Source organism: Arachis ipaensis, chromosome B7 (assembly GCF_059453495.1).
Source record: "Arachis ipaensis isolate K30076 ecotype BB chromosome B7, ASM5945349v1, whole genome shotgun sequence".
Lineage (NCBI taxonomy): Eukaryota > Viridiplantae > Streptophyta > Magnoliopsida > Fabales > Fabaceae > Arachis > Arachis ipaensis.
Window position 1 is genome coordinate 82,124,608 of NC_142442.1, and position 56,269 is coordinate 82,180,876.

General features: G+C 37.4%; 3 non-coding genes across 3 annotated transcripts; 2 read left to right on the forward strand and 1 right to left on the reverse strand.

Moving 5' to 3' along the window:
- The first annotated feature begins 5,100 nt into the window (after positions 1-5,100).
- On the forward strand, positions 5,101-5,207 carry LOC148553162 (small nucleolar RNA R71). Its single transcript, XR_015893939.1, has one exon. It is a non-coding gene; the product is annotated as a small nucleolar RNA R71 (small nucleolar RNA).
- Positions 5,208-21,831: 16,624 nt separating this feature from the next.
- Positions 21,832-21,935, forward strand: LOC148553163 (small nucleolar RNA R71). The gene has a single exon (XR_015893891.1). It is a non-coding gene; the product is annotated as a small nucleolar RNA R71 (small nucleolar RNA).
- Positions 21,936-53,518: 31,583 nt separating this feature from the next.
- On the reverse strand, positions 53,519-53,626 carry LOC148553164 (small nucleolar RNA R71). Its single transcript, XR_015892922.1, has one exon. It is a non-coding gene; the product is annotated as a small nucleolar RNA R71 (small nucleolar RNA).
- Between the last annotated feature and the right edge of the window lie 2,643 nt (positions 53,627-56,269).

Genomic DNA, 56,269 nt, shown 5'->3' on the forward strand with positions numbered 1-56,269 from the left:
TTATCATTGACTACTCTATATAATTATTTTTATATTATTCAAATTTAAAATTTTAAAAATCATTAAAATAATCAACTTTAAATCCAATAAAAAAAAGCAGCTAAATAGGCATGACAATGCCTGTTAAGCCGCTAGTAACATATAATAGCAAAACATGGATTTTGGTGTTCAATTTTATTTTTTAATATTGTTCCTTAATAAAAAGTGGTTATTATTATCATTTTAAAATACTTGCATTTCTCTCCTTCCATCAACTTTCTACAGTTACTTCAAATTAAAAGAAAAAATTCACCTATTTTACAATCAATTTATTATAAAAACAATTTATCTTCTCCTACCTCATTTTTGTTTATACATTTCTTATTTCAAATTGAAAAAACTTTCACGCACCAATTTTCCTTTTTTTTTTTCTCAATACATAACATAAAAACTCACTACCCTTTCTCTATCTTTCTTTCACTTAATCCTTTAGTCTCACGTTAAAAAAATAGTTTTCATAACCTCCTGTAACTAACACTTAATTTTTCATTATGTCAACATATATATTACTTTTTTTCTGTCTTCTGCTACCACTTAGATCATATAAGTTTTAATTTTTTTTTCTGTCATATATTTTATGTTTTTTCTAACTATTAATATTTTTTTATAGAGTTTTTTTTATTTATTTTATTTTATTTTATTTATTTATTTATTTTGAAGTGTTGGATATGAATAAGACTAGATACAAAATCTTCTCAATATTAAAATAATACTAATTTGAAGAGAAAGAAAAACTCCATGTCTCATATTCAAGGTTGTCGATTACAAAGGTAACATTTTGGAATATATTTAGTTTCATATGATCAACAAGTGATTTGAGAAAATAGGTTTGAATTTGAATAATTAACCTTAATGAAGAATGTTGAGTAAGTCATTTATTGAATTTTTTTCTTTTAAAGAAAAAGGTAAAATTTCATAATATATTTAGTTTCATTTGATCAACAAGTGATTTGAGAAAATAGATTTGAATTTGGATAATTAACCTTAATAAAGAGTTCTGCGTAAATCATTTATTGTTTTTTTTTTTTTTAAAGAAAAACATGTATATTTATGTGTTATATTTTATTTTTGTAGTGGACAGGACTTACATCAGAATATTACAGTTTATTTTTTATATATATTAATTTATCTAAGTTCATTCATGAAGTACTTTACAAAATTATATTTAAATAATCTTTTTATCTTATAACTATTTTATATTTTGGAATTCAAAATTTTGTACTTTTATTTTTATTCAAGGTTTATTTTAACATTTTATTTGGTTTTATTAATAAAAAAGTACTAATATTTTTTTTTTAATTTTTAACTTTTAGGATAAATAAAAAAATGACCATTTTAAAAATTAGATGATTCAAAAACTAATTATTACAGAAAAAGTTAAGTTTACTTCTTGACTATAGAAATACATATGATTCACTCTTGAATGTAACCAAAATAAATATGAATTTATTCTATTTTTTAAAATTTATATTAATTATTAAAATTATGCTCCCTCTTATAAAAAATAAAAAATATTCGATAATTATTTTTTATTTTTGTCTAAAAAAATATGACTCAATATTTATAAAGTCTAATTTAAACAACCATGAATAAGTAAAATAAGTAATAAAAGAAGGCATAAAATTTAAGGTTTTTGGAGTACCTTAAAAAATTATATTTAAATATTTTTTTTATCTTATAACTATTTTATATTTTGGGATTCAAAATTGTGCATTTTTATTTTTTTTATCAAGGTTTATTTTTATATTTGATTTTGTTAATAAAAAATTACTAATATTAATTTTAATTTTTAACTTTTAGGATAAATAAAAAGATGTGACCTTTTTATAAATTAGATTATTCAAAAACTAATCTATAATAATATATAATGGCAAAACATTGGTTTTGGTGTCTGTTTCGAGGGTTTCTTGAAACTGTGGTTTGGACCTGAACGTGAGATCCAAGCTCCTTTCAAAGTTGTGTCAGGTGTTCGTTGGTGCTGAGGTGCCGCCGTCCAACATCTTCGTGAAGGTGGGGGTGGTACCTGCAAGGGACTCTGATGCTTAACTTAGCAAGGGTTACTACAAGAAAAATGATGAATAGCATCGGATTTAGCGTCGGACGTTAGCGGCGGGTTTACCGGTGAATTTTCCGGTGGATATGGCAATAAATTCATCGGGTAAAAATGCTATTGTTGGATTAGAATTTTTTAGAGTAAATCCGCCAGAAATATTTGGAGAAAAAAAAAAGAAAAATTGGTGCAAGCATTACCATCGGAATTACCGGCAGATAAACCTTATTTAAATTCAAAATGCGCGGCCCTTTCCCCTCACTCTCGAGAACACCCTTCTCTCTTCCACATTCTCCTTTCTCTCCTCTCTCCCCTGCAACTACCTTCAACCACCCTCTGCAGTGCTGCCCACCCCTATTCTCTTCCAACGTCTGCTCAAGTTGCCTGTATCGTGTTTCATTGTCTCAAACGAAGTTGCTTTATCTGTCTCTGCTATCGTTGGAAGAGATGCCACTACCACTCCCTCTATCACCGGAGTTGTGTCTCTCCTCTATCCTCTAGGTAGGTTGTCCTTATCTCTCTCCCTATTCCATCCTATTTCCTTTTTTAAAATAAAAAACCCTAATCACTTTTTTCCTTAACCCCTTTTTGAACGACCATTTAGGTTCACCTCTGCCTCTGATTCCTCTGCTTGTGGCTGCTTCAATTGCCACCTGCATCCCCTTCTATTTCTGCCGCTTCTGGTTGTCCCGCTTGACTTCTCTGCCCGTGCTTCTGCCAAGGACAAGCACCTCAAGGTGAAGGGACTCGTGAGGATGCCCACTAAGGTTCTTCACATCACTACCAAAAAATCTCCTTGTGGTGAAGGTAAATTATTCACTCCTCCTTCCACAATTTTTATCATCCTTCGACTGTTTTGTAATTTGTGTCTTTTTTTAAATTGAATCTGTCTCTCATATTTGAATATTATTTATTATAGAATGTTAAAGGATTTTGGATTGGAAAGGTTATCTATTTTAGTGTTTGGATATTTAGATAATAATTATTCTGAAATTTATACAAATGATAATACTATTACTGTTGCTTGAGTATTTGATGCAAGTTATTTGTTAGAATTTTGGGTTTCAATGGCCTTAATGTTAGTTTTATGTTGTGGTTAGTTCATACTATACTTATGGTTTGCTGTGTTATTTCTTTGGCTTGTCCATAGAACATATTTCAGTATTGCAATTAATCTGGGATGCATTGTAGATTATATTTGTATATGGCATATCTTTTTTAGTCTAAACTAGTGAAATAAGGTTACCGTCGATTTAGAATTTTTACACAAAAATTAACTCATCAAAGTATAGATCTAAACCATGGTCCTATATTATTTTGGTTGCTTGAGGACAAGCAACAATTTAAGTTTGGTGTTGTGATGTGTGAGTATCTTATACCCTTTTTCTTAGCATTTTTTAGTTGGTTTTAGTTAGATTTTATTTAGTTTCACTTGATTTTAGTGTAAAAATTCCTTTTGGATGCTACTTTGAGTTGGTTTAGTATTTTTATGATTTCAGGTAAAATTCGGAACAATTTGGCAGAGTTTGGAGCAAAAAGGAAGAAAGCTATCAACACCATACCCTCCCTGGGCGCTAAACGCTCAACTGGCATTTAGCGCCAGCAAGGGACCTCATCTTGCACAAGTTGTACTCCCCTTGGGGCGTTTAACATCCAATCTAGCGTTAAACACCAGCAGCTATTTGAATTCACACTCATGTGGGCCTCTCAAGTGGATTTAGCACCTATTAGTTATATTTTATTTTTTTTTTGTAATTTTTAGTTACAAACAATATCTTTTAGGTTTAGAATTTATTATTCTATTTTATTTCCATTTCAAATTAGGTTAGTATTTAAAGGAAAAGATCACTTAGGTCTAGGATCTTCTTCCTTCCGCACTTTTCAGAACTCTAGTTTTTCTGTAACTCATAAGCAACTAAACTTTGTGGTTAAGGTTAGGAGCTCTGTTTATTTCTATGGATTAGAATTATTATTATTCTATTTTAATTTATGTTTGATTCAATTCTAAGGATTGTTTTCGTTCTTAATCTTATAAACTGGGTAGAAAGATAGTATGACCCTTTTCTACATGAGTTCTTATGATTTTCGAGAGAGCTATTCTCGTTTGAACTACAGATTGAAAAAAAATTCCCTTTAAATTGATAATTGCATGAACTAATTTGGATACGTGACATATAATCCTGTTAGTCTTGGGTAATTAGGGTTTTCGTGGTGCTAAACTAGTTTTCCGAACTTAACACTCTAATCGGAATTAAGTGACCACGAGAGTGGCGGTTAATGAAGGTTAGAGGAGGCTAAATCACTAAGAGATTAAAGTTTAGACACTTATGGTTTTCCATAGAATGAATTATTCATTGTTAAAATAGTTGGTAAGACATTTTAATCCAGAAAGATAAACACCTCCCAAACTTTAACTGTTTTCTTATATTGTTTTCACACCAGACTTTTAATTACTTTTCTTACTTTCTTGTTTATTACTTTACGTGAATTTCTATTCACCAAACCCCTTTTTGATTTGCATGACTAAGTGATGTCTCTGATCTTGGTTTTGATCTTGTTGATTTCCCCACCCAAAGTTTGGGTGATTCCTCCATCCAGGGTTGTAGGTTTTGGAGTACGGATCATGGGTTTGCCTGGGTGAGTTTCCAATGTAGTTGGCTTGTTCTTGCTCCTCCTCTGCCTCAGCATTCACTCCCTCTTGGGTTGCTGATGAGGTGGTGATTACTGCCACTTGGTTCCTCTCCATCTTCTTGGTGAGGTCAGCCAGCTGCTTGGTAATAAACTTATTTTTGGCCAACAGTGCATCCACATTGTTCAGCTCTATCACTCCTCTAGTGTTGCCTCTTTCAGAAGCATAGAAGTAGTCATTCTCAGCTACAGTTTCAATGACATCTATGGCTTCTTCAATGGTCTTCTTCTTGTTCAGAGATCCCCCGGATGAATGGTCTACTGCCTTCTTTGATTCATAAGAAAAGCCTTCATAGAAAATATGTAGATGCACCCATTCATTGAACATATCTGGTGGACACCTTCTTGTCAGGTCCTTAAACCTCTCCCATGCTTCATATAGAATCTCACCATCCTGCTGCCTGAATGTTTGCACCTCAGCTCTCAGCCTGTTAATCCGTTGAGGAGGATAGAATCTTGCCAAGAATTTGTTTACCACATCTTCCCAGGTTGCTAAACTCTCCTTTGGGAAGGATTCCAACCATTTAGATGCCTTGTCCTTGAGTGAGAAAGGGAACAGAAGTAGTCTATAGGTGTCAGGATGAACACCATTAGACTTCACAGTATCACATATCCTCAGGAAGGTGGTTAGATGTTGATTGGGGTCTTCTTGGATACTCCCTCCGAATGAACAGTTGTTCTGAACAAGGGTGATGAGCTGTGGCTTTAGTTCAAAGTTGTTGGCATGTATGGTTGGCCTTTGGATGCTACTCCCACAGTTTCCTGGGTTTGGGTTGATGTAAGAACCCAGAACTCTTCTCTCTTGCCCAGCATGATTTGCTAGACCCTCTCTGCCATGGTTGTGAGCCTCGTCTTCATGATGGTTCTCCATGTTTTCATCCATGTCTGTTTCAGAGTACTCTTCCTCTTCTTCAGCACCAACTACTCTCTTTCCTCTTGCTTCCCTCCTTAATCTAAGGAAGGTCCTCTCAAGTTCAGAATCAAATGAAGTTGAATCCCTGCTTCTTCTCCCTGTCATACAACCAACAAGGCACAAGCAAGGAACTAGAGGCAGAGACTATTCTTGTTAGAAATGCTGTTAGTGTGAGTGATGCAATATATCAAACAGTTAGTGGGTTAGTGGACTGAATCGTAAACAACTAAGAAAATAGGTAGTGGGAAGGGAAGAAAATAACTGAACAGAAAGTAAATTACTCAAATGAACTTAAATCAAACAAAAGAAAAAAAAATGCTCAATCTAGTTATCCTCCAATTTAATCATTGTTGATACAAAATCAATCCCCGGTAACGGCGCCATAAACTTGATGCACACGGAAACTTGTCTCTCAAGAAATCTCCCTCGGCAAGTGTACCGAATTGTCGTCAAGTAAAAACTCACAATAGAGTGAGGTCGAATCCCACAGGGATTGATTGGTCAAGCAACTTTAATTAGAGGAATGTTCTAGATGAGCGTAGCAGAATTTGCTTTGAGTGTTGCAGGAAATTAAATGGCGGGAAAGTAAATAGTAGAAAATGTAAATGCAGAAAGTAAAGAGCTCAAAGTAAATGACGGAAAGTAAATTGCAGAATTGTAAATGGGAATGGGGAAGATGCTCATAAAAGTAAATTGCAGAATTTAAAGAGAATGGGTAAGATCAGAGATGGGGATTCATTGGGCTTAGAAGATGTTGCATTCTCTGGATCAAGTTCATTTTCATCTCTTCCTCAATCAATGCATTCATTGATCTCCTTGGCAATCTTAAGTGATCGAATTCCAATTCCTTGGCAATTCAATTTCTCAAATCTTGATCAATAGCCAATTCCTTGGTCAATTGCTCATGAGAATAGATGAAGTATGGTCACTGCTTATACCACATGCATTTCCAAATCAAGTGTTAGTAGGATTATAGTCACCATATCCAACCAAACCCAATTTGGTCCAACATGAGAAAGCATTTCTAGCATGATCTCTTCATTCCTCTTCTAGAAGAGATCCAAGTATGAATAGCTTCTTTTCCAAGATAACTACCCAATTGGATGAAGATTGAAAGCTTTCTAGTAAAATAAAGAGAAAAGATAAAAGAAGAGTAATGAAAACTAGTATTGATCCATCAAATTACAACAGAGCTCCCTAACCCAATGAAAGGGGTTTAGTTGTTCATAGCTCTGGAAATAGAAAATAAAGATGGAGAATACATCATGAAAAATTAGAACTAGAAGTGCAGAGAAAGTAAATTATACAGAGAGTAGTTCCCAATTTCCAATCCCCCAAAAAGCTCCTTCTCTAATTCAAAACTACCCCTATATATACTACTCTTCTGATCTTCTAGTTGATTCTTCAAGTCTTGGATATGGGCCTTTGGATCTTGAGTTTGAAGCAGTTATCTTCTGCAGTGGGCTTAGCTTTACTTGCAGAGAGAAAGTGTGAAGTAGGCAGGGTGTTTAGCTCAGGACGTTAGTGGCGTTAACGTTAAGTGAGAGTGTGGGTTCGAGAACGTTAGTGACAATCACCTTTTTCACTAACGTTCCTCACCCAGGGATGGTCCACATCAACTTCAACGTTGGTGGCACTAACGTGACCACTAACGTTGCCTCTTGGTCCTTCGCACACGTTATTGGGACTCACCTTTCCCAATAACGTTGAGAGTCTTCCCTTCCCCCTACGTTAGAGTCCACGTTAACTAGGTTAACGTGGCTCTTAACGTAAGCTTGCCAATCCTTCGAGAACGTTAGTGACACTTACCTTTGTCACTAACGTTCCAATGTGCCCCTACTTCCCACGTTAGAGTCCACGTTAACTAGGTTAACGTGGCTTCTAACGTAGCAATGATAGCCATTTCCAACGTTAGTAACAAAGGTGAGTGTCACTAACGTTGGCTCATTATTCCCTTATCCATGTTAGCTTCCACGTTAACTAAGTCAACGTGGGAGTTAACGTTGCTCACATTGGCTCATTCCAACGTTAGTGACAAAGGTGAGTGTCACTAACGTTGGCGATTCTTGCTCCCTCCACGTTAGCTTCCACGTTAACTAAGTTAACGTGGGAGTTAACGTGGCTCATTGTGGCTTAGCTCAACGTTAGTGACAAAGGTAAGTGTCACTAACGTTGGCTTCTCTTTTGCTTCTCAACGTTAGAGTCCACGTTAACTAAGTTAACGTGGCTCTTAACGTGGCCAATTGTGAGCTTGGTCCAACGTTAGTGACAAAGGTAAGTGTCACTAACGTTGACTTCATTTCTTTCTTCCACGTTAGAGTTCACGTTAACTTAGTTAACGTGACTCTTAACGTGGGCTATTATGGCTTCGAGGGCGTTATTGGCGATTACTTTTCTCATTAACTTTGCAAGTTAGCTCCCATTCCACGTTAGAGGTCACGTTAGTTAGACTAACGTGGATACTAATGTGGTTCTTCCTTGCTTCCTTTGTCCTGAAATCAAGTAATAAAGTGCATCAAAGCTCTAGTCCAAGTCATGGGAAATGCATCATCCAATTTGTCATACAATTCATGTAAAATCCTCATGAAATCATGTAAAGTGCACAATGTATGCTTGAATCAAGATGTAAGTGAAATTCTACCCAAAACTTGCTTATTCCCTAAGAAAATGCATGAAACTACCCTAAAAACAATAAAGAAAAGGTCAGTGAAACTGGCCAAAATGCCCTGGAATCACTAAGTCTAACTTGACAACCATTGCTTGCTCAGTCCGACAATCCTCGTGGGATCAACCCTCACTCACCTGAGGTATTACTTGGATGACCCGGTGCAGTTGCCGGTTAAGCTGTGGGAAATTCGAATTGGTTCACCACTAATCTGCTGGGGTAGGATCTTGTTTTGAGCCAAAATGGTGTCCAATGTGTCCACCTCCAAGACTCCTTTCTTCTGAGTAGTCCCGGTGTTCACAGGTTTTCTCTCAGAAGTGTATAGATATTAGTTATTAGCAACCATCTCTATAAGCTCATTAGCCTCTTCAGGCGTTGTCTTCATATGTAAGGAACCACCAGCAGAGTTGTCCAGTGACATCTTGTTTCAATCATGAAACTGTGAGTGGTCTTGGTTAGATCAGAGACTATTGTTGCTAAGTCAGAGAGGCTCTGCTTAGAATTCTCTGTCTGTTGCTCAGCAGATGATGGAAAAGGCTTGCTATTGCCAAACCTATTTCATCCACCATTATTATTATTGAAGCCTTGTTGAGGCTTCTGTTGATCCTTCCATGAGAAATTTGGATGATTTCTCCATGAAGGATTATAGGTGTTTCCATAGGATTCTCCCATGTAATTCACCTCTTCCATTCCAGGATTCTCAGGGTCATAAGCTCCTCCTTCAGAGGAAGCTTCTTTAGTACTGCTGGATGCAGCTTGCATTCTAGTTAGACTCTGAGAAATCATGTTGACTTGCTGAATCAATATTTTATTCTGAGCCAATATAGCATTCAGAGTATCAATCTCAAGAACTCCTTTCTTCTGAGTCATCCCATTATTCACAGGATTTCTTTCAGAAGTGTACATAAACTGGTTATTTGCAACCATTTCAATGAGTTCCTGGGCTTCTGCAGGCGTCTTCTTCAGATGAAGAGATCCACCAGCAGAGTGGTCTAATGACATCTTGGACAATTCAGACAGACCATCATAGAATATACATAGGATGCTCCATTTTGAAAGCATTTCAGAAGGACACCTTCTGATCAATTGCTTGTATCTTTCCCAAGCTTCATAGAGGGATTCACTTTCCTTCTGTCTGAAGGTTTGGACTTCCACTCTAAGCTTGCTCAACTTTTGAGGTGGAAAGAATTTGGCCAAGAAAGCATTGACCAACTTTTCCCAAGAGTTCAGGCTTTCTTTAGGTTGTGAGTCCAACCATGTCCTAGCTCTGTCTCTTACAGCAAAGGAGAAAAGCATAAGTCTGTAAACCTCAGGATTAACCCCATTGGTCTTAACATTGTCACAGATTTGCAAGAATTCAGCTAAGAACTGATGAGGATCTTCCAATGGAAGTCCATGAAACTTGCAATTCTGCTGCATTAGAGAAACTAATTGAGGCTTAAGCTTAAAGTTGTTTGCTCCAATTGCAGGAATTGAGATGCTTCTTCTATAGAAGTCAGAAGTTGGTGCAGTAAAGTCACCAAGCACCTTCCTTGCATCTCCACCATTGTTGTTATTTTCGGGTGCCATAACTTCTTCTTTTTTGAAAATTTCTGTTAGGTCCTCTCCAGAGTGTTGTGCTTTAGCTTCTCTTAGCTTCCTCTTTAGAGTCCTTTCAGGTTCAGGATCAGCTTCAACAAGAATGTTCTTATCCTTGTTCCTGCTCATATGAAAAAGAAGAGAATAGAGAAGAAGAGGAATCCTCTATGTCACAGTATAGAGATTCCTTTATGTGAGTAGAAGAATAGAAGAATGAGGTAGAGATAGAATGAGAAGAATTCGAACACAGAGAGAGGGAGATGGTTCGAATTATAAGAAGAAGAGAAGTGTTAGTAAATAAATAAAATAAATAGAGAGATGAGAGAGAAGAATTTCGAATTTTAAAAAGAGGGAGAAGAAAAATATTTTTATTTTTCTTTAATTAATTAAGTTAGAATTCGAAAATTAAGAAAAGAAAAAAAAGTAACATGAAAACTAAATAAATTAATTAATTAAAGAGATTTTTGAAAAAGTTGTTAGTTAGTTTTCGAAATTAATGAGAGAGAAAAGTAGTTAGGTGGTTTTGAAAAAGATAAGAAATAGTAAACTTTTAAAATCAAACAAAAAGTCAAGTAGTTAATTAAAAAATATTTGAAAATCAATTTTTGAAAGGATAAGAGGTTAGAGAAAGATTTTGAAATTGAAATTTTAAAAAGATATGATTTGAAATTTATTTTGAAAAAGATTGAAAAGGAAATTAAAAAGATTTGGTTTTTGAAATTAAAGTTGATGACTTGACTAACAAGAAACTAAAAGATATGATTCTAGAAGTTAAAGATTGAACCTTTCTTAATAGGCAAGTAACAACTTGAAATTTTTGACTCAAAACATTAATTGTTAGCAATAATTTTGAAAATATGAAATAAAAATAAGAAAAAAATTTTGAAAATCAATTTTAAATTTTTTCAAAATATTAAGAAGGAAAATGAAAAAGATTTTATTTTTGAAAAAGATTTTATTTTTGAAAAAGATTTGAAAAGATAGAATTTTTAAATTGAAATTTTGACTTGACTAACAAGAAACAACTAAATTTTAAAACTTTTTTTTGACTAAATCAACCCAAAATTCGAATTTTATGAGTGAAATAAGGGAAAGATATTATTTTTTATTTTTGAATTTTTAATGAGGAGAGATAAAAAAACAAAATGACACAAAACATAAGAATTTAAGATCAAAACAAAAAATGCATGCAAGAACACTTTGAATGTCAAGATGAACACCAAGAACACTTTGAAGATCATGATGAACATCAAGAACATGTTTTTGAAAATTTTTAAGAAAAGAAAGACATGCAAGACACCAAACTCATAAATTTTTAATGTTTAGACACTATGAATTTGAAAATGCATATGAAAAACAAGAAAAGACACAAACAAGAAAAATTAAAGATCAAACAAAGAAAATCATTAAGAACAACTTGAAGATCAAGAAAGAACACAATGCATATATTTTCGAAAATTTTAAGAAAAGTTAAAACATGCAATTGACACCAAACTTAAAATTTGACACTAGATTCAAACAAGAAACACAAAATTTTTGGTTTTTATGGTTTTATTAAATTTTTTTGTATTTTTCGAAATTATTTTGGAAAAAGAAAATAAAGAAATACAAAATTTTTAATAAGAATTCCAGGAATCATGCAATGTTAGTCTAAAGCTTCGGTCCAAAAGAATTAGACATGGCCAAATGGCCAGCCAAGCTTTAGCAGAGCATTACATACAACAGCCAAATTGATGGAACCAAAAGGCTCCTGCAAAGATAAGTGAAAACCTCAGTCCAAAAGATTAGACATGGCTTAACAGCCAGCCAGGCTTCAACATATCTCATGAAACTCTAGAATTCATTCTTAAAAATTCTGAAGAACAAACCCCTTTTTTTTTGTTTTGAATTTTTTCAAAAATAAAATTACAAGGCTTAAACATAAAATAAAATTACCTAATCTAAGCAACAAGATGAACCGTCAGTTGTCCAAACTCGAACAATCCCCGACAACGGCGCCAAAAACTTGGTGGACGAAATTGTGATTCACACTTTTCACAACTCCGCACAACTAACCAGCAAGTGCACTGGGTCGTCCAAGTAATACCTTACGTGAGTAAGGGTCGATCCCACGGAGACTGTCGGCTTGAAGCAAGCTATGGTCATCTTGTAAATCTCAGTCAGGCGGATTCAAATGGTTATGAGGTTTTGATAATTAAAAGATAAATAAAACAGAAAATAAGATAAAGGTACTTATGTAATTCATTGATGAGAATTTCAGATAAGCGTTTGGAGATGCTTTGTTGCTTCTGAACCTCTGCTTTCCTAGTATCTTCTTCCAACCATGCGTGCTCCCTTCCATGGCAAGCTGTATGATCCTCTTGGATGAAAAATACCAGGTACGATCTCTGCACGGCTAATCAACTATCGGATTTCTCGTCTCGGATGAAAAATACCAGGTACAGATACCGCACGGCTAATCATCTGTCGGTTCCTGCTAGCGTCGGAATAGGACCCTTGTCCTTTTGCACACTGTCACTGCGCCCAACATTCGCAGGTTTGAAGCTCTTCACAGTCATCCCTTCCCAGATCCTACTTGGAATACCACAGACAAGGTTTAGACTTTCCAGATCTCAGGAATGCTGCCAATGGTTCTAGCCTATACTATGAAGATACTAATCTCACGGACTCGGTCCGTGTATTAGATATCCAAGAGAATATACTCCGGCTGTCGTCCAATGACTACGTTGAACATCATGTAGACCGCTTGTGGTTGTCAGGCACGCGGATCTTGGCTAAGCGAGTAACGAAGATAGTGGGTGATTGTCACAGGTCACCCCTTCATTCTGACTTAACTGAATTAAGTACAAGAGTATATCTTGGAGAAGAAGTAGGCGTGAATTGAAAGAAAAACAATAGTACTTCCATTAATTTTTGAAGAACAGCAGAGCTCCTCACCTTAATCTATGAGGTATAGAAACTCTACCGTAGAAAATACATAAGTGAAAAAGGTTTAGGCATGGCCGTGAGGCCAGCCTCCAATGGAGGTTCCAAAGTGTCAAAGTTACATAAGATGATCAAAGATCAAAAGTGATCCAAAGATATAAAATAAATATCTAAAAGTTGTTTTTATACTAGACTAGTAACATAGGTTTACAGAAAATGAGTAACTAAGTGCAGATAGTGCAGAAATCCACTTTCGGGGCCCACTTGGTGTGTGCTTGGGCTGAGCATTGAAGCTTTCACGTGCATAGGCTGTTCTTGGAGTGAAACGCCATCTTGGGTGCCAGTTTGGGCGTTTAACTCCAGTTTTGGTGCCAATTCTGGCGTTTTACGCCAGAAAGTTTTAGGCTGGCTTTGAACACCAGTTTGGGCCATCAAATCTCGAGTAAAGTATGGACTATTATATACTTCTTGAAAGCCCAAGATATCTACTTTCCAACACAAGTAAGAGCGCGTCAATTGGGCTTCTGTAGCTCCTGAAAATCCACTTCGAGTGCAGGAGGGTTAGAATCCAACAGCATCTGCAGTCCTTTTTCAGCCTCTGAATCAGATTTTTGCTCAGGTCCCTCAATTTCAGGTAGAAAATACCTGAAATCATAGAAAAACACACAAACTCATAGTAAAGTCCAAAAATGTGGTTTTTGAATAAAAACTAATAAAAATATAATAAAAAGTAACTAAAACATACTAAAAACTATGTAAAAATAATGCCAAAAAGGGTATAAATTATCCGCTCATCACAACACCAAACTTAAATTGTTGCTTGTCCCCAAGCAACTAAAAACAAAATAGGATAAAAAGAAGAGAAAATACAATAAATTCCAAATATCAATGAAGCTCAGTTCCAATTAGATGAGCGGGGCTAGTGGCTTTTTTGTTTCTGAATAGTTTTGGCATCTCACTTTATCTTTTGAAGTTCAGAATGATTAGCATCTATAGGAACTCAGAATTCAGATAGGGTTATTGATTCTCCTAGTTTAGTATGTTGATTCTTGAACACAGCTACTTTATGAGTCTTGGCCATGACCCTAAGCATTTTATTTTCCAGTATTACCACCGGATACATAAATGCCACAAACACATAACTGGGTGAACCTTTTCAGATTGTGACTCAGCTTTGTTAAAGTCCCCAGTTAGAGGTGCCCAGAGCTCTTAAGCACACTCTTTTTGCTTTGGACCATGACTTTAACCACTCAGTTTCAAGCTTTTCATTTGACACCTTCACGCCACAAGCACATGGTTAGGGATAGCTTGGTTTAGCCGCTTAGGCCAGGATTTTATTCCTTTGGGCCCTCCTATCCACTAATGCTCAAAGCCTTGGATCCTTTTTACCCTTGCCTTTTGGTTTAAAGGGCTATTGGCTTTTTCTGCTTGCTTTTTTCTTTCTTTCTTTTTTCTCTTTTTTTTTCGCCATTTTTTTTCGCATGCTTCGTTTTTCACTACTTTTTCTTGCTTCAAGAATCAATTTTTATGATTTTTTAGATTATCAACAACATTTCTCCTTTTTCATTATTCTTTCAAGAGCCAACAAATTTAACATTCATAAACAACAATATCAAAAATATGCACTGTTCAAGCATTCATTCAGAAAACAAAAAGTATTACCACCACATCAAAATAATTAGATTATTTTCAAGATAAAATTCGAAATTCATGTACTTCTTTTTCTTTTTCAGAAAACATTTTTCATTTAAGAAAGGTGAAGGATTCAAAGGACATTCATAGCTTTAAGACATAGACATTAGACACTAATGATCATGTAATAAAGACACAAACATAGATAAAACATAAAGCATAGAAATCGAAAAATAGGAAAATAAGAACAAGGAAATTAAAGAACGGGTCCACCTTAGTGATGGTGGCTAGTTCTTCCTCTTGAAGATCCTATGGAGTGCTTGAGCTCCCCTATGTCTCTTCCTTGCCTTTGTTGCTCCTTGGTGCATGAAATTGTGATCATCAACAATGGTGCCAAAGACTTGGTGCTCTCAAACGTGAATCACACTTTGTCACAATTTTGCACAACTAACCAGCAAGTGCACTGGGTCGTCCAAGTAATAAACTTTACGCGAGTAAGGGTCGATCCTACGGAGATTGTCGGCTTGAAGCAAGCTATGGTCATCTTGTAAATCTCATTCAGGCGGATTCAAATGGTTATGGAGAATTGATAATTAAAAGATAAATAAAATATATAATAAAGATAGAGATACTTATGTAATTCATTGGTGAGAATTTCAGATAAGCGTATGAAGATGCTTTGTTCCTCCTGAACCTCTGCTTTCCCATTGCCTTCTTCCAATCATTCATACTCCCTTCCATGGCAAGCTTTATGTTGGGCATCACCGTTGTCAATGGCTACTTCCCGTCCTCTCAGTGAAAATGTTCTACGCACGCTGTCACCGCACGGCTAATCATCTGTCGGTTCTCGATCATGTTGGAATAGGATCCATTGATCCTTTTGCGTCTGTCACACGCCCAACACTCGCGAGTTTGAAGCTCGTCACAGTCATCCCTTCCCAGATCCTACTCAGAATACCACAGACAAGGTTTAGACATTCCGGATCTCAGGAAATGGCCACCAATAATTCTAGCCTATACCACGAAGGTTTTAATCTTAGATTAGAAACCCAAGAGATACACATTCAAGCTTGTTTGCATGTAGAACGGAAGTGGTTGTCAGGCACGCGTTCATAGGTGAGAATGGTGATGAGTGTCACATAATCATCACATTCATCATGTTCTTGTGTGCGAATGAATATCTTAGAGAAGAAGTAGGTGTGAATTGAATAGAAAAACAGTAGTACTTTGCATTAATTCATGAAGAACAGCAGAGCTCCACACCTTAATCTATGGTGTGTAGAAACTCTACCGTTGAAAATACATAAGAACAAGGTCTAGGCATGGCCGTGAGGCCAGCCCCCAAACGTGAAAAGGTCTATCAAAGTATGAAAATACAATAGCAAAAGGTTCTATTTATAATACTAGTAGCCTAGGGTTTACAGAAGTAAGTAATTAATGCAGAAATCTTTTTCCGGGCCCACTTGGTGTGTGCTTGGGCTGAGCATTGAAGCTTTCACGTGTAGAGGCTTTTCTTGGAGTTAGACGCCAGCCTTTGTGCCAGTTTGGGCGTTTAACTCCAGCTTTTGTGCCAATTCTGGCGTTTTGACGCCAGAATTCTTAAGCTGAATTGGAACGCCAGTTTGGGCCATCAAATCTTGGGCAAAATATGGACTATTATATATTGCTGAAAAGCCCAGGATGTCTACTTTCCAACGCAATTAAGATCGCGCCAATTGGGCTTCTGTAGCTCCAGAAAGTCCACTTCGAGTGCAGGGAGGTCAGAATCCAACAGCATCGGCAGTCCTTTTTCAGCCTCTGAATCAGATTTTTGCTCAGGTCCCTCAATTTCAGCCAGAAAATACCTGAAATCACAGAAAAACACACAAACTCATAGTAAAGTGCAGAAATGTGATTTTTAAATAAAAATAATAAAAACATAATAAAAACTAACTAAAACATACTAAAAACATACTAAAAATAATGCCAAAAAGCGTATAAATTATCCGCTCATCACTCCTCTCTCATGGCCTTTTGGTCCTCTCTGATTTCATGGAGGATGATGGAGTGCTCTTGGTGTTCCATTCTTAATTGCTCCATGTTGGAACTCAAATCTCCTAAAGAGGTGTTGAGTTGCTCCCAATATTTGTATGGTGGGAAATGCATCCCCTGAGGTATCTCAGAAATTTCTTGATGAGGAATTTCCTCATGCTCTTGTTGAGGTCCATGAGTGGGCTCTCTTGTTTGCTCCATCCTCTTCTTAGTGATGGGTTTGTCCTCTTCAATGAGAATGTCTTCCTCTATGACAATTCCAGCTGAATTGCATAGGTGACAGATGAGATGAGGGAAGGCTAACCTTGCCAAAGTGGAGGGCTTGTCAGCCTCCTTGTATAGTTCTAGAGATATGATCTCATGAACTTCTACTTCCTCTCCAATCATGATACTATGGATCATGATAGCCCAGTCAACAGTAACTTCAGACCGGTTGCTAGTAGGAATGATAGAGCGTTGGATAAACTCCAACCATCCCCTAGCCACGGATTTGAGGTCAGGCCTTCTCAATTGAACTGGCTTGCCTCTTGAGTCTCTCTTCCATTGAGCTCTTTCCACACAGATGTCTATGAGGACTTGGTCCAACCTTTGATCAAAGTTGACTCTTCTAGTGAAAGGATGAGGGTCTCCTCTCATTATTGGCAAGTTGAATGCCAACCTTACAGTTTCCGGACTGAAATCCAAGTATTTCCCCCGAACCATTGTGAGCCAATTCTTTGGGTTCGGGTTCACACCTTGGTCATGGTTCCTAGTGATCCATGAGTTAGTGATAAACCATTATTTTATGATTTATATTGTGTTTAATTGTGTGGTTTTATCAAATCTTTACCCACTTATTCATATGATAAGCATGTATTTACAATTCCTTCCCAAAAATTACTCCATGGTTGAAAACTTGCTTTCTAGAGACTTTTAATTATGTATTTTAATTCTCCTTTATCCCATTCGATGTCGTGATTTGTGTGTTAAGTGTTTCAGGCTTCATAGGGCATGAATGGCTTGGAAATTGGAGAAGAGGCTTGCAAAGATGGAAGGAACACAAGAAACTAAGGAGATGACCAGCGAGCAATGACGCGAGCGCATGGCCCACGCGAATGCGCAAAGTGAAGAATTTGCAGTGACGTGGATGTGTGCCTGACGCAAACGCCTGGATTGGAGTCTACACGAGTGACGCGAACATGTGAACCACGCGAATGCATGACAAGGAAAATCACTGACTGACGTGAACGCGTGGACGACGCATACGCGTGATCTGCGCGATCTGCAAAAATAACAGAATACGCTGCGGACGATTTCGGGCCGCTTTTTGACCCAGTTTTCGGCCCAGAAACACAGACTAAACCTAGGAACATGTAGAAACTCAGGAGGCATCCAGACACATTCAGATTCATCACATTAGGATTACACTTAGTTTTTAGAGTTGCATTACATTGATAGTTTATGCTTTTGCTTAGATTTTTGGATGCTGAAAGTGATTACCTCCGTTGAAGACATTACTTTAGTTTGTTTCCTTATTCCTTTATTTTTAATTAGTTACTCATTGACTCTATTCAATTAAGTATGTTACATTTTGAATTTATTAATATATGAAGTTATTTTTATTTTAATTAATTTTAATTCTCTATTTTATTTTAATTAATTATGTCTTCTCATATTTTTATGATTATTAATTTCATGTCAATGGAGTAGAACTTCTACTTGACATGGGGGTTGATTAAGAGGTGATACTTGAGTTGGAATGCTCAAGTGCTTGGTTAAACTGGACATTGTTGGCTAATTCCATACCTACTAACACTAGACCTCCCCAAGGGAGAGGGCTAGGATCTGAGGGTAAGAGTTAGTTCAATCACCATACCTTTCCTTATTTAGTAAGGGAAAATCGAGTGAGAACAACAACCTTTTTACACCACACTTGAGAAGATCCCAACAAGGATAGAAGTTCCACTTAATTATTCCCCCCAGTCAAGGCCTTTTATTTAGAAAATCAATAATTATTCTTAGTTTATTTTTATTGCTTTAATGCACAATTATTTTAATTACTCATTATCAAAACTCAATTTTTCTGAAAACTCCTGGTTAATAAAATAGCACTCTTGCCTGCAATTCGTTGGGAAACGATCTGGGACTCATACTCCCAGTATTTTATTTCTAAAATTTTGTGACAACCCTTTTTAAATTGGTGAGACAGATCTTAGCCGGTTAAGAGCTATACGTGCAACGCTGTTCTCTTAATTAAAAATCTCTTAATTGGTTAACTTCTGCCACGCACCAATTTTTGGCACCATTGCCGGGGAGTTGCAATAGTGTGCTAAATTATTAATTAGTGTATATATTTTATTTTTATTTGCATATTTTATTTTTATTTCTGTTACCATGAGTTACATGTCTTTCTCATTGAATGACGCATTCATTGCCTGATCCGAGTTTAGTCCCATTTGATCTTGAAATTGAAAGAACTCTTTCACATATTAGACGAACTCGACGTCGGTTAGCCTCCGAGGGTGGTGAAGTGGTTATTATCAATTCACCAGTCTCATCTGAGGGCGAATCCGAACCGCCTTCTGAGAGAAAGACAAGCTCATTTACTACTGATCCAGTTGATTTGTGTGCAGGAAACGTGGTAGCACCTAGGAGGATTACTCTCCAGGAGGCAGGAGCCCCAGATTTTACACTTCAGCCATATCAAGTGCATCACCTAACTACAGCTGTAGATTTTGAACTAAAAACCGCACTGATCAACTTGATGCCCAAGTTTCATGGCCTACCTGCTCAAGAGCCTATCAAGCACTTTAGGGATTTCCAAACAGCCTGTTCTACTGTTAGGCGTCATGGTGCAGATGAAACTTCTATTCTGTTAACCACTTTCCCATTTTCTCTTGAGGGAAAGGTGAGGGAGTGGTACTATTCTCAACCTGAAGCAACTGTTACCAACTGGGATACACTTAGAAGAGAATTTTTGGAAAAATACTTCCCAGCTGAAGTCACAGATAGACTGAGAAAAGAAATCTCCTACATTGTTCAAGGTGAATCAGAGACTCTCTTTGAATATTGGGAGCGCTTCAACAATCTCCTGGACGATGTCCCCATCACATGATTGGTAAACTAGTATTGATCAGCTACTTCACCCAAGGCATGAATCCCTAGGATAAGACTACACTAGAAGGTGCCAGTAATGGTTCTCTGAAAAAGTACAAAACCGCAGATGAAGCATGGCAACTGATCAGTGACTTAACACCAACTCTGTGTGCCGATTTTGGCGTTTAACACCAACTCTGCTACCTTTTCTGGCGTTTAACGCCAGCCAGACACCCTTCTCTAGCGTTAAACGCCAGTCTGTCTGCCAATTCTGGCGTTTAATGCCAGCCAAATGCCAGACACCCTTTTCTGGCGTTAAACGCCCAGAATGATGCCCATTCTAGCGTTTAACACCCAGAATGCTACCAGACTGAGCGTTAAACGCCCAGTAAGCCTGTCCTCCAGGGTGTGCTATTTTTGATGCTGTTTTTTATTCCATTTTAATTCTTTAATTGTTTTTATGACTTCACATGATCATCAACCTAAAGAAAACATAAAATGACAATGGAAAACAAATAAATATAATTAAATAAAATTGGGTTGCCTCCCAATAAGTGCTTCTTTAATGTCAATAGCTTGACAGTGAGCTCTTAGAGAGCTTCACAGAGATTCAGAGCTTAATGGTGGCCTCCCAACACCAAACTTAAAAGTTGAGTATGGGGGCTCTGTTTGACTCTGTATTGAGAGAAGCTTTTCATGCTTCCTTTCCATGGTTACAGAAGGAGATCATTGAGCCTCAAACACAAGGTAGTCCTCATTCAATTGAAGGACTAACTCTCCTTTGTCTACATCAATCACAGCTCTTGTTGTGGCTAGGAAGGGTCTTCCAAGGATAATGGATTCATCCTCATCCTTTCCAGTGTCTAGGATTATGAAATCAGTAGGGATGTACAGGCCTTCAACCTTCACTAAGACATCCTCTACAAGTCTATAAGCCTGTTTTCTTGATTTGTCTGCCAGTTATAGTGAGAATTTAGCAGCTTGTACCTCAAAGATCCCTAGTTTCTCTATTACAGAGAGTGGCATGAGGTTCATTTCTGACCCCAGGTCACACAAAGCCTTCTCAAAGGTCATGGTGCCTATGGTACAAGGTATTAAGAATTTTTCGGGATCTGGTTTCTTCTGAAGTAATTTCAGTTGAACTAAAGCATTCAGTTCATTGATGAGCAATAGAGGTTCATCCTCCCAAGTCTCATTACCAAATAACTTGGCATTCAGCTTCATGATTGCTCCTAGATACTGAGCAACTTGCTCTTCAACAATATCTTCATCCTCTTCAGAGTTAGAATACTCATCAGAGCTCATGAATGGCAATAGTAAGTTCAGTGGAATCTCTATGGTCTCTGTATGAGCCTCAGATTCCTTTGGTTCCTCATTAGGGAACTCCTTAGTGGTCAGTAGATGTCCATTAAGGTCTTCCTCACTAGAATTCATTGCCTTTCCCTCCTCTACAGGTTTGGCCATTTTGGATATATTGATGGCCTTGCACTCTCTCTTTGGATTCTCTTCTGTATTGCTTGGGAGAGTACTAGGAGGAATTTCAGTAACTCTTTCACTTAGCTGACCCACTTGTGCCTCCAAATTTCTGATGGATGACCTTGTTTCAGTCATGAAACTGAAAGTAGTCTTGGTTAGATCAGAGACTATGGTTGCTAAGTCAGAGAGGTTCTACTTAGAATTCTCTGTCTGTTGCTCAGCAGATGATAGAAAAGGCTTGCTATTGCTAAACCTATTTCTTCCACCATTATTATTATTGAAGCCTTGTTGAGGCTTCTGTTGATCCTTCCATGAGAAATTTGGACTTTCTCCATGAAGGATTATAGGTGTTTCCATAGGATTCTCCCATGTAATTCACCTCTTCCATTCCAGGATTCTCAAGGTCATAAGCTCCTCCTTCAGAGGAAGCTTCTTTAGTACTGCCGGATGCAGCTTGCAATCCAGTCAGACTCTTGAGAAATCATATTGACTTACTGAGTCAATATTTTATTCTGAGCCAATATAGCATTCAGAGTATCAATCTCAAGAACTCCTTTCTTCTCAGTCATCCCATTATTCACAGGATTTCTTTCAGAAGTGTACATGAACTGGTTATTTGCAACCATTTCAATGAGTTCCTGGGTTTCTGCAGGCGTCTTCTTCAGATAAAGAGATCCACCAGCAGAGTGGTCCAATGACATCTTGGATAATTCAGACAGACCATCATAGAATATACATAGGATGCTCCATTCTAAAAGTATGTCAGAAGGACACCTTCTGATCAATTTCTTGAATCTTTTCCAAGCTTCATAGAGGGATTTACCTTCCTTCTGTCTGAAGGTTTGGACTTCCACTCTAAGCTTGCTCAACTTTTGAGGTGGAAAGAATTTGGCCAAGAAAGCATTGACCAACTTTTCCCAAGAGTTCAAGCTTTCTTTAGGTTGTGAGTCCAACCATGTCCTAGCTCTGTCTCTTACAGAAAAGGAGAAAAGTATAAGTCTATAGACCTCAGGATTAACCCCATTGGTCTTAACAGTGTCACAGATTTGCAAGAATTCAGCTAAGAACTGATGAGGATCTTCCAATGGAAGTCCATGAAACTTGTAATTCTGCTGCATTAGAGAAACTAATTGAGGCTTAAGCTCAAAGTTGTTTGCTCCAATTGCAAGAATTGAGATGCTTCTTCCATAGAAGTGAGAAGTTGGTGCAGTAAAGTCACCAAGCACCTTCCTTGCATCTGCACCATTATTGTTATTTTCGGCTGCCATAACTTCTTCTTTTTCAAAAATTTCCGTTAGGTCCACTCTAGAGTGTTGTGCTTTAACTTCTCTTAGCTTCCTCTTTAGAGTCCTTTCAGGTTCAAGATCAGCTTCAACAAGAATGTTCTTATCCTTGTTCCTGCTCATATGAAAAAGAAGAGAACAGAGAAGACGAGGAATCCTCTATGTCACAGTATAGAGATTCCTTTATGTGAGTAGAAGAATAGAAGAATGAGGTAGAGATAGAATGAGAAGAATTCGAACACAGAGAGAGGGAGAGGGTTCGAATTATAAGAAGAAGAGAAGTGTTAGTAAATAAATAAAATAAATAGAGAGAGATGAGAGAGAGAAGAATTTCGAATTTTAAAAAGAGGGAGAAGAAAAATATTTTTATTTTTATTTAATTAATTAAGTTATAATTCGAAAATTAAGAAAAGAAATAAAAGTAATATGAAAACTAAATAAATTAATTAATTAAAGAGATTTTTGAAAAAGTTGTTAGTTAGTTTTCGAAATTAATGAGAGAAAAGTAGTTAGGTGGTTTTGAAAAAGATAAGAAATAGTAAACTTTTAAAAAATCAAACAAAAAGTCAAGTAGTTAATTGAAAAAAATTTGAAAATCAATTTTTGAAAGGATAAGAGGTTAGAAAAAGATTTTGAAATTGAAATTTTAAAAAGATATGATTTGAAATTTATTTTGAAAAAGATTGAAAAGGAAATTAAAAAGATTTGGTTTTTGAAATTAAAGTTGATGACTTGACTAACAAGAAACTAAAAGATATGATTCTAGAAGTTAAAGATTGAACCTTTCTTAATAGGCTAGTAACAACTTGAAATTTTTGACTCAAAACATTAATTGTTAGCAATAATTTCGAAAATAAGAAATAAAAATAAGAAAAATATTTTGAAAATCAATTTTAAAATTTTTGAAAATATTAAGAAGAAAAATGAAAAAGATTTTATTTTTGAAAAATATTTGAAAAGATAGAATTTTTAAATTGAAATTGTGACTTGACTAACAAGAAACAACTAAATTTTAAAACTTTTTTTGACTAGATCAACCCAAAATTCAAATTTTATGAGTGAAATAAGGGAAAGATGTTATTTTTTATTTTTGAATTTTTAATGAGGAGAGATAAAAACAACAAAATGACATAAGACATAAGAATTTAAGATCAAAACAAAAAATGCATGCAAGAACACTTTGAATGTCAAGATGAACACCAAGAACACTTTGAAGATCATGATGAACATCAAGAATATATTTTTGAAAATTTTTAAGAAAAGAAAGACATGCAAGACACCAAACTCAGAAATTTTTAATGTTTAGACACTATGAATTTGAAAATGCATATGAAAAACAAGAAAAGAAACAAATAAGAAAAATTAAAGATCAAACAAAGAAAATCATTAAGAACAACTTGACGATCAAGAAAGAACACAATGCATATATTTTCGAAAATTTTAAGAAAAGTTAAAATATGCAATTGACACCAAACTTAAAATTTGACATTAGACTCAAACAAGAAACACAAAATTTTTGGTTTTTAAGGTTTTATTAAATTTTTTGTATTTTTTGAAATTATTTTGGAAAAAAAAAATAAAGAGATACAAAATTTTTAATAAGAATTCCAGGAATCATGCAATGTTAGTCTAAAGCTTTGGTCCAAAAGAATTAGACATGACCAAATGGCCAGCCAAGCTTTAGCAGAGCATTACATACAACAACCAAATTGATGGGAACCAAAAGGCTCCTGCAAAGATAAGTGGAAACCTCAATCCAAAAGATTAGACATGGCTTAACAGCCAGCCAGGCTTCAACATATCTCATGAAACTCTAGAATTCATTCTTAAAAATTTTGAAGAACAAACCCCTTTTTTTGAATTTTTTCGAAAATAAAATTAAAAGGCTTAAACATAAAATAAAAATACCTAATCTAAGCAGCAAGATGAACCGTCAGTTGTCCAAACTCGAACAATCCCCGGCAATGGCGCCAAAAACGTGGTGGACGAAATTGTGATTCACACTTTTCACAACTCTGCACAACTAACCAGCAAGTGCACTGGGTCATCCAAGTAATACCTTACATGAGTAAGGGTCGATCCCACGGAGACTGTCGACTTGAAGCAAGCTATGGTCATCTTGTAAATCTCAGTCAGGAAAATTCAAATGGTTATGAGGTTTTGATAATTAAAAGATAAATAAAACAGAAAATAAGATAAAGGTACTTATGTAATTCATTGGTGAGAATTTCAGATAAGCGTTTGGAGATGCTTTGTTGCTTCTGAACCTCTGCTTTCCTACTGTCTTCTTCCAACCATTCATGCTCCCTTCCATGACAAGCTGTATGATCCTCTCGGATGAAAAATACCAGGTACGATCTCTGCACGGCTAATCAACTGTCGGATTTCTCGTCTCGGATGAAAAATACCAGGTACAGATACCGCACGGCTAATCATCTGTCGGTTCCCGCTAGCATCAGAGTAAGACCATTGTCCTTTTGCACACTGTCACCGCGCCCAACATTCGCAGGTTTGAAGCTCTTCACAGTCATCCCTTCCCAGATCCTACTCGGAATACCACAGACAAGGTTTAGACTTTCCAGATCTCAGGAATGCAGCCAATGGTTCTAGCCTATACCACGAAGATACTAATCTCACGGACTCGGTCCGTGTATTAGATATCCAAGAGAATATACTTCGGCTGTCATCCAATGACTACGTTGAACATCATGTAGACCGCTTGTGGTTGTCAGGCACGCGGATCTTGGCTAAGCGAGTAACGAAGATAGTGGGTGATTGTCACAGGTCACCCCTTCATTCTGACTTAACTGAATTAAGTACAAAAGTATATCTTGGAGAAGAAGTAGGCGTGAATTGAAAGAAAACAATAGTACTTCCATTAATTCTTGAAGAATAGCAGAGCTCCTCACCTTAATCTATGAGGTGTAGAAACTTCATCGTAGAAAATACATAAGTGAAAAAGGTTTAGGCATGGCCGTGAGGCCAGCCTCCAATGGAGGTTCCAAAGTGTCAAAGTTACATAAGATGATCAAAGATCAAAAGTGATCCAAAGATATAAAATAAATCTCTAAAAGTAGTTTTTATACTAGACTAGTAACATAGGTTTACAGAAAATGAGTAACTAAATGTAGATACTATAGAAATCCTCTTTCGGGGCCCACTTGGTGTGTGTTGGGCTGAGCATTGAAGCTTTCACGTGCATAGGCTATTCTTGGAGTGAAACACCAACTTGGGTGCCAGTTTTGGCGTTTAACTCCAGTTTGGTGCCAGTTTTGGCGTTTTTCGCCAGAAAGTTTTAGGCTGGCTTTGAACGCCAGTTTGGGCCATCAAATCTCGGACAAAGTATGGACTATTATATATTGCTGGAAAGCCCAAGATGTTTACTTTCTAACATTGAGAGCACGCCAATTGGGCTTCTGTAGCTCCATAAAATCCACTTCGAGTGCAGGAGGGTCAGAATCCAACAGCATCTGCAGTCCTTTTTCAACCTCTGAATTAGATTTTTGCTCAGGTCCCTCAATTTCAGCTAGAAAATACCTGAAATAACAGAAAAACACACAAACTCATAGTAAAGTCCAGAAATGTGATTTTTGAATAAAAACAAATAAAAATATAATAAAAAGTAACTAAAACATACTAAAAACTATGTAAAAACAATGCCTAAAAGGGTATACATTATCTGCTCATCAATATCCTATGTAAAAAGAAATAAAATAAAATAATGTAAACAATTAACCTAAAAAAATTCGAAAATAAAGATGAACAAATAACCTAAAAATTTTCGAAAATAAAACAAAAAAAAGGAGAAAAATGCAAAAATTTTTGAAAATAAGAAGAGAAACACTAAAGGGATACCAAACTTAAAATCAGAAACTAAAAGAAAATAAATAGGGCAAAATTTGAAAATAAAGAAAAATAAATAAAATAAGAAATCGAAAGTAAAAAAGAAAAAGTAAATAAACAAAAACTAAAAAAAATACCTAATCTAAGCAACAAGACAACTGGTATTTGTCAATCACAAACAATCCCCGGCAACGATGCCAAAAACTTGATGCAGGATTTTTGAATTCCCACAGCTTAACCGGCAAGTGCATCGAGCCATCCAAGTAATACCTTAGATGAGTGAGGGTCGATCCCACGAGGATTGTCAGACTGAGCAAACAATGGTTGTTTAGTTGGACTCAGTCAGGCGAATCAGAAAAGGGGTTTGTTGGTTGAAACGCATAAAGCAGTAAATAAGCATGTAAAGAAAAGCAAACAAAAGTCTGGTGTGACAACAATATGAGAAAACAGTTAAGGCTTCGGATATGTTTATCTTTCCGGGTTAAAGTTTCTTACCAACTATTTTAACAATGCATGATTCATTCTATGGCAAACTGTAAATGTTTAAACTCTAATCTCTTAGTGATTTATCCTCCTCTAACCTTCATTAACCGCCATTCTCGTGGTCACTTGATTCCGATCAGAGGGTTAAGTTCAGAAAACTAGTTTAATCCCAAAAAAACCCTAATTACCCAAAGCTAACAGGATTATATGTCATGTATCTCAATTAGTTTGTGTAATTAGTAATTTAGGAAGAATTTGTTTTCAAGCTATAGTTCAAGCGAGATAACTCTCTCGAGAATCACAAGAATTCAAGTAGAAAAGGGTTATACTCTCGTTCTACCCAATTCATAAGATTAAGAACGAAAACAATCCTTAGAATTGAATCAATATATTAATTAAAATAGAAGAATAATAATTCTAATCCATAAAAATAAACAAAGCTCCTAACCTTAACCAGGAGGTTTAGTTGCTCATAACCTACAGAGAAACTAGGGTTCTAAAAATATGCGGAAGGAAGAAGATCCAGAACATAAGTGATCTTTTCCCTTATATACTAACCTAATAATAAATTCTAGACCTAAAAGATATTGTGTGTAAATAAAAATTACAAAAATAAAATAAAATAAAACTAATAATTGCTAAATTCACTTGGAAGCCAAAAGAGAGGGTGGCTTCGGCTTGCTGCTAGCGTTTAACGCCAGATATGGATGTTAAACGACCTAGGGGAAGTTGCACGTTTCTGGCCTGAGTCCCCTGCTAGCGTTAAATGCCAGTTGGGCATTTAACGCTCAGGGAGGGTGCTGCATGTTGATGAGCGGATATTTTATATGCTTTTTGGGGTCAATTTCATATAGTTTTTAGTGTGTTTTAGTTAGTTTTTAGTTTATTTTCAGTAGTTTCTAGGCAAAATTCATATTTCTGGACTTTACTATGGGTTTGTGTATTTTTCTGTGATTTCAGGTATTTTTTGGCTGAAATTGAGGGAGCTGAGCAAAAATCTGATTCATGCTGAAAAAGGACTGCTGATGTTGTTGGATTCTGACCTCCCTGCACTCAAAGTAGATTTTCTGGAGCTACAGAACCTCAAATGGCGCGCTTCCAATTGCGTTGGAAAGTAGACATCCAGGGCTTTCCACAAATATATAATAGTCCATACTTCACTCAAGGATAAACGACGTAAACTGGCGTTCAACGCCAGTTCCATGTTGCTGTCTGGCGTCCAGCGCTAGAAACAAGTTACAAGTTGGAGTTCAACGCCAGAAAAGGATCCAAAGCTGGCGTTGAACGCCCAAAACAGCCCTATGCACGTGATTAGCTTAAGTCTCATCTCCAACACACACCAAGTGGGCCCCAGAAGTGGATTTCTGCACCATCTATCATAGTTTACTCATTTTCTGTAAACCTAGGTTACTAGTTGAGTATTTAAACAACTTTTAGAGATTTATTTCGGATCTCATGACATTTTAGATCTGAACTTTGTACCTTTTGATGGCACGAGTCTCTAAACTCCATTGTTGGAGGTGAGGAGCTCTGCTGTGCCTCGATGAATTAATGCCAGTATTTCTGTTTTCTATTCAATCACGCTTGTTCCTATCTAAGATGTTCATCTGCGCCTCATTATGATGAATGTGATGATCCGTGACACTCATCACCATTCTCAACCTATGAAAATGTGCCTGACAACCACCTCCGTTCTACATTAGATCGAATGAGTATCTCTTAGATTCCTTAATCAGAATCTCCGTGGTATAAGCTAGAATCCATTGGCAGCATCCTTGAGAATCTGGAAAGTCTAAACCTTGTCTGTGGTATTACTAGTAGGATTTTGGGATTGGATGACTGTGACGAGCTTCAAACTCGCGAGTGCTGGGCGTAGTGACAGACGCAAAAAGATAGTGAATCCTATTCCGGTATGATCGAGAACCTACAGATGATTAGCCGTGCGGTGACAGCACACCTGGACCATTTTCACTGAAAGGAAGGATGGTAGCCATTGACAACGGTGATCCTCCAACACACAGCTTGCCATAGGAGGGATGTGCGTGCGTGAAGAAGAAGATAGGGAGAAAGCAGAGATTCAAAAGGCAAAGCATCTCCAAAACTCCAACATATTCTCATTTACTACATAACAAGTAACCCTTAATTCATGCTCTCTTGTTCATTTGCAGGTCAATTGATAACCACTAATTAATATCCTGACTAAGAGTTGCAAGATAACCATAGTTTGCTTCAAGCCAACAATCTCCGTGGGATCGACCCTTACTCACGTAAGGTATTACTTGGACGACCCAGTGCACTTGCTGGTTAGTGGTACGAGTTGTAAAAAGTGTAATTTACAATTCATGCACCAAGTTTTTGGCGCCGTTGCCGGAGATTGTTTGAGTTTGAAAAACTGACGGTGAATCTTGTTGCTTAGATTAGGAAATTTTTGTCTTTTGGGTCAAAGTCTTTTATTTTCTTTTCAAAAATTTTTCTAAAAAAAAAAATAAATAATTTTTCTATTAAATCTCGTGCCAAACTTTAAGTTTGGTATTTTCTTGTTGATTTTCCTTTGTTTTTCGAAAATTTTATTTTGGTTTTCTAAAAATTTTAAGTTTGGTGTTCTTTCTTCATGTTCTTGTGTTCTTGTGAGTCTTCAAAGTGTTCTTGAGTTTTCCTTGTGTCTTGATCTTAAAATTTTTAAGTTTGGTGTTCTTTGGTATTTTTCCTCCAAAATTTTCGAAAACAAGGAGCATTAGATCTAAAAATTTTAAATCTTGTGCTATCTTATTGTTTCTCTCTTTCCTCTTTATATTCAAAAATATCTTTTCTCTCTATTTTTTAAAACAAATTTTCAAAATTTATTTTTAAAATTCAGATTTTTTTTCAAAAATTTAAAATCTTTTTCAAATCATATCTTTTTCAAAACTTCCTAACCACTTTCTCTCTCCTCATTTTTTTTCGAAAATCTTCACCTATTTTTATTTATTTTATTTTAATTTACTCTATTTTCGAAATAATTAAATAAATAAATAAAAATAAATTTTTCATTTTACATTATCTCCCTTTCTCCATCATGGATCTAAGTGGAAATGAACAGTCCAGGAGGACTCTGGGGTCATATGCTAACCCCTCTACTGCTTCATATGGGAGTAGTATCTGCATACCCTCCATTGGAGTCAGTAGCTTTGATTTGACTCCTCAGCTCATTATCATGGTGCAGCAAAGTTGCTAGTATTCCGGTCTTCCACAGGAAGAACCTACAGAATTTCTGGCACAATTTTTACAGATTGCTGACACAGTACATGATAAGTAAGTAGATCAGGATGTCTACAGATTATTACTGTTTCCATTTGCTGTAAAAGACCAAGCTAAAAGGTGGTTAAACAACCAACCTAAGGCTAGCATAAGGACATGGAAACAGCTGACAGAAAAATTCCCGAATCAATACTTTCCTCCAAAACAAATGACACAGCTAAGGCTGGACATCCAAAGCTTTAAACAAGGAGATAATGAATCTCTTTATGATGCCTGGGAGAGATACAGAGAGATGCTACGAAAATGCCTCTCTGAAATGTTTTCAGAGTGGGTTCAGTTAGACATCTTCTATTATGGGCTTACAGAAAGAGCTCAGATCTCTCTAGATTGCTCAGCTGGTGGATCTATCCACATGAGAAAGACAATTGAAGAAGCTCAAGAGCTCATTGATACAGTTGCTAGAAATCAGCATCTGTACCTAAGCAGTGACTCTTCCATGAAAGAAGAGGCTAAAACAGTAACTGCTGAACTCAGTCCTGCAGAGCAAGCTGCTGAATTCAATCAGCAATTGGATCTTCTAACAAAATAGTTAGCTGAATTCAAGGATAAACTACAAGAGACAAGGATGGCTAATATAAACATGGAAGTACAATTAAAGCAAACAAAGCAGCAGCTGTCAAAACAAATAACAGAAGAATGCCAAGCAGTTCAGTTAAGAAGTGGGAAAGCACTAAATACCCCACTTCAAGGCAGCAGGAAACCAAGAAATGAGCAAACCACCCAAAATCCATCTGAGGACAGTAAGAGCCCTGGGAAAAATAATTCTGGCACTAAAACGCCAGAAGTTGGGTGGAAGGCTGGCGCTGAACGCCCAGACCATGCTCAGGACTGGCGTTCAACGCCAGAAACAAGCAAGGATCTGGCATTGAACGCCCAAAAGAAGCTCAGTTCTGGCGTTCAAACACCAGGAATAGATGAGGAGCTGGCATCTAACGTCACTCCAGCTTCTAACTCTGGCACTCAATTGCCAGTGAGGGATCAGACACACACAAGTGCTGATAACAACCCATCTAAAAAGGCTTCTTCAACCACTTCTATAGGAAATAAACTTACAGCAACTAAGGTTGAGGAGTATAAAGCCAAGATACCTTATCCTCAAAAACTCCGCCAAGAGGAGCAGGATAAGCAATTTGCTCACTTTGCAGATTATCTCAGGACTCTTGAAATAAAGATTCCATTTGTAGAGGCACTTGAGCAAATACCTTCTTATGCCAAGTTCATGAAAGAGATCTTGAGCCATAAGAAGGATTGGAGAGAAACTGAAAGAGTTCTCCTCACTGAAGAATACAGTGCAGTCATTCTGAAAAGCTTTCCTAAAAAGCTTAAAAACCCTGGGAGTTTTCTGATACCATGCACATTAGACGGTAATTACACCAAGACAGCTTTATGTGATCTTGGGGCAAGCATCAACCTAATACCTGCATCCACTATCAGAAAGCCTGGTTTAACTGAAGAAGTTAAACCAACCCGGATATGTCTCCAACTTGCTGATGGCTCCATTAAATACCCATCAGGCGTGATTGAAGACATGATTGTCAGAGTTGGGCCATTCGCCTTTTCCACTGACTTTGTAGTGCTGGAAATGGAGGAGCACAAGAGTGCCACTCTCATTTTAGGAAGACCCTTCCTAGCAACTGGACGAACTCTCATTGATGTCCAACAAGGGGAAATAACCCTAAGAGTCAATGATGATGAGTTTAAGTTGAATGCTGTCAAAGCCATGCAGCATCTAGACACATCAAAAGACTGCATGAAAGTTGATCTTATTGACTCTTTGGTAGAGGAGATCAACATGGCTGTGAGTCTCGAATCAGAGTTGGAAGACATCTTCAAAGATGTTCAGCCTGATTTGGAGGATTCAGAGGAAATGAAAGAGCCTCTGAAATTTCCTCTGGAAGAGGAAAAACCTCCTAAATCTGAGCTCAAACCATTACCACCATCCCTGAAATATGCATTTCTGGGAGAAGGTGACACTTTTCCAGTGATCATAAGCTCTGTTTAATCCACAGGAAGAGGAAGCACTTATTCAAGTGCTAAGGACACACAAGACAGCTCTTGGGTGGTCCATAGGTGACCTTAAGGGCATAAGCCCAGCTAGATGCATGCACAAAATCTTATTGGAGGATAATGCTAAACCAGTGGTTCAACCACAGAGGCGGCTAAATCCAGCCATGAAGGAAGTGGTGCAGAAAGAGGTCACCAAATTACTGGAGGCTGGGATTATTTATCCTATTTCTGACAGCCCCTGGGTGAGCCCTGTCCAAGTTGTCCCCAAAAAGGGAGGCATGACAGTGGTTCATAATGAAAAGAATGAACTGGTTCCTACAAGAACAGTTACAGGGTGGCACATGTGTATTGACTACAGAAGGCTCAATACAGCGACCAGAAAGGATCATTTTCCTTTACCATTCATAGACCAGATGCTAGAAAGATTGGCTGGTCATGATTATTACTGCTTTTTGGATGGCTACTCAGGCTATAACCAGATTGCAGTAGATTCCCAGGATCAGGAGAAAATAGCATTCACATGTCCATCTGGAGTGTTTGCTTATAGAAGGATGCCATTTGGTCTGTGTAATGCGCCTACAACCTTCCAGAGATGCATGCTCTCTATTTTCTCTGATATGGTGGAAAAATTTCTGGAAGTCTTCATGGATGACTTCTCAGTATATGGAGACTCATTCAGCTCCTGTCTTGATCACCTGAAACTAGTTCTGAAAAGATGCCAAGAGACCAACCTGGTTTTAAACTGGGAAAAATGTCACTTTATGGTGACTGAAGGGATTGTCCTTGGGCATAAAATTTCAAACAAGGGAATAGAGGTGGATCAAGCAAAAATAGAGGTAATTGAAAAATTACCACCACCTGCCAATGTTAAGGCAATCAGAAGCTTTCTGGGGCATGCAGGATTCTATAGGAGGTTTATAAAGGATTTTTCAAAAATTGCAAAACCTCTTAGCAATCTGCTAGCTGCTGACATGCCATTTGTGTTTGACACAGAGTGTCTGCAGGCGTTTGAAATGCTGAAAGCCAAGCTGGTCACAGCACCAGTTATTTCTGCACCAGACTGGACATTACCATTTGAGCTAATGTGTGATGCCAGTGATCACGCCATTGGTGCAGTACTGGGGCAGAGGCATGACAAGCTTCTGCATGTCATCTATTATGCTAGCCGTGTTTTGAATGATGCCCAGAAAAATTACACAACCACAGAAAAAGAATTGCTTGCAGTGGTTTATGCCATTGACAAGTTTAGATCATACTTAGTAGGATCAAAAGTGATTGTGTACACAGATCATGCTGCTCTTAAATATCTACTCACAAAGCAGGATTCAAAACCCAGACTCATAAGATGGGTGTTGCTTCTGCAAGAGTTTGATATAGAAATAAGAGACAGAAAAGGGACAGAGAACCAAGTGGCTGATCATCTGTCCCAGATAGAGCCAATAGAAGGGACGTCATTCCCCTCTCTTGAAATCTCTGAGACCTTTCCGGATGAGCATTTGTTTGCCATTCAGGAAACACCATGGTTTGCAGACATTGCAAACTACAAAGCTGCAAGGTTCATTCCCAAGGAGTACAGCAGGCAACAAAAGAAAAAATTAATTACTGATGCAAAGTACTACTTGTGGGATGAACCCTATCTCTTTAAGAGATGTGCAGATGGCATAATCCGTAGGTGTGTGCCTAAAGAAGAAGCACAAAGGATCTTATGGCATTGCCACGGGTCACAATATGGAGGTCATTTCGGAGGTGAGCGAACAGCCACCAAGGTCCTCCAATGTGGCTTCTACTGGCCTACACTCTACAGAGATTCTCGAGAGTTTGTACGTAACTGTGACAGTTGCCAGAGAGCTGGTAATTTGCCTCACAGTTACGCCATGCCTCAACAAGGAATCTTGGAGATTGAGTTGTTTGATGTATGGGGTATTGATTTCATGGGGCCTTTCCCTCCATCATACTCCAACACTTATATTCTGGTGGCAGTTGACTATGTATCAAAATGGGTTGAGGCCATTGCCACACCCACCAATGATACTAAAACAGTGCTGAAATTCCTCCAGAAACATATATTCAGCAGGTTTGGTGTCCCCAGGGTACTGATCAGTGATGGGGGCACTCACTTCTGTAACAAACAGCTTTACTCTGCCATGGTCCGGTATGGGATTCGCCACAAGGTGGCGACTTCATATCATCCACAAACAAATGGGCAAGCTGAAGTCTCTAACAGAGAACTAAAAAGAATCCTTGAATGGACTGTAAGTACCCGTAGAAAGGATTGGGCACGAAGCTTGGATGATGCTCTGTGGGCTTACAGAACAGCATTCAAGACTCCTATAGGGACCTCTCCATACCAACTTGTGTATGGTAAGGCATGCCACCTGCTCGTGGAACTGGAACATAAAGCCTACTGGGCAACCAGATTCCTAAACTTTGATGCCAAATTAGCTGGAGAAAAAAGATTGCTCCAGCTAAATGAGCTAGAGGAATTTAGAATCACTGCTTTCGAAAATGCCAAGCTTTACAAAGAAAAATAAAAAAAGTGGCATGACAGAAAGCTGTCATCTAGAATCTTTGAACCAGGACAAAAGGTTCTGTTGTTTAACTCTAGGCTCAGGCTATTCCCCGGGAAACTGAAGTCCCGGTGGAGGGGACCATATGTGATTACAAGTGTATCACCATATGGTTATGTGGAGCTTCAAGATAGTGATTCTGATAAGAAGTTCATTGTTAATGGACAGAGAATCAAGCACTATCTTGAAGGCAATGTTGAGCAAGAGTGCTCAAGGCTGAAGCTAGATTAAAAGCTCAGCAAGGTCCAGCTAAAGACAATAAAGAAGTGCTTGCTGGGAGGCAACTCAGCCATGGGGCATCACTTCCTCTAAGCATTTTGCCCTATTCTTGATTTTATTTGTTTATATAAAGTTCACTGATACTAAGGTAAAGAGTCAATTGTATAAGTTCACAGGGTTACAGAAGGATTCTGCACACAAAACAGAGAAAAAAAGGCTCACTGGCAAGAAAACGCCAGTAAGAGTCTGTTTTGGGCGTTCAATGCCCAAAAGAAGCATCCACTGGGCGTTGAATGCCAGTAAGGATAGCCATCTAGGCGTTAAACGCCAGAAAGAAGCATCTTCTGGGCGTTGAACGCCAGAAATAAGCTCCTTCTGGGCATTTAATGCCAGATTTACAGCGTCCTGGGCGTTCAGAAAAACGCCCAGTGACAAAGGAGTTCCTGGCGTTCAACGCCAGAAATAAGCAGCAGCTGGGCGTTGAACGCCCAGGAGAGGCAGCATTTGGGCGTTGAACACCCAAAACATGCAGTGTTTGGGTGTTCAAACGCCAGGATGGTGGGGAGGAGGTGATTTCATTTTTTACTTCACATTTTTCATTCTAAATTTGATTTTCATGTTTCAATTCATGATTTCTTGCATAAACATGTTAAGAACCCTGATTTCTAAAATCCCTAATTTCTAAAAACCCTATTTTAAAAATATCAAATGTATCTTAATCCATAAGCACAAATCTTTTTTCAATCCAATTCAACACTTTTTCAAAATTTTCAAAACAAATCTATCTCTTTTCATTTAAAAATCTTTTCAACTAATCAATATCTTTTTCAAAAATCCAATTTTATCTTTTTCAAAAATCTCTCATATCTTTTCAATTTTAAATTATATCTTTTCTTATCATACTTAAATTTTTCTTAAAAGTCATATCTTCTATCTTATCTTCCTCCCTATTTTCAAAAACCCACCCCCTCTCCCTTTAAAAATGGGTTCGGCCTCCCTCCCCTCCCATCCACCATTGCACCTAGCTCTCCTTCTCTCCCTCTCCTTTCTTTTCTTTTTGCTTGAGGACAAGCAAACTTCTAAGTTTGGTGTGCTTATCTGCGATCACTAAGATCATGGCTCCTAAAGAAAAACAACCCACTCCAAGAGGCAAGAAAGAAAGCGTTCCAAAACCACTTTAGAATCAAGGGAAGTTCTTAACTAAAGAACATTCAGACCATTATTACAAAATAATGGGTCTAAGATCAGTGATCCCGGGAGTTAGATTCAATCTGAAAGAAGACGAATATCCGGAGATCCAGGAGCAAATTCGAATCAGGAACTGGGAGATCCTAGCTAATCCTGAAACGAAAGTGGGAAGGAATATGGTCCAGGAGTTCTATGCTAATATGTGGCATACAGACAGGCAAAGACTGTCTGGATCTGCTATCTATGACTATCGGACCTTGGTCAGAGGAAAGATTGTTCATACCCACCCTGACAAGATCAGGGAGATCTTAAAACTACCTCAGCTGAAAGATGATCTAGACTCCTTCAATAGGAGAATGATGAGAACAGACAAGGGCCTGGATAAGATTCTAGCGGATATATGCATCCCTAGAGCCAGGTGGACCACCAGCACGAAGGGTGTCCCAAATCAACTCAAAAGAGAAGATCTCAAACCAGTCGCCAGAGGATGGCTGGATTTCATTGGGCATTCTCTGCTGCCCACTAGCAACCGTTCGGAAGTCACTATTAGAAGAGCAGTGATGATCCATTGCATCATGATGGGAAAAGAAGTGGAAGTTCATCAACTGATTTCAATTGAATTCTACAAAATTGCAAACAAAAATTCCAAAGATGCCAGGTTGGCTTATCCAAGCTTGATTTCTATGCTCTGCAAGGACGCTGGAGTAAGGATGGGAATAACTGAGTATATCTCAGTTGAGAGGCCAATCACCAAAGCAACAATGGAAAAACAACAAGCACAGGATGACCCCATCAAGAAGAGAACACAGGAAATTCTCCCAGAAATCCCTCAATCTGAATACTGGGAGTATCTTGAAACATCTATCACCAAGATGCAAGAAGCTATGAAACAAATACAGAAAGAACAGAAGGAACAAAGTAGCATTCTTTGCTATTTGCTTAAAGAACAGGAGGAGCAAGGGCGTGAGGGAATTGAAGCGCCAGAAATTATCTCTTCAAGGACCAAGCACCCCGCAGATTAGAGGAACATCCACTTCCCAGAACAAAAGTTGTTAAATTCCAATCTTAGCCTTAACTCTGTGATAACTGTTTTTATTTTAGTTTTACCTTAGGAGTCATATAGTAGTAATTAGTATCTATATTTTTTATTTTATCCCCAATTGAGCTATAATTTAATTTTATCATCATCATTAAACATGAATAAAATAGAAGGATTTCTTTAGAATAAGAGGCAATATTTTTTTGAGTTTTTAATAAGATAAATTCTAATTATTTATATGTGGTGGCAATGCTCTCAGTCTTCTGAATGAATGCTTGAACAGTGCATATGTCTTTTGAATTTGATGTTTAAGACTGTTAAATATGTTGACTCTTGAAAGAATGATGAACATGAGACATGTTATTGATAATCTGAAAAAATCATAAAAATGATTCTTGAAGCAAGAAAAAGCAGTGAATACAAAAGCTTGCAGAAAAAAAATATATATAGAGAAAGAAAAAAAATAATTAATAAAAAAAATTAATAATTAAAAAATAATAAAAAAAAAAAATAAATTAAATAATAAAAATTTAGAATAAATATAAATAATAAAAAAATAAAATATAAAAAAATAATAAAAAATAAAATAAATAAATTAATAAAAAAAATAAATAAAGAAAATATAAAAAATTATATAAAATTAATAAATAAAAATAAAAATATAGTAAAAATTAAAAAATATATTTTTTATTTTATCCCCAATTGAGCTATAATTTAATTTTATCATCATCATTAAACATGAATAAAATAGAAGGATTTCTTTAGAATAAGAGGCAATATTTTTTTGAGTTTTTAATAAGATAAATTCTAATTATTTATATGTGGTGGCAATGCTCTCAGTCTTCTGAATGAATGCTTGAACAGTGCATATGTCTTTTGAATTTGATGTTTAAGACTGTTAAATATGTTGACTCTTGAAAGAATGATGAACATGAGACATGTTATTGATAATCTGAAAAAATCATAAAAATGATTCTTGAAGCAAGAAAAAGCAGTGAATACAAAAGCTTGCAGAAAAAAAATATATATAGAGAAAGAAAAAGAAAAAGCAAGCAGAAAAAGCCAAAAGGCAAGGGTAATAAAAAGGCAAGAGCAAAAAGCCAATAGCCCTTAAAACCAAAAGGCAAGGGTAATAAAAAGGACCCCAAGGCTTTGAGCATCAGTGGATAGGAGGGCCTAAAGGAATAAAATCCCGGCCTAAGCGGCTAAACCAAGCTATCCCTAACCATGTGCTTGTGGCGTGAAGGTGTCAAGTGAAAACTTGAGACTGAGCGGTTAAAGTCAAGGTCCAAAGCAAAAAGAAGAGTGTGCTTAAAAACCCTGGACACCTCTAATTGGTGACTCTAGCAAAGCTGAGTCACAATCTGAAAAGGTTCACCCAATTATGTGTCTGTGGTATTTATGAATCCGGTGGTAATACTGGAAAACAAAGTGCTTAGGGCCACGGCCAAGACTCATAAAGTAGCTGTGTTCAAGAATCAACATACTGAACTAGGAGAATTGATATCACTATCTGAATTCTGAGTTCCTATAGATGCCAATCACTCGGAACTTCAATGGATAAAGTGAGATGCCAAAACTGTTCAGAAGCAAAAAGCTACTAGTCCCGCTCATCTAATTAGAATCTGAGCTTCACTCAAAAACTCTGAGATATTATTGCTTCTTAAATTATTTGTATTCTATTTTGTTTATCTAGTTGCTTGAGGACAAGCAACAGTTTAAGTTTGGTGTTGTGATGAGCGGATATTTTATACGCTTTTTGGTGTCAATTTCATATAGTTTTTAGTGTGTTTTAGTTAGTTTTTAGTTTATTTTCAGTAGTTTCTAGGCAAAATTCATATTTCTGGACTTTACTATGGGTTTGTGTGTTTTTCTGTGATTTCCAGGTATTTCATAGTCCTAGATACTGGGAAGGATGAGGATGAATTCATCATCCTTCGAAGACCCTTCCTAGCCACAGCAAGAGCTGTGATTGATGTTAACAGAAGTGAATTAGTCCTTCAGTTGAATGGGGACTCCCTTGTGTTTACAACTCAAGGTTATCCTTCTGTAAACATGGAGAGGAAGCATAAAAAGCTTCTCTCAGAACAGAGTCAACCAGAGCCCCCACTGTCAAACTCTAAGTTTGGTGTTGGGAGGCCACAACCAAACTCTAAGTTTGGTGTTGAACTCCCATATCCAAACTCTAAGTTTGGTGTTGGAAAGTCTCAAAAATGCTCTAAACATCTGTGAGGCTCCATGAGAGCCCACTGTCAAGCTATTGACATTAAAGAAGCGCTTGTTGGGAGGCAACCCAATTTTTATTTATCTAATTATATTTTTCTTGTTTTTTCATGTTTTATTAGGTTCATGATCATGTGGAGTCACAAAATAAATATAAAAATTGAAAACGGAATCAAAAACAGAGCATCTGGAGGAAGGCCTTACTGGCGTTTAAACGCCAGTAAGAAGCATCTGACTGGTGTTCAACGCCAGAACAGAGCATGGTTCTGGCGCTGAACGCCCAAAATGGGCAGCATCTGGGCGTTTGAACGCCAGAATTGCACCCTGGAGAAGAGCTGGCGCTGAACGCCCAGAACAAGCATGGTTCTAGCGTTCAACGCCAGAAATGGGCAACAAATGGGCGTTCAACGCCCAGAACAAGCACCAATCTGGCGCTGAACGCCCAGAGTTGTGTGCAAGGGCATTTTGCATGCCTAATTTGGTGCAAGATTGTAAATCCTTGAACACCTCAAGATCTGTGGACCCCACAGGATCACCTCAGGATCTGTGGACCCCACAGGATCCCCACCTACCTCCACTCACTTCTTCTCACCTTTCTTTCACACAATCCCATAAACACTCTTCTCCAAAACTCTTCACCAATCACCTCAATCTCTCTTCCCTATCACCACTTCACCACTCAAATCCATCCACTCTTCCCCATAAACCTACCTCATAAACTCCACCTACCTTCAAAATTCAAAATCAATTTCCCACCCAACCCACCCTAAATGGCCGAACCTAACCCCCCCTCTCTTCCCTATATAAAGCCCTCCATTCTTCCTCATTTTCACACAACACAATCCTCTCTTCTCTTCTTGGCCGAATACACCTCTCCCCCTCTTCTCCATATTTTCTTCTTCTTCATCTTTTCTTTCTTCTCTTGCTCGAGGGCGAGCAACATTCTAAGTTTGGTGTGGTAAAAGCATAAGCTTTTTGTTTTTCCATTACCATTGATGGCACCCAAGACCGGAGAATCCTCTAGAAAAGGGAAAGGGAAGACAAAAGCTTCCACCTCCGAGTCATGGGAGATGGAAAGATTTATCTCTAAAGCTCATCAAGACCACTTCTATGATGTTGTGGCCAAGAAGAAGGTGATCCCTAAGGTCCCTTTCAAGCTCAAGAAGAATGAGTATCTGGAGATCCGACATGAAATCCAAAGAAGAGGTTGGGAAGTTCTAACAAAACCCATCCAACAAGTCGGCATCCTAATGGTTCAAGAGTTCTATGCCAATGCATGGATCACTAGGAACCATGATCAAAGTAAGAACCCGGACCCAAAGAATCATCTCACCATGGTTCGAGGGAAATACTTAGATTTTAGTCCGAAAAATGTGAGGTTGGCGTTTAACTTGCCTATGATGCAAGGAGATGCACGCCCTTACACTAGAAGGGTCAACTTTAATCAACGGCTGGACCAAGTCTTCATGGACATATGTGTGGAAGGAGCTCAATGGAAGATTGACTCCAAAGGCAAGCCGGTTCAACTAAGAAGCTGGACCTTAAGCCTACAGCTAGAAGATGGTTGGAGTTCATTCAACGCTCAATCATTCCTACTAGCAACCGGTCTGAAGTTACTATAGATCGGGCCATCATGATCCATAGCATCATGATTGGAGAAGAGGTGGAGGTTCATGAGATTATACCTCAAGAATTCTACAAGGTGGCTGACAAGTCCTCCATTATGGCAAGGTTAGCCTTTTCTCACCTCATCTGCCATCTATGTTACTCAGTTCGAGCTTTCATAGAAGGAGACATTCCCATTGAGGAAGAGAAGCCCATCTCTAAGAAAAGGATGGAGCAAGCAAGAGAGCCCATTCATGAATCTCAAGAGGCGCACGAAGCTCATCACCATGAGATCCCGGAGATGCCTCAAATGCATTTTCCTCCACAAAACTATTGGGAGCAAATCAACACCTCCCTAGGAGAATTAAGTTCCAACATGGGACAATTAAGGGTGGAACATCAAGAGCACTCCATCATCTTTCATGAAATAAGAGAAGATCAAAAAGCAATGAGGGAGGAGCAACAAAGACAAGGAAGAGACATAGAAGAGCTCAAGGACATCATTGGTTCCTCAAGAAGGAAACGCCACCATCACTAAGGTGGACTCATTCCTTGTTCTTACATTCTCTGTTTTTCGTTTTCTCTATGTTAAGTGCTTATCTATGTTTGTGTCTTATTACATGATCATTAGTAGTTAGTAACTATGTCTTAAAGTTATGAATGTCCTATGAATCCATCACCTCTCTTAAATGAAAACTGTTTTAATTCAAAAGAACAAGAAGTACATGAGTTTCGAATTTATCCTTGAAGTTAGTTTAATTATATTGATGTGGTGACAATGCTTCTTGTTTTCTGAATGAATGCTTGAACAGTGCATATGTCTTTTGAAGTTGTTGTTCATGAATGTTAAATATGTTGGCTCTTGAAAGAATGATGACAAGGAGACATGTTATTTGATAATCTGAAAAATCATAAAAATGATTCTTGAAGCAAGAAAAAGCAGCAAAGAACAAAGCTTGCAGAAAAAAAAATAGGCGAAAAAAAAAAAAGAGAGAAAAAGCAAGCAGAAAAAGCCAAAAGCTCTTAAAACCAAGAGGCAAAAGCAAAAAGCCAGTAACCCTTAAAACCAAAAGCCAAGGGTAATAAAATGGATCCCAAGGCTTTGAGCATCAGTGGATAGGAAGGCCTAAAGGAATAAAATCCTGGCCTAAGCAGCTAAACCAAGCTGTCCCTAACCATGTGCTTGTGGCGTGAAGGTGTCAAGTGAAAACTTGAGACTGAGCGGTTAAAGTCAAGGTCCAAAGCAAAAGAAGAGAGTGCTTAAGAACCCTGGACACCTCTAATTGGGGACTTTAGCAAAGCTGAGTCACAATCTGAAAAGGTTCACCCAATTATGTGTCTGTGGCATTTATGTATCCGGTGGTAATACTGGAAAACAAAGTGCTTAGGGCCACGGCCAAGACTCATAAAATAGCTGTGTTCAAGAATCATCATACTGAACTAGGAGAATCAATAACACTATATGAACTCTGAGTTCCTATAGATGCCAATCATTCTGAACTTCAATGGATAAAGTGAGATGCCAAAACTATTCAAGAGGCAAAAAGCTACAAGTCCTACTCATTTAATTGGAGCTATGTTTCATTGATAGTTTGGAATTTATAGTATATTCTCTTCTTTTTATCCTATTTGATTTTCAGTTGCTTGGGGACAAGCAACAATTTAAGTTTGGTGTTGTGATGACCGGATAATTTATACGCTTTTTGGCATTGTTTTTAGTATGTTTTTAGTAGAATCTAGTTACTTTTAGGGATGTTTTCATTAGTTTTTATGTTAAATTCACATTTCTGGACTTTACTATGAGTTTGTGTGTTTTTCTGTGATTTCAGGTATTTTCTGGCTGAAATTGAGGGACTTGAGCAAAAATCAGATTCAGAGGTTGAAGAAGGACTGCTGATGCTGTTGGATTCTGACCTCCCTGTACTCAAAGTGGATTTTCTGGAGCTACAGAACTCAAAATGGCATGCTTCTAATTGTGTTGGAAAGTAGACATCCCGGGCTTTCCAGCAATATATAATAGTCCATACTTTGGCCGAGTTTAGATGACGTAAAAGGGCATTGAACGCCAGTTCTATGTTGCTATCTGGAGTTAAACGCCAGAAACACGTCACAAGCCAGAGTTGAACGCCAGAGATACATTACAAACTGGCGTTCAACTCCAAGATTGACCTCTACACGTGTAACATTCAAGCTCAGCCCAAGCACACACCAAGTGGGCCCCGGAAGTGGATTTATGCATCAATTACTTACTTTTGTAAACCCTAGTAACTAGTTTATTATAAATAGGACTTTTTACTATTGTATTAGACATCTTGGGATTAGCTTTTGATCTTTTGATCATCCTAGGACGTTTTGTTCTTAGATCATGGGGGCTGGCCATTCGGCCATGCCTGGACCTTTCACTTATGTATTTTCAACGGTAGAGTTTCTACACTCCATAGATTAAGGTGTGGAGCTCTGCTGTTCCTCAAAGATTAATGCAAAGTACTACTGTTTTTCTATTCAATTCAACTTATTCCGCTTCTAAGATATTCATTCGCACTTCAACCTGAATGTAATGAACGTGACAATCATCATCATTCCCTATGAACGCGTGCCTGACAACCACTTCCGTTCTACCTTAGATTGAATGAGTATCTCTTAGATCTCTTAATCAGAATCTTCGTGGTGTAAGCTAGATTGATGGCGGCATTCATGAGAATCCGGAAAGTCTAAACCTTGTCTGTGGTATTCCGAGTAGGATTCAGGGATTGAATGACTGTGACGAGCTTCAAACTCGCGAGTGCTGGGCGTAGTGACAGACGCAAAAGGAGGGTGAATCCTATTCCAGTATGATCGAGAACCTCAGATGATTAGTCGTGCTGTGACAGAGCATTTGGACCATTTTCACAAGAGGATAAGATGCAGCCATTGACAAGGGTGATGCCTCCAGACGATTAGCCATGCAGTGACAGTGCATCAGACCATTTTCCAAAGAGGATTAAAAGTAGCCATTGACAACGGTGATGTCCTTACATAAAGCCAGCCATGGAAAGGAGTAAGACTGATTGGATGAAGACAGTAGGAAAGCAGAGATTCAGAGGAACGAAAGCATCTCTATACACTTATCTTAAATTCTCAGCAATGAATTACATAAGTGTTTCTATCCTTATTTTATGTTTACTTATTATTTAATTTCGAAAATTCCATAACCTTTTGATATCTGCCTGACTGAGATTTACAAGGTGACCATAGCTTGCTTCATACCAACAATCTCCGTGGGATCGACCCTTACTCACGTAAGGTTTATTACTTGGACGACCCAGTGCACTTGCTGGTTAGTTGTATCGAAGTTGTGATAAAAAGTTGAGATTACAATTGAGCGTACCATGTTGATGGCACCATTGATGATCACAATTTCGTGCACCAAGTTTTTAAACGCCAGTAAGGCTCCTCCAGGGTGTGATTTTTCTTCTGCTGTTTTTGATTCCGTTTTCAATTTTTATATTTATTTTGTGACTCCACATGATCATGAACCTAATAAAACATGAAAGAACAAGAAAAATATAATTAGATAAATAAAAATTGGGTTGCCTCCCAACAAACGCTTCTTTAATGTCAATAGCTTGACAGTGGGCTCTCATGGAGCCTCACAGATGTTCAGAGCATTGTTGAGACTTCTCAACACCAAACTTAGAGTTTGGTTGTGGCCTCCCAACACCAAACTTAGAGTTTGACAGTGGGGGCTCTGGTTGACTCTGTTCTGAGAGAAGCTTTTTATGCTTCCTCTCCATGTTTACAGAAGGATAACCTTGAGTTGTAAACACAAGGGAGTCCCCATTCAATTGAAGGACTAATTCACTTCTGTCAACATCAATCACAGCTCTTGCTGTGGCTAGGAAGGGTCTTCCAAGGATGATGAATTCATCCTCATCCTTCCCAGTATCTAGGACTATGAAATCAGCAGGGATGTAAAGGCCTTCAACCTTTACTAACACGTCCTCTACTTGTCCATAAGCCTGTTTTCTTGAATTGTCTGTCATCTCTAATGAGATTTTAGCAGCTTGCACCCCATAGATTCCCATTTTCTCTATTACAGAGAGGGGCATGAGGTTTATCCCTGAACCAAGGTCACACAGAGCCTTTTCAAAGATCATGTTGCCTATGGTACAAGGTATTACGAACTTTCCAGGATCCTGTTTCTTCTGAGGCAATGTCAGTTGATCCAGATCACTTAGTTCATTGGTGAACAAGGGAGGTTCATCTTCCCAAGTCTCAATACCAAATAATTTGGCATTCAGCTTCATGATTGCACCAAGGTACTTGGTGACTTGCCCTTCGGTAACATCCTCATTCTCTTCAGAAGAGAAATACTCATCAGAGCTCATGAAGGGCATAAAGAGGTTTAATGGAATCTCTATAGTCTCTAGATAAGTCTCAGATTCCTTTGGTTCCTCAGAGGGAAACTCCTTATTGATCACTGGACGTCCAGGAGGTCTTCCTCCTTGGGATTCACGTCCTCTCCTTCCCTTACAAGTTCGGCCATGGTGATCAATTCAATGGCCTTGCACTCTCCTTTTGGATTTTCTTCTGTATTGCTTGGGAGAGTACTAGGAGGGATTTCAGTGACCCTTTTACTCAGCTGGCCCACTTGTGCTTCCAAATTTCTAATGGAGGACCTTGTTTCATTCATGAAACTCACAGTGGCCTTAGATAGATCAGAGACTAAGTTTGCTAAATTAGAGTTATTTTGTTTAGAGTTCTCTGTCTGTTGCTGAGTGGATGATGGAAAAGGGTTGCTATTACTAAACCTGTTTCTTCCACCATTATTAAAGCCTTGTTGAGGCTTTTGTTGATCCTTCCATGAGAGATTTGGGTGATTTCTCCATGAGGGATTATAGGTGTTTCCATAAGGTTCACCCAAGTAATTTACCTCTGCTATTGCAGGGTTCTCAGGATCATAAGCTTCTTCTTCAGAAGATGCCTCTTGAGTACTGTTGGATGCAGCTTACATTCCATTCAGACTCTGAGAAATCATATTGACTTGCTGAGTCAATATTTTATTCTGAGATAATATGGCATTCAGAGTATCAATTTCAAGAACTCCCTTCTTCATAGGCGTCCCATTACTCACAGGATTCCTCTCAGAAGTGTACATGAACTGGTTATTAGCAACCATGTCAATGAATTCTTGAGCTTCTGCAGGCATTTTCTTTAGGTGAATGGATCCACCTGCAGAGGTATCCAATGACATTTTAGCTAATTCAGACATACCATTATAGAATATGTCCAGTATGGTCCATTCTGAAAGCATGTCAGAAGGACACTTTTTGGTCAGTCTTTTGTATCTCTCCCAAGCTTCATAGAGGGATTCACCTTTTTTTTTTTGTCTAAAGGCCTGAACATCCACTCTAAGCTTACTCAGCTTTTGAGGAGGAAAGAACTTGGCTAAGAAAGCCTTGACCAGCTTATCCCAAGAGTTCAGGCTATCCTTAGGTTGAGAGTCTAACTATACTCTAGCTCTGTCTTTTACAGCAAAAGGGAAAAGCATGAGCCTGTAGACTTTAGGATCTACTCCATTAGTCTTAACAGTATCACAGATCTACAAGAATTCAGTTAAGAACTGAAAAGGATCTTCAGATGGAAGTCCATGAAACTTGCAGTTTTGTTGCATCAGAGAAACTAATTGAGGTTTAAGCTCAAAATTATTTGCTCCAATGGTAGGGATGGAGATGCTTCTTCCATGTAAATTGGAATTTGGTGCAGTAAAGTCACCAAGCATTCTCCTTGCATTATTGTTGTTGGGTTCGGCTACCATCTCCTTTACTTGTTCGAAATTTTCATTAAGGTTGTCTCTGGATTGTTGTAATTTAGCTTCTCTTAGTTTCCTCTTCAGAGTCCTTTCAGGTTCTGGATCAGCTTCAACAAGAATGCCTTTTTCCTTGTTCCTGCTCATAAGAAAGAGAAGAGAACAAGAAAAGAAGAGGAATCCTCTATGTCACAGTAAAGAGGTTCCTTATTGTTAGTAGAAGAAGAAAAGGAATAGGGGTGAAGAAGAATGAAGAATCCAAACACAAGGGTAAGGATAGGGGCAGTGATGTGAGATGAAGAGAAGTGTTAGTAGATGAATAAATAATTAGAAGGAGATGAGGGAGAAGGATTTTTGAAAATTATTTTTGAAAAAGGGTTAGTGATTTTTGAAAATAGTTTTTGAAAAAGGTTAGTAATTTTTGAAATTTTAAAATCAAAAGTTAAAATAATTAGTTAATTTAAAAAGAAATTTTGAAAAAGAGGAGAGATATTTTCGAAAATTAGAGAGAGAGTTAGTTAGGTAGTTTTGAAAAAGATAAGAAACAAACAAAATGTTAGTTAGTTAGTTGAAACAAATTTGAAAATCAATTTTGAAAAGATAAGAAGATAAGAAGTTAGAAAAGATATTTTGAAATCAAATTTTGAAAAAGATAAGATAAGAAGATATTTTTGAAAAGATATGATTGAAATTGGTTTTGAAAAAGATTTGATTTTTAAAATCACAATTAATGACTTGATTCACAAGAAATCACAAGATATGATTCTAGAATCTTTCTTAACAAGTAACAAACTTGAAATTTTTGAATCAAAACATTAATTGATGATGATATTTTCGAAAATTATGAGATAAAAGTAAGAAAAAGATTTTTGAAAAATATTTTTATAATTTTCAAAAATAAAAAAGAAAAATAAAAAAGATTTGATTTTTGAAAAAGATTTTGAAAAAGATAAGATTTTTAAATTGAAAATTTGATTTGACTCATAGAAACAACTAGATTTTTAAAAATTTTTGAAAAAGTCAAATCTAATTTTCAAAATTTTAAGAGAGAAAAAGGGAAAGATATATTTTTTTTATTTTTGATGACAAAGAAAAACAACAAAATGATGCAATGCATGAAAATTTTTAGATCAAAACAATGAATGCATGCAAGAACACTATGAATGTCAAGATGAACACCAAGAACACTTTGAATGTCATGATGAACATCAAGACTTATTTTTGAAAATTTTTATATGCAAAGAAAACATGCAAGACACCAAACTTAGAAATCTTTCATCTCGATCATACTGGAATAGGATTCACCCTCCTTTTGCGTCTGTCACTACGCCCAGCACTCGCGAGTTTGAAGTTCGTCATAGTCATTCAATCCCAGAGTCCTACTCGGAATACCACAGACAAGGTTTAGACTTTCCGGACCCTCATGAATGCCGCAATCAATCTAGCTTATACCACGAAGATTCTGATTAAGAGATCTAAGAGATACTCATTCAATCTAAGGTAGAACGGAAGTGGTTGTCAGGCACGCGTTCATAGGGAATGATGATGATTGTTGATGACAAGTCATCGTAGCCTAGTTTTACTAGCCTTTTTCTTTATTTTTCATTTGGTTTTATGCACTTTCTTGCACTCTAAGTAAGTAATTTGGAATGAAAATGCATGACTTCTTTGAATCAAACAACCACCATGAAATTGATGCTAAATCATGAGGTTTAAGCTAAATCTAATTGATTTTTAATGATTAATAGACCTTGTGAATTTGGTGATACTTTGATTGGTTGTTTTGATTAATTGTAGGTGAAGAAAAGAAGAAAAGAAGAAAGCGTGGCCTAAGAAGCGTGGTTCAAGGAAGAGGAAGTGTGGCCAAGAAAGGAGGAAGTGTGGTGCAACAAACCATGAAGCTCTCTCCAAAGCTCACTAAGTGAGCGCTACACTTGCTTCCAGGAGATCAAGGAGCACAACACAAGGCCAAGAAATAAGGAAATGAGGAACCAAGCTCAGCTCACTAAGTGAGCATTATCGAGAGCGCTAGAGGAAAAATTCAAGGAAAATGTTTTGCAAATGCATCCTCCAAGACTTGAACCCATGACCAAAGGGAAGAGGGGAGGCGCTACTCACATGGAAAAATAAGCCAAAATTGGCCAAATACACTCCCCAAGGATCGAACCCCACACCTTGAGGAAGCAAGGAAGCAAGGCAACCAAGAAAAAAGGTAGTGCATGCTTCCCATGGGTTTCGAACCAAGGACCCTTCCTTGGATGCACCAAAGCTCAGCTCACAAAGTGAGCTGAGCGCTACTCCTTGATGCATGGGGGCACATCTTGACACGGCCAAGAAGTGAGGCACGCAACAAATTGACAAGGCCCTTGGTGCATGAAGCGCGCAGAGTCGACACGGTCCTGGCAGCACAAGGCGCACACAAAAGTGGCACCAAGACACTAGCGCTCAGCTCACAAAGTGAGCTGAGCTCTCCCCTGATGCTTCCCAACCAACAAGACACGCTATGCAAGGCACAAAGCTCAGCTCACAAAGTGAGCTAAGCATTCCCCTGGGAGATGCATTTTGGGCTGAAATTGAAATTTAAAATTCTAACTTACTTCATTCCTTCACCAAATCAAAAGCCCACCCAAATTCCAATATCCAAGAATAGAAAGTGTATAAATAGGAGTTAGTTGGATGTAATTAGGACTGAACTTTTACCTTTTTCTTTTACCTTAGAACCTAGAGACTTCATTTTAAATTTTCCTTTTTACTTGCATTTTAATTGGGAGCTTTTGGACTTTCTGAGAGAACTTGGAAGGAGAATTGATCTCTCTTCTTCTTGGTTCCTTGCTAGAAGCACTCTTTACTTTTCTTGCTTTGGATCTTGGGTGGAGAATTGAAGAAATTCTGTTTCAATCTCACCTTGAGATCCCTTGTTTATTTTCTTTCTGCATAATTGAATTTGAATTTCTGTTCACTGCTTCTTCACCTACTTTGCTTCTGCAATTTACTTTTCTTTACTTCTTTTGCAATTTCTCTTGTTGGATCAAGGAAGGATTTGAGATCTAGACTTGTTATCTAGTCTCTTCCACTCCTGAGATCTTCAACACCTTTTAGAATTACTGCAACTTAAGCACTGCTTTCCTGCTTTTAAATTCTTCAAGTCATTTTACTTTTCTGATAAGATCCACTTCACTGCACTTAGATTTTCTATTTTATGTTTAATGCAATTTAGTTGTTCTTGTTCAGATTCTGCAATCCCAATTCCCAATTCCTTTTATGATTCAAGCAATTTACATTTCTTGCACTTTAAGCTTCAGCCATTTACATTTCTTGTAATCTAAGTTTCTGCAATTTATATTACTTGCACTTTAAGAATCTGATTCTTTACTTTTCTGCTCTTTAATTTACTGCACTTTACCCCTCTCCCTTTATATTTCAAGCAATTTAAATTTTTGCAAAGCACAAATCACTCAACCAAACTTGATTCGCTTGACTAAATCAATCAACCACTAAACTAAAATTGTTCAATCCTTCAATCCCTGTGGGATTGACCTCACTCTTGTGAGTTATTATTACTTGATGCGACCCGGTACACTTGCCGGTGAGTTGTGTGTTTGGAATTCGTTTTCCGAAAATACACATCAATTGTCACGTTCATCACATTCAGGTTGAAGTGCGAATGAATATCTTAGAAGCGGAATAAGTTGAATTGAATAGAAAAACAGTAGTACTTTGCATTAATCTTTGAGGAACAGCAGAGCTCCACACCTTAATCTATGGAGTGTAGAAACTCTACCTTTGAAAATACATAAGTGAAAGGTCCAGGCATGGCCAAATGGCCAGCCCCCATGATCAAAGAACAAAACGTCCTAGGATGATCAAAAGATCAAAAGCTAATCCCAAGATGTCTAATACAATAGTAAAAAGTCCTATTTATAATAAACTAGCTACTAGGGTTTATAGAAGTAAGTAATTGATGCATAAATCCACTTCCGGGGCCCACTTGGTGTGTGCTTGGGCTGAGCTTGAATGTTACACGTGTAGAGGTCATTCTTGGAGTTGAACGCCAGTTTGTAACGTATTTCTGGCGTTCAACTCTGGTTTGTGACTTGTTTTTGGCGTTTAACTCCAGACAGCAGCGTAGAACTGGCGTTCAACGCCCTTTTACGTCATCTAAACTCGTTCAAAGTATGGACTATTATATATTGATGAAAAGCCCTGGATGTCTACTTTCCAACACAATTGGAAGCGAGCCATTTTGAGTTCTGTAGATCCAGAAAATCCACTTTGAGTGCAGCGAGGTCAGAATCCAACAGCATCAGCAGTCCTTCTTCAACCTCTAAATCTGATTTTTGCTCAAGTCCTTCAATTTCAGCCAGAAAATACCTGAAATCACAGAAAAACACACAAACTTATAGTAAAGTCCAGAAATGTAAATTTAACATAAAAACTAATGAAAACATCCCTAAAAGTAACTAGATTCTACTAAAAACAATGCCAAAAAGCGTATAAATTATCCGCTCATCCCTAAAAGTTTTTGGCGCCGTTGCCGGGGATTGTTTGAGTTTGGACAACTGACGGTTCATCTTGTTGCTCAGATTAGGTAATTTTCTTTTTGTTTTATTTTCAAAAATTTTTCAAAAAAAAACTTTCAAAAATTTCTCATCTATTTTCGAAAAAAAATATTTTCAAAAATATATTTTTCTTCAGAATTTTTAAGAATGAATTCTAGTGTTTCATGAAGTATGTCTGGCTATAAAGCCATGTCTAAATTCTTTTGGACTGAGGTTTTGGCTTAAAATTGAATGAATTACTCTCATGTTACATACTAAAGCTTGGCTGGCTATTAAGCCATGACTGACCCTTTGATTGGAGCTTTAGACTAAAGAGCATAAGATTCCTGGAATTCATATTAAAAATTTTGGAATCCTTATTTTTCTTTTTCAGAATGATTTTCGAAAAAAATTAAAAGAAAATACAAAAAATTCATAAAATCAAAAATCAAAAAAATATTTTGTATTTCTTATTTGAGTCTTGAGTCAAGTTGAAAGTTTGGTGTCAATTGCATGTTCATCTTGCATTTTTCGAAAAATTCATGCATTCATAGTGTTCTTCATGATCTTCAAGTTGTTCTTGGTAAGTCTTCTTGTTTGATCTTGATGTCTTCATGTTTTGTGTCTTTTCTTGTTTTTCATATGCATTTTTGCATTCATAGTGTCTGAACATGAAAGATTTCTAAGTTTGGTGTCTTGCATGTTTCTTTGCATATAAAAATTTTCAAAAATATGTTCTTGATGTCATCATGATCTTCAAAGGGTTCTTGGTGTTCATCTTGACATTCATAGCATTCTTGCATGCATTCATTGTTTTGATCTAAAATTTCCATGCATTGAGCATTTTTAGTGTTTTTCTCTCTCATCATAAAAATTCAAAAATCAAAAAAATATCTTTCCCTTTCTCTCTCTTAAAATTTCGAAAATTAGATTTGACTTTTTCAAAAATTTTTAAAAATCTAGTTATCTTCATGAGTCAAATCAAAATTTTCAATTTAAAAATCCTATCTTTTACAAAATCTTTTTCAAAAATCAAATCTTTTTCATTTTTCTTAGTTATTTTCGAAAATTTTAAAAATATTTTTCAAAAATCTTTTTCTTATCTTTACATCATATTTTCGAAAATAACATCATCAATTAATGTATTGATTCAAAAATTTCAAGTTTGTTACTTGCTTGTTAAGAAAGATTCAAACTTTGAGTTCTAGAATCATATCTTGTGATTTCTTGTGAATCAAGTCATTAAGTGTGATTTTAAAAATCAAATCTTTTTTCAAAAAACTAATTTCAATCATATCTTTTCAAAAATATCTTCTTATCTTATCTTTTTCAAAATTTGATTTTAAAATATCTTTTCTAACTTCCTATCTTCTTATCTTTTCAAAATTGATTTTCAAATTTGTTTCAACTAACTAACTAACTTTTTGTTTGTTTCTTATCTTTTTCAAAACTACCTAACTAACTCTCTCTCTAATTTTCGAAAATATCTCTCCTCTTTTTCAAAATTTCTTTTTAAATTAACTAATTATTTTAACTTTTGATTTTAAAATTTCAAAAATTACTAACCTTTTTCAAAAACTATTTTCAAAAATCACTAACCCTTTTTCAAAAATAATTTTCGAAAATCCTTCTCCCTCATCTCCTTCTAATTATTTATTCATCTACTAACACTTCTCTTCATCTCACATCACTGCCCCTATCCTTACCCTTATGTTTGGATTCTTCATTCTTCTTCACTCCTATTCTTTTTCTTCTTCTACTAACAACAAGGAACCTCTTTACTGTGACATAGAGGATTCCTCTTCTTTTCTTGTTCTCTTCTCTTTCTTATGAGCAGGAACAAGGAAAAAAGCATTCTTGTTGAAGCTGATCCAGAACCTGAAAGGACTCTGAAAAGAAAACTAAGAGAAGCTAAATTACAACACTCCAGAGACAACCTCATTGAAAATTTCGAACAAGTAAAGGAGATGGCAGCCGAACCCAACAACAATAATGTAAGGAGAATGCTTGGTGACTTTACTGCACCAAATTCCAGTTTACATGGAAAAAGCATCTCCATCCCTGCCAATGGAGCAAACAACTTTGAGCTGAAACTTCAATTAGTTTCTCTGATGCAGCAGAACTGCAAGTTTCATGGACTTCCATCCGAAGATCCTTTTCAGTTCTTAATTGAATTCTTGCAGATATGTGATACTGTTAAGACTAATAGAGTAGATCCTGAAGTCTACAGGCTCATGCTTTTCCCTTTTGCTGTAAGAGACAGAGCTAGAGTATGGTTGGACTCTCAACCTAAGGATAGCCTGAACTCTTGGGACAAGCTGGTCAAGGCTTTCTTAGCCAAGTTCTTTCCTCCTCAAAAGCTGAGCAAGCTTAGAGTGGATGTTCAGACCTTCAGACAAAAAGAAGGTGAATCCCTCTATGAAGCTTGGGAGAGATACAAAGAACTGACCAAAAAGTGTCCTTCTGACATGCTTTCAGAATGGACCATCCTGGATATATTCTATGATGGTTTGTCTGAATTAGCTAAAATGTCATTGGATACCTCTGCAGGTGGATCCATTCACCTAAAGAAAACGCCTGCAGAAGCTCAAGAACTCATTGACATGGTTGCTAATAACCAGATCATGTACACTTCTTAAAGGAATCCTGTGAATAATGGGAGGCCTATGAAGAAGGGAGTTCTTGAAATTGATACTCTGAATGCCATATTGGCTTAGAAAAAAATATTGACTCAGCAAGTCAATATGATCTCTCAGAGTCTGAATGGAATGCAAGTTGCATCCAACAGTACTCAAGAGGCATCTTCTGAAGAAGAAGCTTATGATCCTGAAAATCCTGCAATAGCAGAGGTAAATTATATGGGTGAACCTTATGGAAACACCTATAACTCATCATGGAGAAATCATCCAAATTTCTCATGGAAGGATCAACAAAAGCCTCAACAAGGCTTTAATAATGGTGGAAGATACAGGTTTAGCAACAGCAAGCCTTTTCCATCATCCACTCAGCAACAGACAGAGAACTCTGAACAAAATACCTCTAATTTAGCAAACTTAGTCTCTGATCTATCTAAGGCCACTGTGAGTTTCATGAATGAAACAAGGTCTTCCATTAGAAATTTGGAAGCACAAGTGGGCCAGCTGAGTAAAAAGATCACTGAAATCCCTCCTAGTACTCTCCCAAGCAATACAGAAGAAAATCCAAAACGAGAGTGCAAGGCCATTGAATTAATCACCATGGCCGAACCTGTAAGGGAAGGAGAGGACGTGAATCCCAAGGAGGAAGACCTCCTGGGACGTCCAGTGATCAATAAGGAGTTTTCCTCTGAGGAACCAAAGGAATCTGACGCTCATCCAGAGACCATAGAGATTCCATTAAACCTCCTTATGCCATTCATGAGCTCTGATGAGTATTCCTCTTCTGAAGAGAATGAGGATGTTACTGAGGAGCAAGTCACCAAGTACCTTGGTGCAATCATGAAGCTGAACGACAAATTATTTGGTATTGAGACTTGGGAAGATGAACCTCCCTTGTTCACCAATGAACTAAGTGATCTGGATCAACTGACATTGCCTCAGAAGAAACAGGATCCTGGAAAGTTCGTAATACCTTGTACCAAAGGCAACATGATCTTTGAAAAGGCTCTGTGTGACCTTGGTTCAGGGATAAACCTCATGCCCCTCTCTGTAATAGAGAAACTGGGAATCTATGGGGTGCAAGCTACTAAAATCTCATTAGAGATGGCAGACAATTCAAGAAAACAGGCTTATGGACAAGTAGAGGACATGTTAGTAAAGGTTGAAGGCCTTTACATCCCTGCTGATTTCATAATCCTTGATACTGGGAAGGATGGGGATGAATCCATTATCCTTGGAAGACCTTTCCTAGCCACAGCAAGAGCTGTGATTGATGTTGACAGAGGTGAATTAGTCCTTCAATTGAATGAGGACTCCCTTGTGTTTACAACTCAAGGTTACCCTTCTGTAAACAAGGAGAGGAAGCATCAAAAGCTTCTCTCAGAACAAAGTCAACCAGAGCCCCCACTATCAAACTCTAAGTTTGGTGTTGGGAAGTCTCAACAATGCTATGAACATCTGTGAGGCTCCATGAGAGCCCACTGTCAAGCTATTGACATTAAAGAAGCGCTTGTTTGGAGGCAACCCAATTTTTATTTATCTAATTATATTTTTCTTGTTCTTTCATGTTTTATTAGGTTCATGATCATGTGGAGTCACAAAATAAATATAAAAATTGAAAACGGAATCAAAAACAGCAGAAGAAAAATCACACCCTGGAGGAAAGCCTTACTGGCGTTTAAACGCCAGTAAGAAGCATCTGGCTGGCGTTCAACGCCAGAACAGAGCATGGTTCTGGCGCTGAACACCCAAAATGGGCAGCATCTGGGCGTTTGAACGCCAGAATTGCACCCTGGAGAAGAGCTGGCGGTGAACGCCCAGAACAAGCATGGTCTGGCGTTCAACGCCAGAAATGGGCAACAAATGAGCGTTCAACGCCGAGAACAAGCACCAATCTGGCGCTGAACGCCCAGAGTTATGTGCAAGGGCATTTTGCATGCCTAATTTGGTGCAAGGTTGTAAATCCTTGAACACCTCAAGATCTGTGGACCCCACAGGATCCCCACCTACCTCCACTCACTTCTTCTCACCCTTCTTTCACACAATCCCATAAACACTCTTCTCCAAAACTCTTCACCAATCACCTCGATCTCTCTTCCCTATCACCACTTCACCACTCACATCCATCCACTATTCCCCATAAACCTACCTCATAAACTCCACCTACCTTCAAAATTCAAAATCAATTTCCCACCCAACCCACCCTAAATGGCCAAACCTAACCCCCCCTCTCTTCCCTATATAAAGCCCTCCATTCTTCCTCATTTTCACACAACACAACCCTCTCTTCTCTTCTTGGCTGAATACACCTCTCCCCCTCTTCTCCATATTTTCTTCTTCTTCTTCATCTTTTCTTTCTTCTCTCGCTCGAGGGCGAGCAATATTCTAAGTTTGGTGTGGCAAAAGCATAAGCTTTTTGTTTTTCCATTACCATTGATGGCACCTAAGACCGGAGAATCCTCTAGAAAAGGGAAAGGGAAG